Source organism: Chiloscyllium punctatum, chromosome 23 (assembly GCF_047496795.1).
Source record: "Chiloscyllium punctatum isolate Juve2018m chromosome 23, sChiPun1.3, whole genome shotgun sequence".
NCBI lineage: Eukaryota > Metazoa > Chordata > Chondrichthyes > Orectolobiformes > Hemiscylliidae > Chiloscyllium > Chiloscyllium punctatum.
This window is the reverse complement of record NC_092761.1, coordinates 15,693,123-15,765,211: the sequence shown is the minus strand read 5'-3', so window position 1 is coordinate 15,765,211 and position 72,089 is coordinate 15,693,123. Positions and strand designations below refer to the sequence as shown.

Genomic DNA, 72,089 nt, shown 5'->3' with positions numbered 1-72,089 from the left:
AAAGTACAAAGAGATAAGTTTGTTAAAATACACTCCTGATATTGAGCTCTGTAAATTGAAATGTGAATTACATAACGAGAGAAGTGGTATGCAAACTTTATCAATCATTATTTGACCCACAGCTGAGATCGTGATTTCCCCTCTGTCAGTGAGTCCCCTCACTAAGATTCTCTGGACTAGTCTCTCATACAGTATCGGGGGGGTGGGGGGGGGCGTTTTGGTTATAATTTCCTGCTGCTCCTGGCACAGTCTACTTCCAAACTCTGCTTTCTCCATGGAACCAATCTATTGGCCTAGTGGGTTCTGTTTAGCTGTCAGTAACCCAGCTCTGTGATACTGTTGTAAATAAATAATCTGGGATGACAGCCAGTATCAGCACAGTGCTCACAGGGTATGACGCACAGACAAAGGGCTTGCCGTCCAGAGGAATTTCTAAATAAAGCTTCTAACTTCTGTCTGTGGTCTTCTGATCTAACTAACTTCACCCTCATCTAACACCTCTTCCGCTTGCACTCAGTCTGTTGCTCCCCTTTCTAGCCTCTCTCAGTTTATCTCACTTCATTTGCTTTCTCTCAGTTTATTTCTTTGCAACACAATCTATATTTACACACTATCTCGATCTCCAAATGTGCAGTTCGAACGCTTGCGACTCCACGATGGGCTGAATGGCCTCCCTGCATACCAAAATAATTCTGAGGTTTTCTGACCCACAATAAATACCTCGTGGGCAGACCTGCTGGTCCGGTGACAGGTAAAGTGCACAATCACCCATTATCTTTTCCTGCTCTTCTCTGATGTACAGCTGCCTTGACATGTCTGTTCAAACAAAGCAGACTGAGTGAAATTCGAGCAGTCGAGAAGGCTGTATATTTCAAACAGGATTTAATGAAGTATGAGTATCCAGAATAACATAAGCAATGATTGTAAAACAGGGCAACCCAAGAAATAGCAGCTGAGTTCAACATGTGGTTCCAAGTAGGTCGCATGGTATTCCCAATAGATTATCAATCAAGAAAATCAGCTCCTGTTCTGTGCACCTAGGTTGAATCCCGCCACTGCAGATGGTGGAAATTCAATTCAATAATGTAAAAATATCTCTGGAATCGACTGATGAGAATGAAATCATTGCCGATTGTCAGAAAAATCCACCTGGTTCACCAATATCCTGCAATGAAGGAATCTTCCATCCTCACCTGGTCTGGCTGACATGTAACTCCAGACCCAAAGCAATGTCATTGACTCCTAATCGCCCTCTGAAATCGTCTAGTGAGTTATTCAGTTGTACCAATCGCTACAACGTTTCAAACGAATGAAACCGGATGGAACACTTGACACCAAAATGGGCATCAGAAAAGTCAACATTAGAAACATCACTATAGAACCTGCAAAGTCTTCCTTAATAACATCTGAGGTCTCTTGCCAACATTGGAACAATTGCCTTACAGACTAGGTAAGCAACAGCCTGACATAGCCATACTCACGGAATCATACCTTACAGAAATAACAGAAATTAAACAAGGGCAAAGGAGTCTCTTACTGATTACCACCTAACGTCGTTGCTCAGCAGAATCAGTCCTCCTCCATGTTAAACAACACTTGGAGAAAGCATTGATTGTGGCAAGGGCACAAAGTGCATTCTGGCTGGGGGATTTCAAAGTCGATTGTCAAGAGTGGTTTTGGCAGCAGTACTACTGATCATGCTGGTCGGCTCCTGAGGACATAGCGACTTTTTGGATCTGCAGAAGGTGGTGAGGGAATGAACGAGAGGGTAAAAAGCATATCTGACCTCATCCTTACCATTCTACCAACTGCAGATGTATATGTCCATGGCAGTATCGGTAAATGTGACCACCACACTCTCCTTGTGGAGACAAAGTCTATTGTCTCCATAACCTCTATTGTGTTGTGTGGCACTATCACCATGCTAATGGCACAGACTTTTAGCAGATCTACCAACTCAAGACTGAGCTTCCATAAGACACTGCGGACCATCAATAGCAGCCAAACTATACGCCAGCACAATCTGAAACGTCATGGCCCAGCATGCCCCCCCCCCCACTCAACCATTAGCAGCAAATCAGAGAATTAAACATGGTTCAATGGAGAGTGCAGGAGGGCATGCCAGGAGCAGAAGCAGGAATATATAATGATAAAATGTTAATCTGCTTAAGCTTCCAAACAGAAATACTTGCGTGCCAGATAGCATAAACAGCAAAGGACAGACAGAGCTTAGCAATCCCAGAACCAATGCATCAGATTTGAGCTCTGCAGTCCTGCTAATCCGATCGTGAATGGTCGTGGAGCAACTCACTGGAGTAGGAGTCTCTACACATATCCCCATCCTCAATGATGGAAGAGCCCAGAACATCAGTGCAAAAGATAAGGCTGAAGCTTTCACAGCAATCTTCAGTCAGAATTTTTGAGTGAATGATCCATTTCGGACACAGCCCGTGGTCCCCGTCATTATAGGTAGCAGTCTTCAGCAAATTAGATTAACTGATATCCAGAAATGGTTGAAGGTACTGGATATTGCAAAGGCTATGGGGCCTGATAACATGCTGGCAATAGTCCTGAAGGCTTGTGCTCCAGAATTTACCGCTCCCCGAGCCAAGCTGTTCCAGTATGTTTACAAACTGCCAATAGGGAAAAACTGCTCAGATATGTCCTGTACATAAAACGCAGGACAAATTCAAACCGTCCAAATACCGCCTTATCAGTCCACTTGCCATCATCAGTAAAATGATGGAAGGTGTCATCAACAGTGCTATCAAACCGCACCTGCACAAAACTAACCTGCTCAGTGAGGCCCAGTTTAGGTTTTGCCACGGTCACTCAGCTCCTGAACTCGTCACAGTCTTGGTTCAAACATAGGAAAGGGAACTGAATTCCAGCCCTTGACATCAAGGTTGCATTCTGCCAAATGTGACATCAAGGAGCCCAAGCAAAGATGGTATCCCGCGCCAGCATTCCATTATTGGAGTCATACCTGACAGATAAGAAGATGGTCATTGTTGTTGGAGGTCCGTCATCTCAGCTCCAGAACATCTCTGCAGTAGTCCGTTAGGATAATGTCCTAGGTCCAAAAGTCTTCAGCTTCTTCAACAATTACCTTCCTTTCATCATAAGGTCAGAATTGGGGATATTCGATGATGACTGCACAATGTTCAGCATCATTCACAAATGGTCAGATGCGGAAGCAGTCCATGCCCAAAGCAACATGATCTGGAAAATATCCAGGCTTGGACAAGTGGCAAGTAACATTTACGACACAAAAATTCAGACAATGACTATCACCAATAAGACAATATAACCACTTTGTATTCAGCAGCATTATCAACACTAACCCCCCCCCCCCCCCTCCACACCCGCACACTATCAATATCCGAGGGGGTATCATTGACCAGAAACTCAACTGGACTCGCCACATGAATATAACAGCAGATCAGAGGCTAGGAATACTGCAGGAGAAACTGACTACCCAAAGCCTGTCCATCATCTACAAAGCAGAAGTCAGGAATGAGATGGAATATTCTCACTTACCTGACTGAGTGTAGCCCCAACAACACTAAAGAAGCTTGACACCATCCAGGACAAAACAGCCCATTTGATTTGCACCACATCCACAGGCATTCACTCCCTTCACCACGGTCACTCAGGAGCAGCAGTGTGTACTATCTACAAGACACAATGGAGAAATTCCACAAAGATACTCAGACAGCTCCTTCCAATCTCACGAACACTTCCATCTGGAATGACAAGGGCAATAAACGTTTGGGGACACCACCACCTTCAAATTCTTCTCCAAACCAGTTAACATCCTGATTTGGAAATAGATCGCCGTACCTTCATTGTTGCTGGTTCAAAACCCTGGCATTCCCTCCGAAATCACTAGTGGGTCAACACACAGCAAGTGGATTGCAACAGTTCGAGAAGGCAGTTCGGTACCACCTTCACAAGGGGGCAACTAGGGGCGGGCAAGAATTGCTGGGCCCATCCAGCGATGCCCACATCCAAAAAAGATTTTTTACAAATAGTTCCAAGTTGATCACTTCGATGGGACAGGTTATCTGGTTTGAACACGAACAGGAAATCAGTGTTTCTAATATTGAACATTTTAGACCTTTCTGTTATTAGAAGGGTGTTCAGTATTCGATGACTTATTGTTGCTGAGTGCTGTGATAAGTTGCACCGTTTTGTTAAATTTAACAATACTGGTGTAGCAGGATTGATTCTTCAAAAATACCAGACTAAAAATGACAATCATCATAGAGACAATGTGCTCCCGCCAGATGAGACTAACAGATGGGAGCTCATATTCAAAATATTATTGGATTACTGGCCGACACTGAATCCTCCCACCATCCGTATCACAGGTGTTAACATTGACCAGAACGTGAAGGCCAAACAACATACAAATACCATGATTACAAGAGCAGGTCAGAGACTTAAAATTCTGCACTGAATAGTAGACCATATAATCATAACGGCATGAGATATAGCTAGAGATTTAGGTCATTCAGCCTATCCCTTCACTCTGAAACTGTGCTATTTTGTCATAGTCTCTGTGACTAGTGGCAATGTCTTTTAAATGTTGACTGTATCAATCTTTGCAGTAATCGATCAGTTTCTATCAGATGCCTCGCCTCCCATTCTTCTAAATTCCATCGAGTATGGATAAAAGAGCCCTCAAATGTTGCTCATCTGACAATCTGTCATCCCCAGGATGGATCACCTCCAACATAGTCCATTGCATTCTCAGCAGTATCTCTTCAAACTCTCTCGAAATGAATGCTAACATTGCATTTGCTTCCAAATTGTCAACTGAACCTGCGCATTAACCATAAGACAGGACAAATGCTTCAAAATCGTTTTGTGTTTCCAATTTAGTGGATCCTATAAGAACATAGTGTTTGCCTGTTTTCCGCCTACTTAACTGTATAATCTCACACGTTCCCATATTACGTTCCATCAGCCACGTGTTTTCTCACATTCCTAAACCGTCCAAGTCTTCCTGCAGCCTCCCCACTTCCTCCATATCACTTGCACATCCAACCATTATTGTATCATCTACAAACTTAGCAAAAATTCCCTCAATCCTTGGGCCAGGTGGTTCTTGCATAAGATGTTTCCTGAATTCCCGAAGGACTGTCCACCATCTACAAAGGACAACATTCCAGGTGTTGACTCCATTCAGGTTAACATAGGGGATTGATTGGAATTATATCTGTAAAATCTTCACTGTCTGCGCCACTGACAATCAGTAGGAGCACATGCTTCGCCCCTTTTGTTGTGTATTTACCCAATATTGGTGACACAGGACTTGATGGTGCACAATCCCAGTGTATTGATGTCACTATCTCGACACTAACTGTGTGGCGCTCACACCGACCAATGTCACTGTGTCTTGATGACGACGGAGCGAGTTGGGGGAGGGGTTGGCTATGATGAATAACTGTGTGACTGTTAGGATGCAATCTGACCTGACAGCCTCGGATGTACCTCTGCCCTTTGTCACCGCTGCAGGCATGATAAGTCTTCCTGTGAGTCAAATCAAGGAAAGTGATAGGCTTGGTTGATGTTCCAGGCTGAGCACGCAGATCCTGTGTGGATCAACTGGCAGAGGTAATTACATACATCTTCAGCTTCTCCCCCCTGAAGCCCACGTCCCAACCTGCTTCAAGAAGGTGAAGAAAGTAAGTGAGAACGCTCATGTAACTTTCTTTTATGATTACGGCCCAGTGGCTCCGAACTCAATAAATATGAAGTGATTCAAGAGACTGGTTATGATTCAAACCACCTCCAGTGTCCCAGCCTGGCAAATCCCGAATAATTTGCTGACTGATGTAATGGGTCCACAATGGATATCATATCCAGAACCCTGCACTCATCCCTGGAACATGTGGACAACAAAGGCACCTACATCATACTGCTGCTCATTGAGTACAGCTTCATCTTCAACATCAATATCCCCTCCAGACAGATCACAAAACCCCATGACCATAGTCTCATCTCCTCCCTCTGCCACTGGATCCTCAGCTTTCTGACACACGCATCACTATGAGTGAAGATAGGTAACTGCACCTCTTCCAAAATAACACTCAACACAGGAGTTCCAGAAGGATATGTCTTCAGTCCCCTACTGTATATCCCATACACCCACGGCTGTGACCACATCCCCCTACTGTAATCACTGTACAACCCTTTACCATCCACCCTGCATACCCACAGCTGTGTCCTCAGACCCCTACTGCACTCGCTGTACATCCACGTTTGTGTCCTCAGCCCCCAACTGTACTTCCTGTACACCCATGGCTTTGTTGCCAAATTTCAAACAAACGCCATCTACACGTTCGCTGCTGACACCACCATAGCAGGACGGATATCAAACAACGAAGACTCAGAACATAGAACGGAATATAGAGCATTTGGTGAAGTGGTGTAATGATAATAACCTCTGTCTGCAATTCAGCGATAGTAAAGAACTGATCATTGACTTCAGAAAGAAATGAGGGGAACACACTCCCATTTACACCGATGGTTAAGAAAGTGCAGAGTGTCAGTTTCCTCTGAGTGATGATAACTGACAACCTGTCCTAGACTTCTCAAATAAGTGTGACAATCAAGAAGGTTCAACAACGCCTCTCCTTCCTCAGGTGGCTCAGGAAATTCAGCATGCACTATTTCTACAAATGCACCATTGAGAGCGTATTGTCTGGGAGCATAACGGCCTAGTATGTCAACTGCTCTTTTCAGGACCGTTAGAAACGACAGAAAATTGTGTGCAAAGCCCACACCAGCACGGATTCCAGCCTCCCAAACATTGACTCAATTTACACGGCTCGTTGCCGCAGAAAGGCTGCCAACATCTGTCCCAGATTACTGGGAGAAGTGAGGGAGGAGGGCTTTAACAGATATCTTTGTAGCATCCTTGAACACAATGAGATCGCGGAGGACTGGAGAATTGCTAATCCCCTTGTTTAAGAAGGGTATCAGCGATATTCCCGTTAATTATAGACCGGAGAACGTGACGTCAGGTGTAGGGAAGCTGCTGAAGAAGATACTGAGGGATAGGATCTATTCTCATTCGGAACAAAATCGGCTTATCAGTGATAGGCAACACGGTCTTGTGCGGGGAAGGTAAAGTCTTACCAACTTCATAGAATTCTTTGAGAAAATGAGAAAAGTTGACTGATGAGGGAAGGACTGTGGATGTCAAAAGAGAAAATGCTGGAAGATCTCAGCTGGTCTAGCAGCATCTGTAAGGAGAGTAAAGAGCTGAAGTTTCGAGTCTAACTGACCCTTTATAGACGTCATATACATTTAGTTCGACAAGGCATTTGATAAGGTTTCCCATGTTAGGGTTATGGAGAAAGTGAGGTCGCATGGGTTCCAGGGTATGCTAACTACATGGATAAAGAAGTGGCTGGGCTCAAGGAGACAGAGAGTAGTAGGGGAAGGGAGGTTCTAAAATGGAGAACTGTGACCAGTGATGTTCCACAGCGATCTGTGCTGGGACCGCTGTTGTTTATGACACATGTAAATGATTTGGAGGAAAGTATTGGTGGTCTGATTAGCAAGTTTGCAGATGACACTAAGATTAGTGGAGAAGTAGATAGTCAAGAGGAGTGTAAGAGAATACAGCTGAATATAGATAGATAGGAGAGTTGGGCAGAGAAATTGCAGGTAGAGTTCAATCCGTTCAAATGGGAGGTGATGCATATTGGAATATCAAATTCAAGTGTAATTATACAGTGTGCGGAAACACCCTAGGGAAAATTGATGTGCAGAGAGAGCCAGATGTTCAGTTCCATTGTTCCCTGACGGTGGCAATGCAGGTTAGTGGAGTGGTCAAGAAGGCATATGGTATGCTTCACTTCATTGGACGGGGTAGTGAGAACAAGAGTTAGCCGAACATGTCACAGTTGTATAATACTTTGTTTCAGCCACAATTGGAATATTGCGTCGAGCTCTGGTCACCACATAACCAAAAGGATGTGGATGGTTTGGAAAAGGGTGCAGAGGACACCAGGATATTGTCTGGTATGAAGGACGCTAGCTGTGAAAAGATCTTGAGTCGACTTTAATTATTTTCATTAGAAAGACGACAGTTGACAGAGGACCTGATTGAAGTCTATTGAAGACCTCATTGAAATTATAAGAGGTGTAGACAAGGTGAATATTAAGAAGCTTTTCCCCAGAGTAGGGGATTCAATTACCAGCGCTCACGAGTTCAAATTGAGAGGGGAAAAGTTTATTGGTGATTTGTATGGCAAGTTCTTTACACAGAGGGTGGTGGGTGCCTGGAATGCGTTGCCAGCGGAGGTGGTAGGGATGGGCACGATAGCACCATTTAAGATATTTTTTCTGGACAGATACGTGAATGGGCAGGGAGCAAAGGGGTACAGAGCCTCAGAAAATTAGTAACAGGTTTAGACAGAGGATCTGGATCAGCACAGGCTTGGAGGGCCAAAGGGCCTGTTCCTGTTCTGTAATTTTCTTTGTTCTTTGTTCTAACATTATCAAAGTCTCATCACACCCCAGTAATGATCTCCTACAACCTCTTCCATCAGGCTCGACGATACAGAAGCCTGATCACACGCAACAGCAGGATCAGGAACAGCTTCTTCCAAGCTGTTGTCAGACTGAGGAATGGACTCTTTAATCTCAGATAATGCTGATCTTGTTCATGTTGATCTCGCCTCGCGCATGCTCTGTGCAACATAACTTATTGCCTCTCAGACATGATTTACAGCCATTGTTCTGTACATCCTTGCTTACTAACATCTGCCTGGACATCTTGGTACAGGTGACAATAAATCATCACCTTCCTCTCTCAAGCTCTCACTGATCCTCACTCCGAGCTCCCTCCAGTCCTCACTTCCAGCTTCTCCCGATCCCCAACCCAAGCTCCCCATATCCTTTGTCTCTGACTGTTTCTCTCACTCCGTTTTCCTGTGTTTTCCTTTTCTCTGTTTTCTGTTTCTCCCCCTGAGTTTACTCTCTCCCCTTCTCCCTGTCCATGTGACTGTTTGTTTCCCTGTTTTGTTTCCTTTCTCTCTTTGATTGACACTCCTCATGTTTCTCTCACGAACTATTTTGGAACTGCCTGTCTCCCAGTGTTCTGTATATTGGCAACTGAAATCATTCTATTCGAGTGCATAACCGTCTGACATGGTAACTGTCCTGCCCAGGACCATGAGAACCTACAGAAAGTTGTGTGCACAGCCCACAACATCACAGAAGCCAACATCCCATCCATGGACACATTATAATTCTCATTGTCGCAGAACGTCTGGCAGCATCAAAGATCTCTCCCACCCAGATAATTATCTCCTGCAAACTCCTGCATTATACTGATGAATTAACCTCTCTAACTTCAAATAATATTAAATGTGCTAATGTCGATCTTGCTCTGCACGTCACCTGTGTGATGCATCCTTGTATGCCTCACTCTGTCTAAGTACCCTGTGATCTCTGTTTTCTTGGAGAAAGTGAGGACTGCAGATGCTGGAGATCAGAGATTAAAAACGTGTTGCTGGAAAAGCGCAGCAGGTCAGGCATCATCCAAGGAACAGGAGAATCGACATTTTGGGCATAAGCGCTTATTCAGGAATGAGGAGGGTGTGCCAGGCAGGCTAAGAAAAAAGGTAGGGAGGAGGGACTTGGGGGAGGGACGTTGGGAATGTGATAGGCGGAAGGAGATTAAGGTGAGGGTGATAGGCCGGAGAGGGGGTGGGGGTGGAGAGCTCGGTAAGAAGATTGCACGTCGAGAAGGCGGTGCTGAGTCCGAGGGTTGGGACTGAGAAAAGGTGGGAGGAGGGGAAATGAGGAAGCTAGAAAAATCTGCATTCATCCCTTGTGGTTGGACGGTTCCTGGGCGGAAGATGAGGTGCTCTTTCTCCAGGCGTCGTGTTGCCATGATCTGGCGATGGAGGAGGCCAAGGACCTGTATATCCTTGGCGGAGTGGGAGGGGGAGTTAAAGTGTTCAGCTATGGGGCGGTTGGGTTGATTGGTGCGGGTGTCCCAGAGGTGTTAACCCTCAGACTCAGCACCGCCTTCTTCACCTGCAATCTTCTTCCCGACCTCTCTGCCCCCACCCCCTCTCCGGCCTATCACCCTCACCTTAACCTCCTTCCACCTATCGCATTCCCAACGCCCCTTCCCCAGTCCCTCCTCCCTACCTCTATTCTTAGCCTGCCTGGCACACCCTCCGCATTCCTGAAGAAGGGCTTATGCCCGAAACGTCGATTCTCCTGCTCCTTGGATGCTGCCTGACCTGCTGCGCTTTTCCAGCAACACATTTTTAATCTCTGTTTTCTTGTTTATTATCACGTGCCTCCACTTCTCACAAAACAAAACCTACTGCTGTATATGGGATTAGGAAGCGTGGACTGTTCTGAATGTTCCTCTCACTGCTCTAATAAGGCAAATTTAGAAGTTCCATACTGAATTTGCTTCAGTAATTTATTTATATAAATTGACAAACATTTTAATGCAGTTTCATTTGTTGTGAAGCAGTAATTTTTACGCTTTTTGGCCTCAGTCCAACACCAAAATTGATAAGTACAATGAACTTATTCATTAAGACCTATGAATTAATAAGTCAGGTTGAAATGAATATGATATTGGCTGGAAGATGGGATGAAATTTTGGAACTGCCTGTCTCCCAGTGCTCTGTATACTGGCAACTGAAAGCCATGGGGAGACTGCATGAGGAAGTACAATGATATTCCCCAATCATGATCACTCTTTCTGACACATAGAATTAACCATAATGCACAAGGAAACAGCCAACGTTTGGGAGATGCGATGCTGAATGGCAATGTAAACTGAACAGGATAATTTTAAATGTGATAAAATGAATTATATTTTTATACACATCATGTAATTAATGGGAGTACAGCTTGAGGAAGGGTCACCGGAACTGAAACATTAATTTCAATTTCGTTTCACAAATACACCAGACCTACTTCTCTTTCCCTCCAATTTCTATTTTTTTAATGAGATTGATATTATTGCTTACATCTGGACAGGATACTTGTATTAAAAACAGACACTGATAGCAAAACGTGAAGGGCAATGGGGACACTACAGGAGAACAGCAGTAGAGATACAGCTCATTCTAAGCTGGAAGACACGATGGACTGAGTTTCTATCACCTTTGGTGTAACAATTAGGTGATATATATTGAAAGGTTTTGGAGAGTGGGGAGATAAGCTTGTTCAATGAAGGACACAGAGTGTTCCATCATCAATAATCTATTCCTATTAGTTCATGAAGTTCAGTTGCCTCTAAAGTGTTGTTTCAAACAAAGTGTATTTCCTGAGATTTGCAGGACATTCTTAAAAAGACTTTTTTTCATTTTAAACTTCAACAAGAAACAGACTTCAGCTGTAATACAAGTGTCAGCGACTCACCAAATATAGTAGGAATAGGAAAGGACCAAATTGTCCAAATATAACCAAGTTCAACATGTAGACCTATTACGAAACATGAAATATAATGATATGGAAATATGAAATAAAAACTGAAAATGGTGGAGAAAATCAACAGATGAGGAAGTATCTGCAGAGAGAAACAGAGTTAACATATCGACTACGATGAGACACTGTTCTGAAAAGTCATATTGGAATCAAAGGTTAAGTCTGTGCATCTCTGTTCAGATATTATCAGACCTGCGAAGTTTCGCTCCAGTTGTTTGGATTTCTTTTTCTTTCTGAACTGTGACAAATTGTCTGATCTGAATGATAACAGCAAAACCGTTATCTCAGTTTAATCTCGAGTAATTTGTTATGGACATTAAATGAGAAATTACAAAGTTCCGACGTTTGACAGGGCTCTAAATAACGTTGACGTATTGCATTGTGAGAACGTGCCATGAAAATGTTGAAACAAAAGGAGAAGTTGCTGCAAAAGCTTAGCAGGTCTGGCAGCTTCGGTACAGAGCATTCAGAGTTAACGTTTCGGGTTCAGTGACACTTCCTCAGAAATGATGGCAGCTAGGAAAATGTTGTTGATATGCAGAAGAGGCTGGATAGGTGTTAATGGAAACGATTAGTAGCTAACATTAGAGAGTAAATAATGGAAGGTTATGTGAGAACTAGGCCTGTTATATGGGTAGGGGGCAAGGATATTGGGGAGTTAAGGCCCTAAAATTATTGAACATGATTTTCAGTCTGAAGGGCTGCAGGGACCGTACGCGGAAAATGATGTGTTGTTCTTCCAGCTTGCGTGGAGCTTTCCTGGGACATTGCAGCAAGCCTGACACAGAGATAATGGCCAGTAAACAGGATAGGATATTAACGGGCAGGCAACTGGAAGCTCAGGGTCTTTTGCAGATGTTCAACATAGATGTTCTGCGAAGTGGCCAAGTAGCCTACTCTTCACTTCCCCAATGTGGAAGGCGACCACATTTTGAGCAGCGAATGTAGTGGGCTAGATTGTGGAAAATGTTGGTAAGGCGCTGCTTCACCTGGGAGGTAAGATTGGGCCCTTGGATAATGAGGAATGGGCAGTAAGTGGAGAAATGTTGCACCTTCGGCAGGGGAAAGTGAAGTGGACATGCGGTGGGGGGTGCGGGGAGGTGTTGGGAGTGAATAAAGAGCAGACAGATGTGTCCTGGAGGGATTGGTCCCTGCAGAAGGTGGACAACGGAGGGGAGGGGAATATGTGTCTGATGGTGGCATCTGACTTGAGTGGTGGGGGGGTGTATGCAGCTGATGGTCCTCTGCATGTGAATGCTGGTGGGATGGGAGGTGAGGACAAGGGGAAGTCTGCAGCAGCAGGGAAGTGGAGGGGGAAGCTGAACGTGCAGGAAATGAGTCAGACCCGGTTGAGGACCCGCTTGACAACTGTGCTTGGGAATCTTGTTTGTGGAACATTGTGGGCATTTAAAATGCATCCATGTTGAATTTGGCATCATCAGAAGAAATGCGGTGGAGATGGATGAACTGAGAGAATGATTGGCGTCTTTTCAGGAAACAGGGTGTGAGGATGTCTACTCCAGATAGCTTTAGGAGTTGGTGGGTTAATACTGAATATCAGTGGTTGGTCTATCCCCAGAATTGGAAGCAGAGACGTCGAGGAAAGGAAGGGAGGAGTCACAGGTGGATCAGGTGAAAGGGAGGGGTGAAAACCCAAAGTGAAATGAATGAACGTTTCTAATTCTCGACAAGAGAGAGAAGCAGCAGCGATGATAACATCTTCGTATCGGAGAAAGAACTGTGGAAGGGGTCTCGAATAGAACTGGAACAAGGAATGGCCTATGTACGCCATGAAGAAACAGGTAGAACACTGCCACGTGTGTATCCATGCACCCCCTCTGTGTGGCAGGGGCAGGCTGAAGCAATGGGTCTGCTCAGGCAGTTCTGTTTCTAGATTTTCAGGAAGAGATGGAATCGAGCTCTTCTATCAGACAGCCATCAGCTTGAGGCAGTTAATGGAGGAGGGGTCAAGTGGGGCGGTAATCTCCAGATTGAATGCGGTCAATTTTCGTAGAGGAGACAATGGCCTGATGTGCCATGTTGGGGTCAGGGTCCAGGGGAAGATAAGAGGAGATATCTGAGAGCGGGTGCTCAGCCTCTATAATGTAGATGTTAGCCCACCAGATTACAGCAGCACCACCCTTATCAACACAGGCTGAATAACACAATCAGGGTTGAATATAAGCACATGGAGTGCAGTCAGTTCAGAGGGGGATAGGTTGGATTCCGTGAGGGGGAGAAGAGAAATGAAGACAATCAATGTCACAACGAGAGTTCTTAATGAACAGATTGAGTTCAGATAAAAGGGTAGAGGGACCAGGTGTAGAGAGAGTGTTGGAGTTGGGTGATGGGGTCTATTGGATAGGGAGAAGAGTCTTGTCCAAAACAATGGGCATTGAGGCGAAGACAGCAGATGACCAGGTCAACATCATGTCGAGCCCAAAATTCATTAAGGTGGTGGCACGGAGCGGCAAAGTTGAGATATTTGCTGAGTTCAGAAAAATCAGTATCAGAGAGTGGACGTTCAGGAGGGATGGTGAATATACGACAGGAGGTCGAGTTGAGGGAGGGCATGGAGTCAGTGGGTAGGGTATGGGAGGACAGGAGGCTTCCAGAGTATCATGGGTATCTCTACATTGTTGCAAATTCGGGGGCTTACTACATCTGGTGTGCATGGCTAATGAACTAGGGAATAAATTAGGATAGTTGAGTTCTGCAGCCTTGACCCAATTTGATACGATGTTGTTGGACAGAGAATATGTTGCTCTCAGTGGTACTGACATTGCACGATCAGTCCTCTGAAAGTAACTAATTGAAAATAATCGGGATCATAATCTTATTGAAACGTACTGATTTCTTTGGGGTGGTACTCAATCTGCAAGCTCTAATCTTTCTGACAGTTTTGACCAAACTGTAAAAACATCATATGTCTTGATGTTATTAACAGGACAAATTTATCCATGGTTTTGGAAGGCACCAGCAAGGACAGAGTTTATTTGTTATTCCCAATAGCTCTGGGGAAGGAGTCATTGTACAGTAAGGAAATTACCAGCACAGAACTTCCTTCGGTTCACATTGACCACAGTTTACTCAGGGTCCCTGATGCCACATGAGCCAAATACGACGTTGATGCAAGGGAAGTTACTCTGGTCTCACACAAATGACATTGGAAAATCAGTTAAAATAATAAAGAGCAAAAGGATTGAACACGGCTTGTTTGAACAATGTGTTCACTCTCCTCACAATGTTTAAAGGAAAACTGATACATGGACTTCTGATTCTGAGGATAGGTTTGTCCTATTTGTGATGAGGCTATTTGTTTAAGCCCTGTGGAACTCCACTCTGTACTATGGGGAACAAAACCACCCTGTTTACGGTGCATTAGACAGTGACAGACACACACTATTGTCTGTTCCAATTGTACATTGATCATCTCAATCCCATTATTAACTGATGACCAATAGCAGCACAGACACCAGCAGCTCCATTATCCCAGTTGGAAGGCAAAAAGGGAAAGGGATGGTCAGAAGAAATTGGAGTAACTGGTGTAACTTACAGTGGGAGCGGCAGAAGGGTGTGAAGGGAGATCGTCAGTGAAGAGAATGTATCAGCAGAAGAAATAGTGCAAGGGATGTAGGCTTGTAAGGAAAGATTAGGAAGAAGAAGGACGAATGGCAGATGAAGTTTTAGTAACAGGGAAAAGCTTGTTTTGGGGGAAGTGAGATTGGGTGCGAAAACATCACTGTTCAGGAAAATCGAGATCTAGTTTCCATTGTAAATTAAGAAAAGATTTCTTGTACTTTGTTTTCAATCATTTGATTCTTGTTTACATTATACATGTAATCGATATTTTGGTATCTCCACCAAGTGCAGACATTTTTTTTTGTCTCCTCTCGTGTGGTGCTTCAACATTTTTGAATATGAATATTTTTGCGGTATGTATTTGCTTCCAATTCAAGGTAGACATGATAATATGATTTGCTCTCTTTCAGTTTGTCCGTAACGTAGCATTTAATTGAATATTTATCCTCATCACACTAACTGATTTAAACAAACAATGAATGAGTCCATGTCCATCCTGCAGATGAAAAATTTCTTCACCCCAGGCAAATGCAGGGAATGTTAAAATCACAGTGCCAGGCAAAATGCTAATCTTCCAGCGCAAGATGCCAAATCCTACTTCATCCTAACTTAGTTAACGCTTTATGAAAAACGCTGTGGAAGGGCAGAGTGTAAAATGTGAATTCAACTCTGTGTCGAAAATGCTATTTGTGGCACCCTCATAAAAGATCTGAACTACATCACTCATGCATTCACCAAAATAGGAAAAGCAAGGGACAGGAATTCTCAAATTTTCCTATAAATAACATCTGGAGAACAAGACGGAAATCATGGTTTCTGTATGATATTCATAAATGACGATGGTGAGTATATGGAAGATAGGGGGCAGTGTAATTATAAAACATGTGGATAACACAAGGATGAGCAGTGTCGTTCACAGTGAGGAGGAAAGTGTTAGGCTACAGGAAGATTAAACAGATTATTCAGATAGATAGATAAAATGGCTGATGAAATTTAACACTGATAAATGTGGGATGATGCACGTAATAAGACAAGTGAGTACTCAAACTATGAGTAGGGAAGGCTAAATTTGCTTGTGTTTTCTTTGCAGCAGGGAAGGTTGAGGAGAGAACTGGTACAGGTGTACAAAAGCATAAGGGGAATAGAGAGGATGAACAGTCACCAGCTGTTTGCCTCACTTGAAGAATCGAAAACAAAGGGCCACACTGTAAAACTGAAAGGCAGGGGATTGAGAGAGGATTTGTGGAGTCTGTTTCGAACTGAGATGTTGATATGTCCCTGGAATGCATTGCCGAGGAGGGTGGTTGACGCGGGTAACCTCACAGACGTTTAAAAAGAATGTAGATTTGCACTTTCTGGCGCAGACGTGATAGACCTGTTTTTTGTTGCATGATTCTATGCGGTAGCAGCCATGAACACTCTGATATATTCTGAAGCAATAAGGAATGACAATTGCTGGTTTGTTCCTTTAACTGTACTCAAAAACTGGCTATATTACAAACCAGCATCATCTCATGTAGCTTCATGAGGGAGCGACGGTGAAGGAGGCCCAGGACCTCCATGTCCTTGGCAGAGTGGAAGGGAGAGTTGTAATGTTGAAATGAAATGTTCCCTCACCACCAGACGCCTGGAGGAAGAACGCCTCATCTTCCGCCTCGGAACACTTCAACTCCAGGGCATCAATGCAGACTTCAACATTTTCCTCATTTCCCCTTCCCCTACCTCACTGCAGTTCCAAAGTTCCAGCTCAGCACTGTCCCCATGACATGTCCTACCTGCCTATCTTCTTTTCCATATATACACTCCACCCCCTCCCCCCTCGTCCTATCAACTTCATCCACTCCCCCACCCTCCTCTCACTTATCTATCCACTCTTCAGGCTCTCTGCCTGTATTCCTGATGAAGGTCTTTTCCCTAAACGTTGATTTTACTGCTCCTCGGATGTTGCCTGAACTGCTGTGCTCTTGCAGCACCACGAATCCAGAATCTGGTTTCCAGCATCTGCAGTCATTGTTTTTACCATGTCTTTTTTGTGGCGAGTTGATGTTTGTGTATCTGAGTGACTAGTTTCCTGCTTTTTTTTTCCGATGTAGTATTTGTTACAGTTCGTGCAAGGCATTGGGCTTATTCGTCCTGGAGCAGAACAGAAAAAAACGTGAACTTTTTGCAGTGCTCAAAATTAAGAAAAGAAAAAGTTGCTGAGTAAAACAAGAATTCTCTGTTTCCAATAGCTGGCATTACAGCATCAATGAGTTCTAATTTCAAAATTGTCAGCAATGGAGCGAGGAGTGAAATAAGGGAAAAAAAACGTATTTATTGAGAGAGTTGTTTGGATTTGGAATGCACCGCCTGGGAGAGTAGTCGATAAAGATGCAATGGAGAACTGTATATATTTGGAAATTATGAATTTAACGGGCTACAGAGATATGGCTGGCAAATGGGAGGGACGTGGGAGACATTTCTGAAGCTGATGCACACACAGTGGCAAATGGTCCCCTCCTGTACTTTAAACTTTTGCACTCTGTCATGAGTCAGATGCGAATGCAAGTCAGTATCAGATTATTTCCCATTGTACATGTTCGCAAATATTTGATTATTTGGTTCAACATAAGCATTCAAAATGCAAATATTGCAAGGTCAGCTTCATTATAAAATCAATTATGACTCAGAACATGAATACTTTAAATGTTATATTCCAATTGCTAAACCAAATATGCCATCACTTTTGCACAAATCTCTTTGAAAATGTCTGACTTTTCACTCACATGATAATAAGTTCATCGTTTTTTACACTGTCCACATATATTATCAAATTTCATTCTTACTAAAAATTGGAAGTTTTCAACTCATTGTTCGCTAAAATTTGATAACACGGATCATTTATTTAGTTTAATTTTCACAGTGAATGCCGAATTAATACCATTTCTAAACTGCTGGCAAATAGCTGAAGCTTGTATATTTCCGTGAGAAATTAAACTGATTGATTATATGCAAATATAATCATATAATTGATTATATGTATAAGAAAGCTAATTGTATTATTTTGTTCAATCGTTTGCTCATGCTGAACATGTAATCATTCAGAAGCCAACCACTTTCTAACAATTGGAGTGAAATTGCATTGTTTTGAATCCTGACATTGAATATGTAATTCTGGTCACCAATATAGTTAGATACCACGTTGTTTTTTTACGATATAAAATAAAATGTACGCTCTTTATTTCTGTGTTAGAAAATCATGACAGGAGTACATATTTTAGTTCCATAAACATAGAATAAACTTAATTGCTTTCAGGGATTATAGTTCAGTTGAATAATCATGGCTCACATCTTATTTTTGACCAATTTACGAAACATAATAAACATCTGATTAATACATGGGTCACCCAACAGATTGTTTCTGAAGAAAACACTAGCAAATAACAAGTCAAGAATCACATTCATAACTGAACTTGGCGGATTCTGTCTGGTGTACGTCATCACACACAGATATTGTACTGGCACTCAGGTGACTGTATGCTCCATAACTGGATGTTTTGAGCTAATGCCCCACCCAGCTTCCTGATTTCATATACATCACTCCCTCACACGTAAAACAATTGATGAGAATCCACAAGATGGGTGAAACAGGAAACATGGAACAGTGCAGCACCGTACAGGCCCTTCGGCCCTTGATGTCCTGCCAACCTTTTACCCTTTTCGAAGATCAGACTAACTTGCATACCCCTCATTGTACTATCATTCATGTGCCGGTCCAATCGTCGCTTAAATATCCCTAATGCAGCTGGCTCTACTACTGCTGCTGACAGTGTTTTCCACGCACCAACCATTCTCTGTGTAAATAACCTACTTCTGACATCTCACCTAAACCTTCCTCCATTCATCTTAAGATTATGCCCCCTCGAGATAATTCTCTGGATATCCACTCTATCTATGGCTCGCATCATCTTGCACACATCTATCATGTCACCTCCCATTCTTCTTTGCTCCAATGAGAAAAGCTGTGGCTCACTCAAAAATCTTTGTAAGACATGACCTCCTGTTAAGGCACCATCTTGGTCAATTTCCTCAGCACCCTCTCCAAAGCATTGTCTTTCCAGTAATGAAGCAACTAGAAGTGAACACAATATTCTACAACTAGTCTCAGTAGAGTTTTTTGAGTTGCAGTACAACCTCGTATTTGTTAAACTAAATCCCCCGGCGAATCAGAACACCATACGTCTTAACAATCTTATCAACTTGGGTGGCAACTTTAGGATGCTATGACATGGACCACAAGATCCCTATGGTCCTCCACACTGCCAAGAATCCTCCCTTTATTCCTGTGTTCTGCATTCAAATTCCACCTTCCAAAATGAATCACTCCACACTTATTCTGGTTGAGCTCCACCTGCCATTTATCAGCCCAGCTCTGCATTCCATCAATGTCCCATTACAACCTACAATAGCCCTCCACACTATCCACAACTCCAACAATCTTTGTTACGTCATAAAACTTACTAAAGCATCCTTAAACTTTACCATCCAAGTCATTTATAAAAATCACAACAGCAGATGTCCCAGAACCGATCCCTGCAAAACACCACTGGTCACCAAGCTCCAGGTTGAAAACTTTCCATGTACTACCATCCTCGCTCTTCTATTGGCCAGATAATTCAATATCCGCACAGACTGATTTCCCTGTATCATATGCCTCCTTACTTTCTGAATGAGCCAAGGAGAACCTTGTCAAACACGTTGCTAAAATCCATGAACATCACATCCACTGCTCTAAATTCACCAATGTATTTTGTTCCATCCTGAAAGAATTCAATAAGATGCGTGAGGCAAGATAGAACATAGAACATAGAACAGTACAGCACAGAACAGGCCCTTCGTCCCACGATGTTGTGCCGAATATTTGTCCTAGCTTAAGCACCCATCTATGTACCTATCCAATTGCCGCTTAAAGGTCACCAATGTTTCTGACGCTGCCACTCCAACAGGTAGCGCATTCCATGCCCCCACCATTCTCTGGATAAAGAACCTACCCCTGACATCCCCCCATACCTTCCACCCTTCATCTTAAATTTATATCCCCTTGTAACACTCTGTTGTACCCGGAAAAAGCTTCTGACTGTCTACTCAATTCCTCTGATCATCTTATAAACCTCTATCAAGTCACCCCTCATCCTTCGCCGTTCAATGAGAAATGTCCTGGCACTCTCAACCTATCCTCGTATGACCTATGCTCCATTCCAGACAACATCCTGGTAAATCTTCTCTGCACCCTCTCCAAAACTTGCACATCTTTCCAAAAGTGAGGCGACTCGAACTGCACACAGTACTCCAAATGTGGCCTAACCAAGGTCCTGTACAGCTGCAACATCACTTCACGACTCTTGAATTCAATCCCTCTGCTAATGAACGCTAATGCACTATATCGTCCCTCATAAAACCATGCTATCTCTAATCAAACTATCATTTGCCAAATAATCATAAATTCTGTCTCTCAGATCCTCTCCAATACTTTGTCCAAAGCTGTAATTCCCAGGATTATTGCTATTCCCTTTCCTGAACAAGGGATTAACATTTGTCGCCCCCCCCTCCCCCGCCAATCATCTGGCAATACTTCAGTGGAGAGTGAGTATGCAAAGATCATCGCCGAAGGCGCCAATTCCAGTGATAACCTCGGATGTTTCCTGTCTGGCCCAGGGGTTTTATCTATCCTTATATTTGCACTTCAACCAATTTGCACTTCACCTCACATTGTCTAATCCCTGCCCAACCAATTGACTGTTTGACTGATTTCCATTTCAGGGCTGCCCTCCCGAGCAAATACAGTTCACAATATCATGTGAATCACGGAATGGAAAAAATGTGAAGGCATCAATGACTTCCTGATGAAGGACTTCTGCCCATAGTTTTCACTCTCCAGCTCCTCGTGATGTTTCCTGACTTGCTGTGCTTTACCAGCGCCACACTTTTCGACTCTGATCTCCAGCAATTGCAGTCCTCATTTCTCCATTATTGAGGGTTGACTCCTCGCACACAGAACAGGGAATTAATCACCAGGTTTTCATTGTATGTGCAGCTGCTGTTCAGTTCTAGAATGTTGCATTTGATGAATACATTAATTAAAAAATAAATTACAATTCAACAGTTCTAGAGTTACAGTTTTGTTTCATGGATTATGCAGCTTGATAACAAACAGTAAACGACTGATGAACTCCGAGTTACAGAGTATTCCACGTGTGATATTCCAGGCTGGATGTTCTTTGCATTAATACTGGGAATATTATCAGATAGACAGATGTGATAATGAAACAAGGTGACATGTGGAAGTGTTACATTTTTGCCATTACAGAGACGTATCTGAAGGAGGCCAGGGCTGACAACTCAATATTCAGTGTTACAAGAACGAGAGGCAGGGCAGGAGAGGGGAAAAAGAGGAGGTGGGATTGCATTGTTAATTATGGAGTCAATGACTGCAGGAAGAAGGGACGATACACTGGAAGGATCTTCTAATGACGCTTTGCATGTAGAGCTCATAATCAAAACCATTACAGATACACTGCTGGGGATATATTATAGAACCCCACATAAAAGAGAGTACAGAAGCAATATAAAACCAATTTTCTGAGGTGTGTAACTACAATAGTAGGATCATTATATTCAGGTATTTCAATTCCAAATATTCATTAGGGCAGTGATAACTTTTTAAGGTGGGGAAGATGTCTTGAAATTTAATCCAGACAGCTTCTTATATCAACATGGAGCAGGTACAACAATGGGCGGTATAGTGCTGGGCATAACTGTGGAGAACGAAGCCAGTTAGTTATTGAAGGCAGGATTGGGAAAGCATTGTAGCATCAGTGACTGTTACTCATGCATTTTTAGCTTGTTAAGGAAAAGACCAAAAGAAATAGCTCCGAAAAATAAAAGATTTTTGGACTGCTGAGGCAGATTGTATTAAAAAATAAGTCATGATCTGGCCATAGTACAGTTATTTCTGGGTGAAACTGTAGCAGAAGAGCGTGGGGGTCACATTCTCAAATTGGAATCGATGCCAGTGTCACCGCAACATGTTACACTGAAGATGAAATTTATGAAAACAAGACAGGAGAACCTTGAATGTCTACAAATATTCAGAATGGAATTCAAAATTATAGATATGCTTAAAACAGTTCTAAAGTGGGCAGGTCAATGGAGATCCCAGAAGAGTAGCGAACATATCGGGATAAACTCAAGAAAGTAAGTAGAAGAGCAAAAATGGGAATGATAAAAACATTAGCTGGCAATATTTTCAAGAATTCAACGACATTTAATCGATGTATTAAGGGTAAGAGGGTAACAAGACAAAGAATGGGGTGTATTAGGGACCAAGGAAGCAGCCTGTGCACAGAACCAGAGAATATGTTAAACACGTACGACATATCAGTCTTTGCTTTGGAGAAGCAGTTCCTGGATTCACTGTCAGTTTCTGACAGTGTGTCTTTGAGCAGATTGACACTGATGCTGAGGAAGAATTGGAAGTTGATGCAGGACTAAAAGTGGGCTAATCCCAAGATCCAGATGAACTGCAAATTAGACTAATGTGGAAGATGAGGGAGGAGATTACAGGCTCTTAAATTTTGTGGGTTTTTTTTGTTTTGCATCTGGCCACAGAGGAGGTGTGATTGAACAGGACAAAATCTCATGAAAGTTCAACTTCCATGCAGAGTGCTAGAAAAAAATCAATGGGGTCTAAAGATCACCAAGTCTCACATCAATGGGAGGGAAACCATTGTGCAAAATTGTGAAGGCTATTTTGGCTGGATCACTAAATATCTTCAAGGCTGAGATGGACAGATTTTTAAACAAGGGTGACATCTGTTCTTATTAGAACGACAGCAAAGACCGGAGGAATGCGACAATGCCGATTGGCTGTCAGGGTGAAGATTTGCATCAGCGCAGTCAACACTACCAGAGGGAAGACCTCAGCAACACATCTTCCATGGGCACTCATGAACCTGGTGTCAAGGAATGCTAAAGGCTAAATATTCCATCACTGGTTTCCCACCTTCCCTAGCAGGGGAGATGACATGATCAATAAGGTGGATCTTCCCAAGATGAGACTAGGATCAAGTGTCTGTTCTTATTAGAATGGGTGTCGAGTTGCGAATCATCAGAGCTAGTTGAGATCATCGCTGGATTGTGATTGGAGGACAGTTTGTTTGTGCTGATCTGCTCTTGGTGGATCCTCATGCTGGTTTCAGCCTAACACCATATCAGGGACCTGACAACCTAGGAGCTATGGCCTCAGCAACCACTCAAAGCCCAGGCCAGGGCATTCACAGCACAGTCAGGGCTACTGTAAAGAAGATGGAGGAATGTACACCGGTCGATCGGACTGTGTCCCTCAAGAAAATTATGCTCGAGTGCTGCGGGTTTGACGCAGCAAACGTGTACTGCCTGCAGGATTTCCCTTAGGCAGGCTATTTCGATATGACCGTCGGGAGCATGAAGCATTGCGAGCAGCTCCAGAAGGTGTTTAAAGAGAAGCAAGGGGGGTGGAATCTGTTCTCCATCTGGTGGGTGGTCGCGTTGTATGTGCTTCCTGCACAGAGGAGTAAGGTTGTTATAATTCATATGTACAACACCCACGTCCCAGCAGCTGATGTCCTGACCTTCCTGAGAAGATGTATCCAGGTCGAGGGAGAAAGCACTAATGTGGTTGACCATTTCGGGATCTTGACCAGCAAGCGGCAGGTCAGGGTAACTCTGAGGGCCGATGCCAGTGGGAACATCCTCCACCAACACTCCAGCTTTGCAATCAGAGGGAGCCGAGTTACATGATGGTCAGAGGGCAACCGAAAGTGTGCCAAAACTGCAGAAGGTCAGGAAACTTGGCGGCAGACTGTAAGGTGACTCTGTTGAAACTGCAAGCAGGAGGGTCACCCAACCAAGGAAGGCAAAGAGGATAAGAACTGTAATTGTGCTGAGAGGCAGAACATATGTACAAGGCCTGCCCAAGATGAGCGGCCGCCACGTACTCTCAGATGGCCAGAGGTGGACGGCAAAAGATCAGCAAGGCACCACAATTCAGCAAGGGAACGGTGTGTGGTGGAACCCAGAAGGAAGGACAGGCTGGAGCATAGTAGGCCGCAGTCAGCGGAGATGTGCAGCATCCAATCCAAACTCCTACAGGTCAGGCAGAGGTAATGGAAGAGGAGGGAACCAAGGGGGGGCGAGGAGTGGATTCCTGTAAAAAAAAGGAAGTGGAAAACTCTACAGGTCCCCAAAAACACCCAGCAAAGGGGAAACGACACCTGCAAGAGGAGGAAATGGGCAGCTCTTCGGATGTTGAGGACGGGTGTAAGGAGAGTCGTCACCACCAGAAGAAACAAAGCGCCGTGGGTAGAAAGGAGGGCAGCACCCCCCCACCCCCCCAAACAGGAAAAGACGAACCCTCTTTGGGGACTGGTAAAGACCAACCCCCACCCAGTGAGAACCAGGAGGTATACACACCGCCCCACAGCCCCAGATAATTGGTTTCAGCGATCCTCTGACAGCCCCGTGGTCAGACGGAGACCTGGGTTGTGCGGACCCTCGGCCCAGCCTGATGACACCAGAGCGGGGAAATGTCCTTAGCGTGGAGTCGGAGAGCTACCTCAGCCCTGCAAGGGTCCAGCAGTTCGCTTACACCACAGGGATGCAGACAGCTACCCCAGAGAGGCACAACCAAGAGCAAATGGACACTGGTAACCTCATAAACTGTTAAAATGCGTATAAAATTGCCAGCATTAATGTGCATAGCATTAAATCTGCTATGCAATGTGTTTCTACGTTGGCCTTCTTAGCCAATGTGAAAGCCAATATCCTGTTTCTGCAGGAGCGTGGGATACCACACCTCACTAGCTAGAGGAAATGGTAGAGCTTGTGGGCCCATGGGCCGTCGGTTTGGTTGGGGAGCAATGATAACAGCGCCTCCGGCCTGGGTATCCTGTTACGAGGAGGCAACTTCACCATCTCCGTGGTTAATCCTCGTCACCGACGTCATGGACAGGAATGCTACCCAGAGACTGATCAATGTGACGCCCCAGTGGGTAAGAGTGATCGATTGGCCGTCCTGCAACAGCTTCAACTTTGCTGTCTACGTCCAGGTCGGTCATTCTGACTGGAGATTTGAACGGTATCATTGATGCAGATGTACAATCCGGCGGCGGGGGGAGGTGGGGTAAGGGGGAGGGTGTGGCAGTAAATTGGACGCCACTTCCAGACCCCTGATGGTAATGGTAAAAGATGCCAAGCTGCATGACGTCTTCAGCACCCCTGCAGACTGAGCACAGTATAGTTATACTTTTTCACGGGCAGACGGGTCTATGTGCTCAAGGATAGATTACTTGTTTGAGTCCCGAACATTCTTCATCAGATACAGCGACGTCAAGTAGGTGTTCTTCTCTGACCACTGCCTCCTGCTGGCTGACTATCACCTACAGGACGAGAAGCAGTCTGGTAAGGGAACGTGGAAGCTGAACACAAATCTGTTGGCCCCAGGAAACATTGAGGAGCTCAAGAGGGACTACACAGGTTGGAGAAACATGAAGCTCCTCTTTGAGTCTCCAGCAGACTGGTGGGAAACAGTAAAAGGTAACACTAAGAGGTTCTTGATTCTCAAAGGTGTTCAGGATGCGATAGAGAGGCGGGCAAGACTGTCCCAACTCCAGGAAAGCATGCAAAACTTGCTCCTGCTGCAGACGATGAGGGTCAATGTCATGAACGATCTGGAGATGAAGGGCCAGCAAGACTCGCTCTTTACAACGGAGGCCTCTAAGAAAATCTTCCAGTCCAGGGTTCGCTCCATGGAATCGTGCTCAATTTTCTTCTTCCAGAAGGTGCACAAAGTAGGAAGAAGATTACTAACTCCATAAGGATCAGCAAATCCTTCTATGCCAGTCCATATGACTCGAGGCCAACCGACAGCGCAGCCTCCCAGTCTTTCCTGTCCTCTATCACCGAGGTCTTTGACGACAGAACACGGGAGAGGCTGAATCAGCCGTTATCTCTGGATGAGCTAACCAAGGAACACGAGTCCTTTGAAAAGAATAAAACTCCCGGAAGTGACGGCTTACTGGTTGTGCTCTATTCTGCTCTATGGGACTTGATTGGCAAGGAACTGCTGAAGGTGTATGTCAGTATGTTTCTGGCAGGTATTATAAGTGAATCCATGAGGAAAGGCATCATCACCCTCATCTACAAGCGGAAGGGGGATGGAGGAAATCAGAAATTGGAGACCGATCTCACTATTGAATGCGGATTACAAAATCTTGTCAAAGTTCGTCGCCAACCGGGTCAGGTCTGCTCTGGGGTCGGTGATTCATCCTGACCAAACCTGTGCTGTACTGGACAGGATAATCGCTGAGAGTCTCGCAATCCTCAGGGATACGATCGGCTAAATGCAGGACAGGACGTTTAACACCTGCCTCTTCAGACTGGACCAGGAGAAAGCCTTTGATAGGATATTTCATACGTGTATGAGAGATATTCTATCCAAAATGGGCTTTGGTGAGGGAATCTACAATTGGATCAGACTGCTCTACACCAACATTGTCAGTGCAGTCTCAATCAATGGGTGGGAATCAGTTAGCTTCCCAGTAAGATCTGGAGTCAGGCAGGGCTGCCGTCTCTCTCCTGCCTTGTTTGTGTGCTGCATAGATCCGTTTGCGGAGTCCATCAGGAAGGATGCGAGCCTGAGAGCGGTGAATATTCGTGTCAGCAGGGGCCTCCAGGTTAAGGCCTCCCTCTATATGAATGATGTCGCCGTTTTCTGATGGGATCCTCTGTCCGTGCACAAACTCATGTGCATATGTGACCAGTTCAAACAGACCTTGGGGACCAAGGTAAACCGAGGCAAGAGTGAGGCCATGCTCTTCAGGAACTGGACTGACCAATCCTCCATCCCCATCACCGTCAGGACTGACCACCTGAAGGTGCTGGGTATTTGTTTCGGCTTGGCTGGGGCGTGTGCCAATCTCGGGAGGAGCGCATCAGGAAACTGAGTAAGAAACTGGGCAGATGGAAGCAGCGGTCGCTCTCCATCACGGGAAAAACTTGGTCGTCTGGTGTGAGACACTATCATTACTGTTATATGTGGCACAGGTCTGGCCAATTCACAGAACCTGTGCCTTCGCAGTCTCCCGGGACATCTTCCAATTTATATGGAGATCAAAGATGGACTCGACGTACACAGATCCGGGCAACTGGGGAGAAAAACGCTCCCAATGCCACACTCACACTGATGGCAACCTTTGTGTGCGGCTGTGCGTTGCTCCCCGATACACAAAAAAGAAATGTCACTACGTACTGAGATTCGACCTGCCCCCGGTGTTGCAAAGGAGGGGCCTGGTCTCGCAGCAAGTTGTTGGACCGTTCTGTAAAACCTGTCCTTGGTGGAGAAATTTCTGAAGAATAACACCTTTGACCACAAGTCCATCAGGAAATGGTCAGCACATAGTGTCCTTGAGACCTGTCGGGAAAAGGAGAGGGTGGACCCTGTTGAGCGGTTCCCTGAGCAGACTGTCAAAGCCATTTGGCAGAATGCCTCATCGCCAGAACTTTCCAACAAATACCAAGACATGGCTTGTCTGGTGTTGAGAAGGTCTCTGCCTGTGAGATCCTTTATGCACGCCCAGTCTCTCAGCCGCACCACACGCTGCCCTCGAAGCGGGTGTGGAGGGGACAAGACTGTCAGACACCTCCTTCTGGAATGTGCATATGCAAAGGAAATCTGGAGAGGAATGCAATGGTGTTTGTTGAGGTTTGTTCTTAGCAGCACCGTGATGCAGGACTCCATCCTCTATGGTCTGTTTCCTGGGAAGCACACTAAGACGATCATCAACTGTGCATGGAGGATCATCAACTTGGTCAAAGACGCTCTTTTGTCTGTCTGAAACCTTTTGATATTCCAGCTGAAGGAGTTGCCCCCGAATGAGTGTTGCAGAATGGCACATTCTGAGGTACAGGACTACGTATTGAGGGGTGCGCTGAATCTTTGGGCAGCTGCTGCCAAGACGCGGTGTGGAAAGACCACCATGCCATGTCTGTCCACCAAAGAAAAACAGGGGACCCACTCATTAAGTGGGCTCCGCTGGCAACTCAGTTAAATATATGGATGGTAAACGTACAGACTTCTATATGCGAAGGATTAATTCCGATCTCTGTGTGTAAAGAAATGCAATGTGCACATATGAATTGCATCATCAATTGAATAGATCAACAAAATATTTTATGAATAAAATATATTTTTGAAATAAAAATAAGTGTTTCCCTCCTTCCCTAACCATAACTAAATGTGGAGTGGTCGATTGACATGCTGTAATTAGCAGAGTAGGTAGTAATGCTTTGGTTTGAGAAGCTTCAGTAAGCAGCAGCTCAGCAAAATGTGCAGATAAGCTCAGATAAAGTCTCTTTAATGCTTGTCTGACAGCAGTCGAGATGGCAGTTAGGGAAGTCACATGTTCTACCTGCGGGATGTGGGTCCTCAGGGAGACTTCCACTGTTCCTGATGAATACACGTGTGTGGGAAGTGTTTGGGCACTGTAGCTGGCTGCTCTCGGGGTCATCCGAGATACGGAGAACTTCGTTTATAAGACCTTTAGTGAGGTGGTCACACCCAAATCCCTCCCTTAGCCTGTTTCTGCAATGACTGTCATATCACAGTACCATGTAAAGATCCATGTCCTGAGTTCATCTGCCTTCCTTGTCAGCCCTGTTGCCTTTAAATAAACGCTATTTATTCCAACATGCGTTCCTTGCTTCCTGTCGTGTTCCAGGCAGAGAGTAGCTGGGCGACCACTAGGAATGGCAAATGGAGTAGGCAGAGAGTGCAGGAATCGCCTGTGGCTATTCCACTTGAAAACAAATATACCATTCTAGATACTGATTTTGGGTTTGGGGAGTGGGTGGGTGTCGGGAAATGAACGTTCAAGGGAAAGCAGCAGCAGCCAGGTTGGTTGCAGTACAACTGGCTCTGGGGCACAGCGGGAAAGGGTAAAGTTAAACAGGGTCTTAGAGGTAGGCGAGTCGATTATTAGGGGGACAGATTGTAGATTCTGTGACCTCAAATGGGAATCCAGGATGGTGTGTTACATCTCAGGTGTCAGAGGACAGGATGTCTCCGAGTGGCTGCAGAACGTTCTCAAGGGGAGGCTGACCAGCCAGAAGTCATTGTGCACGTTGGCACAAATGACAGAGGTAGATATAGGAATGAGGTCCTACAGAGTGATTACAGAGAGCGAGAAGGAAAGTTAAAAACCAGGACCTTGACGGTGGTAATCTTCTGATTACTTCCAGTGGCATGAGCTAGTGTAGGTAAAAATAGGCGGATATGGCAAATAAATATGTGGCTAAAAATTGGTGCGGGACAGAGATTCAGATTTTTCGATCAAAGGGAATTTTTTGACAAAGGTGACCCGTTCAAGAGGGACAGTTTGCAAATGCACTAGACGGGGGACGAATATCTTCGCAGCTAGTTTTGTTAGTGCTACAAGGGAGAGTTGAAACGAGATTGGCATAGGGGGTGGGATCCTCAAGAGCAGGGAGGCAACTGCGATGCTGGAAAAAGATACAGTAATCAGGATTTGAAATGTGAAAAGTTAGGTCAAGCTGGAACAAGACGGGGAACAAGGAATGCCTGTTGGCTTAATTTCCATTTATTTAAATGCAAAAGGGCTGATCGGTAAGACTGATGATCTCCGGGTGTGCATATGTACATGGGACTGAGATAGTATAGCTATTACAGAAATATGGCTGAGGGACAGATAGGATTGACAGCTTAATGTACCTGGGTAAAATGCATTAGGAGGGACAGAAATAGTGGAAAGAATGGTGGGGGACTTGTATTTCTGATGAAGGAGAGTATCACAAAGCATCAGAGATGAAATAACTAAAGGAACAATCAGGGTGTCTTTGTGGGTGGAATTAAGAAATAAGAAGGGGATGGTGACATTATTGTGCCCCCAAATAGTCAATAGTAATTACAGGAACAAAAATATGTACAGAGATTAGGGAGACTTGAAAGAACAATAGGGTTGTCATAATGGTAGTTTTAATTTTTATAACACAGATTGGGACTGCCAGAGCATTAAGGGATTTGATGATATTAAATTCATTAAGTGCGTCAGGAAAGTTTCCTCAAGCAGTATGTAGAGGATCCTAATCGGGAAGAGGCAAAATTTGACCTATTCTTAGGAAATAGTGCAGGACAGGTGAGTGAGGTGACGGTGGATTCGCAGTTTGAGACCTGTGACCATAGTTCTATTAATTTTAAAATAGTTACGTAGAAGAAAAATAAAACTGGTCCTCAGATTCAAGTTCTACATTGGGGCAAGGTGAATTTTGCCGGAATTGTACAGGAGCTTGCGGGGTTGACTGGATTCGTTTGTTTGCAGGCAAAGGGACCTCTGGCAAGTGGAAGCCTTTCAAAGTGAGACAGCTAGAATTCAAGATCTATATGTTCCTGTGAGGGTGAAAAGAAAGTTGACAGGAATGGGGAAACTTGAATGACAGGAGATATTGAGGCTTTGACCAGAAAAAAATGTGGACGTGTGGCTCAAGTCCAGGCGGGCGGGATCAGGGGAATCATTGGAGTTACACAGGGGATACTGGAGTTTAGTGAAGAAGGAAATCAGTAGGGCGATAAAGGGCCTTGACTGAGAAGATCAGGGTGAATCCAAAGAGGTTCATTTTGAATATTAAAGGGAAAAAAAACATTAACTGCAGAAAGAATAGGACCATCAAAGACCAAAGTGGACATGTATGTGTGGAACCATAAGAGATGGGCGATGTCTGTGTTTACCGTGGAGAAAAACATGAATACTTGGGAACTTGGGGAAGTTAGTGGTGGTATCTTAGGGAAAGTCCATAGCACAGTAGGTGAGGTTTTGAATGTACTGGAATGTTTGAAGCTGGATAAATCTCATTGTCCTTAACAGATTGATACAAGAAAACTGCAAGGGGCTAGAGAAAAAATTGATAGGCCCTGGCTGATAAATCTGATCATCATTAACCACAGCTGAGATCCCTGAAGACTTGAGGATAACAAATGTTGTATCTTATTCAAGAAGGACTGGAAAAGCAAATATCTAGAAACTATAGACCAGGTAGTTTAACATCTCTACGTTACTTGAGAAGATTACCAGGGATACGTTGGACATGCATTTGGAAAATTGAATTTGATTCGGAATAGTCAGCATGACTTTATGAGTGGAAGTTTGTACCTGACGAATTTGTTAAAGTTCTATGATGACGTGCCCAGGAAAGTTGACGAGGTCTGGCCGGTACATGTCGAAACATGTTATGGTGTCAAAGCACAACAGGTCAGGCAGCATCGGAGAGGCAGGAAAATCGACGTTTTGGGCATCAGCCCATCATCAGAAATGTCCAAATCAGCGATTTTCCTGCCTCTCGGATGCTGCATGACCTGCTGAGTGTTTCCAGCACCACAATTTTCAACATCTACCGGCCAGGCCGAATCAACTTTCCTGGTTACGTCATCATAGAATATTAACTGATCTCCAGCATCTGCAGTGCTTACTTTCTCCAAGGGCAGTAGATTTAATCTATATGGATTTAAGTTACACCAGAACAGGATGGTCCTTTTCAGGCCTTGGACACATTCACGGTAACAGGAGGAGGCCAGTCAGCCACTCGAGCCTGTAAAACTGTACCCAGAGTAGATCATGCAGTCTATTCAGCTACTTCAAGTTAGTAACACAGGAAATGTAAGAGGCCACCAAGTGACTGGACAATAGGAAGACTGGAAGAAGACGATCTCTGTATAGCCCCGCAAACCTGCCCTTCCTTTCAGTAAGGGCACAGCTGATCCGCTCTCAGCCACAATTTCTCTTTTATGCCCAATTCTTTGTAGCATTCAACTCCCTGATGTGTCAATTTTCATTAACACCACGCCGTGCTCCAAGCATTTCAATGATGTAGCTCCCCCTAACTGTCTGGGATAGAGAGCCCCAAACATTCACTACCCTCTGAGAGAAGGAAACACCCTCCACACATATACCGTGACTTATTGAAATGAACAATAGATATGAACACAGCGTCAGATTGACTGGCCCTGACATCACGGCGGTATTTGACTGAGCAAGGTGTCAAGGAGACTGAACAAAATTGAACTTAATGGGAATCAGTTGTAAACTCCCCATTGGCTGGATCATCCAGAACACAGTGTGACTGTTGGAGACCAATCCTCTCAATCCCTGGATATCTCTGTGGATGAGCCTCAGGGAAACTTTCTCGGCACAAACTATTGCAGCTCGTTCATCAATGTCTTTCCCTCCGTCATACCTTCAGAGCTGGGGATGTTCAGAGAAGATCACACAATGTTCAGAACAATGTGTCACCTCCTCAGGAGTTAAAGTTTCAAAACCTGGACAACATTCAAGCTCATGCAGTAAAACTGTCCGGAACATTCATGCAACAGTGAGACCAGACCCTGCACATTTCTTCGTTAAAAAAAACGAAGCTCATGCAGCATCTTTAGCTGCTTTCACGGAAATTTGACAGAGCCATTCAGCCCATCAAAACTATTGGATAAGAACAGACACGGTCCCTTTCGCTTTCTCCAGCCGATTACACTGGAAGCGATTAAAAAAAAATCGACAAATGTTGAAATGCGAAGTAGACAGGCAGAAGGCTGGAAGAACGCAACAAGCAAGGCAACATCAGGAGGTGGAGAAGTTAACTGCTTGGGGATAAATATTCAGGACTGGAGTGGGGTAAGGGAGCTACAGATAAAGAGGCAGGATGAGGGAGGAGGAGACAGGTTGGTGAGGTGGGGATAGATGAACACAGGTAAAGGGGTACCACTGGGTTGGACGATGGGAGAACTGAATCCAGCTGAATCTGAAAGAAGGGTAGCTAGAATGGAAGGAAGGAGAAGGAGGTGGGAATGGAGTTGGGGGATTGGAAGGCAGGTTATTTGAAATTGGAGAACTCAATGTTGTCTGACTTGCTGTGTTCTTCCATGCCCCTGCTTTCCTGCTATTACACAGGAAGATAATGAGCTCAGTCAGTACATCGCGCTGGTACGCAGGAACCAAGGGTCGCCCAGTAATGTCCGTGAACCTTTTTTCCCTGAGACCAGAAGGAGGACTTTCTGTCCCTCGAAACACTAATGCATAAAGAGAAGAAACTATTCAGCCCGTCCAGACTGTATAGGATGTCACTGATGCTCCAACATTGCAAAACAAATGAAGCAGAGACTGCACAGACAGACTGGCCGATGTTGTTCCTCCTGGCTCCATTGTTAATGGTGCACACGCGTTATATTAACGACACTATGATTTGCTAACAGTGAGGAGGGATTGCGGACAGTTTGTGCCAGGTCTCAAGGAGGCATCTCCCAGAAGGTAGGCTAGTGTCCTCTATGGAGGTCAGAAGTTGCTGGGAATGGCGAACTCTATCAGAGTGTGGCTGCTGACAGGTTTGTGAAAACATAACGTTTAGTGCAGGATCACACACCAACTGCTCATTGAGACAGTGACAGTTCATTCAGAGCCTGGAGCTCTCGCTTAGCCAACATAAGGTCCCACGCAGGTACGTATAATATCATAGAATCGTAGAGTCTAACATAACGGAGACAGGCCGTTCAGCCCAAACTGGTCCATGCTGACCTAAATCTTCATCCATGCGAACCCCATTTCCCTACACTTTACCCACATTCTTCTAATCGTTTTCTCCCTATATAGGCGGCACCTCTGGGCGGCTCTGTGGCACACTGGTTAGCACTGCTTCCTCACAGCACACGAGGCGGGTTCCGTTCCCGCCTCCAGCATATCTGTGTTTGGAGTTTGCACATCCTCTCCGTGACAGCGTGGGTTTCCTCCAGGTGCTCCGGTTTCCTCCCACAATCCAAAAACGTGCAGGTTATTTGAATTGGTCCTACTAAGTTGCCCAAGGTGCTAGGTACAGGGGAAAATGTAGGAGGATGGGTCTGGGTGGGTTGTGAGTCGGTGTGGACTTGTTGGGCCGAAGGGCCTGTTTCCACACTGTAAGTAATCAAATCTAAGTAAAATATTTGCCTATGGGAAAATACATACTTTATTTAACACTATCAATGTTTTGTTTTGAAAATAATGAGTTTTGGTCCATTACCCTCAAGGTTTAATGCAAACACTTTTTTTTTTCTTTTGTCGTGATACAGATTATTTCCTTCGCTGTTTTCTCATGATCCCATCATCACACGAATTATTCTGGTGAAACGCCTTTACACTGGCTCGCTGTGAAAAGGTGATCGTTCCTTATAAAGGAGAGATAATCTGTACACAGTGCCCCAAGTACCTTCTGAACAACACTCGAGCATGACAGGAAAGTATTTCACTCCAAATCTTGAATCGTTTTGCAATGAAGGACAGTATACAATTTACTGTGTTGATTATTTGCTGCCTAGTATGAACTCTGTTTGTGACTCCTGACCAAGGAACACAGCTCATTTTCGCCAACGGCCTTTCTGATTCTTTAACGTTACAATTAGTTCAAAATGAAGAAGGATGGTATGTTTTACCAAATCATTCTTTTGCCTTGCGAACAGCTGTGTTTCAAGTACAGCCACACAAACATTAACACCACGATTGCCATTTGAGATGGTCAGAGATGCCAGGAAGACGATGTCCTAACAGTAGTATCTCTAGTTTATTAATCCGGGGACCCGGGTGCTGACCCCACCCTGGATTCGAATCCCACCATGATAAAAGGTGGCATTTGAATTCAATAAAATCAAATGAAGCTATGAAACCATTGCCGATTATCAGAAAATCCTACCTGACACGTTAATGTTCTTCAGGGAATGAAATTTACCACATTCAGCTGGTCGGACTGACATGTGAATTCCACAATGTATTTGGCTCTGAATTGCCCATTGAAATAGCCAAACCAGCCGCTCAGTTACATTACTCACTACAAACATCAAAGAAATGAAACCGAACGAAACTAAGCACTGACTACTTACAGCCCACATACAGCAGTGGGTCAGGAAGGCAGCTCACCAACACTTCTCAAGGACAATGATGAAAGGGAATTAAATACTGGCCCAGCATCCCATTAATGAATAAAGGAGGATGATCACATTCAGGGAAGACAGACAAATTGACATAACTCACTTTAAACAGGAACCTTGATTTATACCCTACATGGGCATGATTTTCAGTAATATGGGAACAGGAGAAAAAATAAATAAGATTAACCTCGTTTTTTAATTTCCATTCCAGCTGATCATCTTCAATCCCGTTTTTTGCTTATTTTCTTTTATCTCTCGTTTCTCTGTCTATTCAACTCACTCCTTATCCCCTTCATCATAGACATCCCTGTCACCAGCATCAATCACCATATTTTCAAGCTGTGTTCAGTTATGATGGTAGGTCAGCGGACTCGAAATGTCAATTCTATTTTGCCCTCGACCCACGGGTGCCAAATCTGAACAGTTACTGCGGCAGCTTCTCGTTCGTGTTTTCTTGTTTCTGATCTCTTGCATCATTCTTTGTTTTATATAAACTTCAATATTGTTATGACATGGGATGTCTGCATCGTTGGTAAGGGCAGAATTTATTGACTTCACTAAGTGTCCTTTACTGTGAGGTCATTCCTTCTGACAGTATAGAGCCAAGCACATTGTTGTGGGTCTGACGTCAGTCTTAAGACAGTCCAATAATAATGCTAGATTTCTTTACCAAAGGATATCAGTGCTATAGATAAAAGTATTGACGAAATGCTGGTGCTGTTATTGTAATATTAGTGAAATTATCGTTTATTTCCAATTCCTGTCATATGAATTTAAGTTTTGACATATCTAAGGTAAGATTTAAAACAGTGTATTTTGTGCAGTAACCTGGGCCTCTGAATTACATATCCACGGACATCACTTCTCTGTCACACCATCCCTGTCATGAATTTACTTTACAGAAAAGAATAAGATTGTGATGGACATATTTGTAATGGAAAGAGAGCGGCGGGAGCTGGGCGGAAGTTCAGACGGAGCGCAAAGCCGGTCGGGAAGGTAAGTGATTGTTATGAGAGTGGGTGTGTTCTAAACCCCAGGTCCTACAAAGTAGGGACTCCCTCCCTCCCTCCTCCTCTAACCTTAATTAAGAGTCCACAGAGTTGCCATAGGAAGAGGGTCTAAGGAAGTTTAGATCGAAGAGTGAGGCTTCAGCTCAGGAATCTTGATAAGGAGGTTGAGTAAAGAGATTACGCCACAGTTGAAGAGGGTGAAGACATGACTGCTCAGCTGGTTCAGTGCGCTACGTGTTTGATGTGGCAGGTCAACGACTCTGGTGTGTCTGGCTCGTATATGTGTGGAAAGTGTGTGCACATTCAGCAATTGACCGAGCATATTGCAGCACTGACGAAAGAACTCGAAGACCTTAGGCTCATCCGAGAGAACGAGATCTTTCTGGACAAGACCTTCAGTGATGTTATTACACCAATCATGCCAGAAGAGAGCAGAAGAGTGCAGACGATGAGGAAGGCAGAGAGGAGACAGGTGCAAGAGACGCCGGGAGAAGTTCCTGTCAGGAACAAGTTGAAGCTTTTGGAAACAGTAGAGTCTGATGACACTGCCAGTTCGCAAGGCGGCTATGTTTGTCAATCAAAAGTTGCCGCAGAAGCAGAGCGGAAGAGTCGGACATCTCATAGAGCCATGGTAATAGGGGACTCCATCGTGAGAGGAACTGACCGGGGTTTTTGTGGCAGCAGACGGGATTTAAGGATGGTGTGTTGCCTTCCTGGTGCTAGAGTGAAAGACATCGCGGACAGAGTGCAGGACATCCTCAAGGACGAGGTTGAAGTGCCCGAGGTGGTGGTACACGTCGGCACAAATGATGTCGGGAAGAAGAGGAGGAACATACTACAGCGAGACTTCGCAGAACTAGGAAGAAGGCTAAAAGGCAGGACGTCCAAGGTGGTTATCTCCAGTTTGCTTCCAGTTCCTCGGGCTAGTGTGGCCAGAAACCGGGAGATAATGGACGTGAACGTGTGGTTGGGGAACTGGTGCAGGAAGCAAGGTTTCAAGTTCTTGGATCACTGGGGTATATTTTATGGTAACCATAAATTCTACAAGAGAGACGGCTTGCACCTTAATAGAACAGGGATCGGCATTCTGGCAGGCAGGTTTTCTGCTGCGACACCGCTACATTTAAACTAAGTAGCGGGGGGGAGGGGACAAGCTGGATGCTTAAAAAGGAAATTGAAGGGGTAGTTAGAACAAGAGAAGTCAAGAAAGACAACTGTATCAAGTAGGCAGAAAACTGGAAAAGGTATCATGCTGTAAAGTTGAGTGAAATAAGGGTTGAGGGGAAGGGTGAGAGCAGTAACAAATTAAAAATTCTATATATGAATGCACGAAGCATTAGACACAAGGTGGATGAGCTTGAGGCTCTTTTGGAAATTGGCAGATACGATATTGTGGGGATAACTGAGACGTGGCTTCATGGGGACAGTGCCTGGGAAATGAATATTCAAGGCTACACGTGTTATCGTAAGGATAGACTGACGGGCAGAGGGGGTGGGGTGGCCTTGTTGGTAAGGGAAGATATTCAGTCCCTTGCGCGGGCGGACCTAGAGTCAGGGGATGTAGAGTCAGTGTGGATAGGGCTTCGAAACATAGAGGGTAAAAAGACCCTCATGGGAGTCATCTACAGGCCCCCAAACAGTAGTCTGGATGTTGGAGGTAAGTTGAATCAGGAGCTGAAATTGGCTTGTCGCAAAGATGTTACTACAGTTGTTATGGGGGATTTTAACATGCAGGTAGACTGGGAGAATCAGGATGGTATCGGGCCTCAAGAAAGAGACTTTGTGGAGTGCCTCAGAGATGGATTTTTAGAGCAGCTGGTGCTGGAGCCGACCAGGGATAAGGCGATTCTGGATCTGGTATTGTGTAACGAACCAGAATTGGTCAGTGACCTCGAAGTGAAGGAGCCATTGGGAAGTAGTGACCATAATACAATAAGCTTCAATCTGCAATTTGAGAGGGAGTGGGTACAATCTGAAGTGACAATATTTCAGTTGAATAAAGGGAAATATGGAGCTATGAGGGAGCAACTGGCCAAAGTTCAATACCTTAACAGGGAAGACCGTGGAGGAACAATAGCGGATATTTCTGTGTATAATGCAGAAGATGCAGGATCAGTTCATTCCTAAAAGGAAGAAAGATCCCAGGAGGAGACATGGGCGGCCGTGGCTGACAAGGGAAGTAAAGAAACATATAAGGTTAAAAGAGAAAAAGTAGAACTTAGCGAGGATAAGCGGGAAAACGGAGGACTGGGAAGCTTTTAAAGAACAACAGAGGATTAGTAAGAAGGAAATACGCAGAGAAAAAAATGAGGTACGAAGGTAAACTGTCCAAGAATATAAAGGAGGATAGTAAAAGCTTTTTTAGGTATGTCCAAGGCAAAAAAATAGTTAGGACAAAAATTGGGCCCTTGAAGACAGAAGCAGGGGAATATATAACTGGGAACGAAGAAATGGCAGAGGAATTAAATGGGTACTTCAGATCTGTGTTCACTGGGGAAGACACAAGCAATCTCCCTGAGGTAACAGTGGCTGAAGGACCTGAACTTAAGGGAATTTCTATTTGCCAGGATTTGGTGTTGGAGAGACTGTTAGGTCTGAAGGTTGATAAGTCTCCGGGACCTGATGGCCTGCATCCCAGGGTACTGAAGGAGGTGGCTCGGGAAATCGTGGATGCGCTGGTGATTATTTTCCAGAGTTCAATAGAATCGGGGTTGGTTCCTGAGGATTGGAGGGCGGCTAATGTTGTGCCACTTTTTAAGAAGGGTGGGCGGGAGAAAGCAGGAAATTATAGACCAGTTAGTCTGACCTCAGTGGTGGGAAAGATGCTGGAGTCTATTATAAAGGATGAAATTACGGCACATCTGGATAATAGTAACAGGATAGGACAGAGTCAGCATGGATTTATGAAGGGGAAATCATGCTTGACTAATCTTCTTGAATTTTTTGAGGATGTAACTCGGAAGATGGACGAGGGAGATCCAGTGGATGTAGTGTACCTGGACTTTCAGAAAGCTTTTGATAAAGTCCCACACAAGAGGTTAGTGAGTAAAATTAGGGCGCACGGGATTGGGGGCAAAGTACTAGATTGGATAGAGAATTGGTTGGCTAATAGGAAACAAAGGGTACTGATTAACGGCTCCATTTCGGAATGGCAGGCAGTGACCAGTGGGGTACCACAGGGATCCGTGCTGGGACCGCAGCTTTTTACAATATATGTAAATGATATAGAAGATGGTATCAGCAATAACATTAGCAAATTTGCTGATGACACAAAGCTAGGTGGTAGGGTGAAATGTGATGAGGATGTTAGGGGATTACAGGGTGACCTGGACAAGTTAGGTGTGTGGGCAGATGCATGGCAGATGCAGTTTAATGTGGATAAATGTCTGTTTATCCACTTTGGTGGCAAGAACAGGAAGGCAGATTACTACCTCAATGGTATCAAATTAGGTAAAGGGGCTGTTCAGAGAGATCTGGGTGTTCTTGTCCACCAGTCAATGAAGGCAAGCATGCAGGTACAGCAGGTCGTGAAGAAGGCTAATAGCATGCTGGCCTTCATAACAAGAGGGATTGAGTATAGAAGCAAAGAGGTGCTTCTGCAGCTGTACAGGGCCCTGGTGAGACCACACCTGGAGTACTGTGTACAGTTCTGGTCTCCAAATTTGAGGAAAGATATTCTGGCTATTGAGGGAGTGCAGCGTAGGTTCACGAGGTCAATTCCTGGAATGGCAGGATTGCCTTACACGGAAAGACTGAAGCAACTGGGCTTGTGTCCCCTTGAGTTTAGAAGACTGAGAGGGGATCTGATTGAAACGTATAGGATTATGAAAGGACTGGACACTCTGGCAGGAGGGAACATATTTCCGTTGATGGGGGAGTGCCGAACCAGAGGACACAACTTAAAAATACGGGGTAGACCATTTAGGACAGAGATGAGGAGAAACTACTTCACCCAGAGAGTGGTGGCTGTGTGGAATGCTCTGCCCCAGAGGGCAGTGGAGGCCCAGTCTCTGGATTCTTTTAAGAAAGAATTGGATAGAGCTCTTAAAGATAGTGGAGTCAAGGGGTATGGAGATAAGGCTGGAACAGGATACTGATTAGGAATGATCAGCCATGATCATATTGAATGGCGGTGCAGGCTCGAAGGGCAGAATGGCCTACTCCTGCATCTATTGTCTATTGTCTATTCCAGACAATTTACGGTGGGCACCGTTTTCCCTGAAAGTGAGTGGGGATTGATATTTCATTGCTGATGTGAAACCAGATCCTGCACTGAATCTGTTCGCTGGTTTTTGTTGCTGTGGTGAAACGGTGGGCAATCACGGTGTGAAACGTTGTTCTAGCTCTCTGGTTTCCTTCATTCCTGTCCTGGTCAGGGAGGCTGGGGATTGGTCCTCTCCATCAGATGGAGGGACCAGCGCATTGTTGACCCAATTTAATCAAGAATGGAATTGGTCATCTTCACTTCTCATGGTTCATTGTTGTTCTGTTTTGTTGTAAGTTACTTGAGCACTTTCTGGGACTTGACAATGCATTAAAGCTGCAGTAAGTTTGGAAGCACGGTTTGGAATTGTCTCGCTGCAGTACATGACATAGATGACGCGCACTCCCTCAAAGTCAGCATGCCAGTGTGTCTGGCAATGGGTCCGCCTTTTCTGTTATGCTTCTGTTCCACGCTAAGAGCTGTCAGTTTTTGGATTCGCTGGAGTGCTGAGGGGTTAACACAATTTGTGTGGTATTTTTCTTCAGGCCAAAATCCACCCTCCAGGAAAAATAGCCAAACGCTCTAATTGAGTAACAAACAGCACGCGTTTTTTAGCAAATGGTCTATTCAAGCTGGTGTCAGCTTCTGGAGCGTCTCAGAGTTGCCAAGCACGGAAACAGACCCTGCTATCTAACTTGCCACTGCTAAACAGATAACCGAAATTAATCTAACCAATATTTGCCAAATTTTGTCCCTTATCTCTCCGAATCCTTTCAGTTGTCTTTGAAATGTTGTGAGCGCACCAGTCTCTGACATTAAATATGACAATTCATTCTGTACACACGGAAATGGCTGTGTGTAAAACAACTGTCCCTCACATCCCCTTTAAATATTACTGTTCTCACATTTAACCAATGTTATCTCGCTTTGAACTCATGTGCCTTGTGAAAAAATACTCCCTGACTCTTTTCTCTGTCCGTCTGCCTCATGACTTTATAAAATTCTGTAAGGCCATTCCTCAGCCCTGAAGCTCCAGGGAAAACTGTCGAAGTCTATTCAGCTTCGTGCTATTGTCCAAACAGTGCAAACCTTGGAAACCCTTTCAAATACTTTCGAAATTGCACCACGTTCATTATTCAATGCGCGATCTGTTAGTGCCTGAAGTGAAGCGATGCTGAAACACTAGTAATGACAATTTTGACATTCTGTTTCTGTAATCTGTAAGGTTGCGTGGCCGAGTGGTGTCAGGCGCTGGATTTAAGCTCCAGTCTCTATCGAGTCGTGGGTTCGAATCCCACCGCTACCAAGATAACTGATGTTCTACTGCCCAGTTGAACATAAGCAGAAGCTGAGCACGCCCTATGTGTTTGCAGCTGCTCCGGACTGACTCTGAAAACAGTGTGAGTCCTTGCTGTCGGACTCTCCTCAATCCCTCTGCTTTCGGAGATCTGCATGGCCAGTTTCTGTATCTCAAATAGTCAGCTCATTTGTCTGAAAGTTTGGTGGTTCGAGCCCGACCTTTGCACCGAGCCTCAATTATTTCAGTTCAATCATTGAGACCAACCATGTCCCGACACTGCAACCACGAGAACCCACCCGAGTCTGCAGCTGGATGTGGCCCCAATCTCTCCAAGGCCCCGCTGCCAACAGAAAGCGGCTACTGCAGCTTCAATCAGCGGCTTCCTGCTCAGCCCTGGGACACAGCACATGGAAAATCCTTCCCCAGGAACGGCTCTTCCCGTGTGAAAGGGACAACCATTCCACTTTAAATTGGACACGGCTTCAGAGGATTGTTCCTGTGCTTGGAACGTTTCATAAACAAAACTCCTGTCTCGCAAATAAGAAGTGGGAAAAGTTGTTGGCAGGAAGAATAGAGAAAGTGTTGACTGTGAGGACTCTGTCTCGTCAGCAGATAGGATTCCTTACACTCGAAACTGGAATGATTGGGTTTCCTTCGGGAATTTCCCAATTGATTTACCGTCTGCCAGAGAGACTGGGAATCACTCCAGAGACATAAAGATGAGGATAAAAATATGAAAATATTTATATTGAGTCTTAAATCCAGAGACAAGTGTTAAATAGATAATAATGTTCTGAAGGAATAATAGCTGAGAAATGGAAAGTGTGAATGATGACATTTGTGATTGGGAGGAATGAACTGGATCCTTGCAAATTGCAATGCCGGGTGAAATATGCTCAGTATGAAATCACACACTCATCAATCGTGAGCCAGGCCCAGCTACTTTAGTCGGTAGAGCATAAGATGCTTCATCTCAGGGTCGTAGGTTCCAGCCTCACGATGGGCCCTTTCCCTCCTTTAAAGAAATCCAGCTCTCTGCTCCACTTGCAGTATTGCAACCCAGTGTAGGGGTTGGTTTGGACACGTCGATCCGACTGTGTTTGATCACACCTCGGTTTCTGAGTGAAAGCTGTCTCCACTTGCCCATAAGATGGAATCCTATCTGCTAACGACACAGAGTCCTCACAGTCAACACTTTCTCTATTCTTCCTGCCAACAACTTTTCCCCCTCCTTATTTGCGAGACAGGAGTTTTGTTTATGAAACGTTCCAAGAACAGGAACAATCCTCTGAAGCCGTGTCCAATTTAAAGTGGAATGGTTGTCCCTTTCACACGGGAAGAGCCGTTCCTGGGGAAGGATTTTCCAGGTGCTGTGTCCCAGGGCTGAGCAGGAAGCCGCTGATTGAAGCTGCAGTAGCCGCTTTCTGTTGGCAGCGGGGCCTTGGAGAGATTGGGGCCACATCCAGCTGCAGACTCGGGTGAGTTCTTGTGGTCTCAATGCTTGGACTGAAATAATTGTGGTTCGGTGCTAAGGGCGGGCTCGAACCACCAAGCTTCCAGCCAAATGCAGTGACAATTTGATACACAGAAACTGGCCATGCAGATGTCCGAAAGCAGAGGGGTTGAGGAGAGTCCGACAGCAAGGACTCACACTGTTTTCAGACTCAGTTGACCTGAGCAGCGGCAAACACAACAACGAAAACGCAGACAGCCTACAGAGGTTCTGCTTTGTTCAGCTGTTTGCAGTGGAGCAACCGCTGGTAGCGGTGGGATCCGAACCCACGACTCGTTAGAGACTGGAGCTTAAATCCAGCGCCTTAGACCACTCGGCCACAGTACCACAGAGGCGCAGACCGCCAAAATCTCATTACTAGCGTTTCAGCATCGCTTCACTTCAGGCACTGACAGATCGCGCATTCAGTAACGAACGTGGAACAATTTCGAAAGTATTTGAAAGGGTTTGCAAGGTTTGCACTGTTTGGACAATAGCACGAAGCTGAATTGGCTTCGGCAGTTTTCCCTGGAGCTTCAGGGCTGAGGAATGGCCTTACAGAATTTTATAAGGACATGAGGGAGACGGACAGAGAAAAGAGTCAGGGAGTAATTTTTCACAAGGTACTTGAGTTCAATGCGAGATAACATTGGTTTAATGTGAGAACAGTAATATTTAAAGGGGATGTGAGGGACACTTGTTTTGAACACAGACATTTCCGTGTGTACAGAATGAATTGTCATATTTAGGGGCAGAGACTGGTGCGCTCACAACATTTCAAAGGCAGCTGAAAGGGTTCGGAGAGATAAGGGACAAATTTTGGCAAATATTGGTTAGATTAATTTCGGTTATCTGTTTAGCAGTGGCAAGTTAGATAGCAGGGTCTGTTTCCGTGCTTGGCAACTCTGAGACGCTCCAAAAGCTGACACCAGCTTGAATAGACCATTTGATAAAAAAAAAACGCTTGCTATTTGTTACTCAGCGCGTTTGGCTATTTTTCCGGGAGAGTGGAGTTTGGCTGAAGAAAAATACCACACAAATTGTGTTACCCCCTCAGCACTCCAGCGAATCCAAAAACTGACAGCTCTTAGCGTGGAACAGAAGCAAAACAGAAAAGGCGGAACCATTGGCAGACACACTGGCATGCTGACCTTGAGGGAGTGCGATTCGTCTATGTCATGTACTGCTCACACAAACGGCAGCGAGACAATTCCAAACCGTGCTTCCAAACATACTGCAGCGTGTTTGGCGGAGCTGGGAAGATGGTTTGCAGCATTTTCCTCACATTTCTGGGTGACATCCTCAGGGCTGCAGAGTCTGTTGTGAAGCGCTGCTGTCCTGGTGCAGTTGGAATTGATTTGGTTTCATTCCCGCTCCTTCCGGTTTTTGGGGTTACAGACTGGGTCCAGATGAATCTGTTTATTGATGGAATCCGCGGATGAGTGCCCTGCTTCTAGAAATTCTCTCTCTGCCTTCTGTTAGCCCTGTCATATTACAATTGTGCAGTTCTCACCAAACCTTGCCGTCTGGACGGATTACTACTCGGGACAGCTGGTCCGTGACAATTCGGGACTGTCACACAATATCTTTGCCAAGAATGGATATCCCCCCGATTTCATTCCCAGATGTCTGGCACACACGAAGTTCACAACGAGGCAATTTGAAAAGCATACTCCCCTTTATTAAAATAAATTGCTGGGAACTGACAGTCAGACTCCTCTGAACACACTGGGTTACAACAGACACATAAACCGACAGCCTCACTCAGACAAAACTCCCCAGAACACAACACCCAATACCCATCATGTACCAACGTGGCAGCATCTGTGGAGAGAAACAGGTTTAATGTTTCAGATTGACAGAACCAGACTAGTTATGCATTTTATTGTTTTAATGCTAGAGTAATTGTCTGTTTTACTTAGCAAATCAGCATATTTATCAGAATATTACATTAGTCGCGAAATGTCAACATTCTGAATGTCAACCGACTTTTCTGGGTGTAATGCTGATTCCGTTGCCTTGAGCTGCTGAAACGCTGGCCTTCAATTGTTCTTTTTTATTCCCCTTTCTGTCAGTGAGCACCCATTTTAAATGGAGAGTTTCTATTCCGTTGCCTTGAGCTGGTGAAACGCTGGCCTTCAATTGTTCTTTTTTATTCCCCTTTCTGTCAGTGAGCACCCATTTTAAATGGAAAGTTTCTATTTTCAGGCTCGCCCTCAATACGCGTCTCTACTCGTCTATCATTTCCTCTGCGTATCAACCTCACTCTCTTCCACATGCCCCCACTCTCTGTCTATCAATATCCCTTATTTTCCATTTCTGCTGTGTGAAAAGTCTGACATTCGGAGATAGTTTGAGAGTAGACCTCCTAAGCATAATTGCCAAAATTGTTTGGTGCATTAGCCAAAAGGAATTGGGTCTGTGTGGGTTACTCTCTGGAGGGATAGTGTGGGGCCGATGGGCCTGTTTCCAAGCGATAGGGAATCTAACCACCCTGTTCGAAACTCATTCGTGGCGTAGGACGCCATTCAATTCCATTCCAGGATCTAGAACCAAAAGCACTGTCGGAGCAGCGAGATATTTCCAACTCAGAAAGGTGAGATCCGAGATGGGTGATTTGTGGTTACAGTTCTCTCGTGTGTCTGTTGCTATTGTCCTTCTAGATAGATGCAAACAATCACTGGGTTGGTCTGGGTCTGTGTTCTGTGAGGAAGCAGGAGTTAGTTTTCAATAAGATAATTCACAAGAAGAGAAATATATCTTCATTTCCTGACTGGGAATTGTATCCCGGTCTGGGCATTACAAACTCAGACTCCGAACCAGTGACCCTACTGCAGCTGGCAGTAACACTTGTGACCTGATCTGTCCAGACTCTGTGTATGATCTTCACGTCATCATCTTCTTCAGCAGCAATGTTTCTCTCTCTAAGTTTCCAAACTATTCATATTGCCGCCCTGGTTTCAATGTGAAGAAAGTGGAGCTGTGCTAACCTGATTTACTGCAGGAAGGTACAGAACAGTTTGATACTAACAGCGGCTCGTTTTGAGGCGTTGATCTGCGGTGATGGGGGGGGGGGCACAAATAAAGCCTTGATTCAAATCGTCTGATTCCAAATTCCTTGTCGGAAATGACCAGAGGATTCTCGCTGAATTTGTTCAGGACCTTTACTGGAAGTGACACTAAATCCAAGTATGAAAGTACATTCCAGTGGAGTGCATCATAAGATAGCGTAATGACTGTGAATAAAATGCTGGAGACGTCCAGCAGAAGAACAGGCGACACAGAAGCAGGTACCTGAGGACAAATGTATTTGCTTTGCCATTGAAAGGCCCTGTTACACAAAGTGGATTATCTTTGCTGGTTGATCACCTTATGAATGTTGTTTCCCTGATCTCCATGTTTACATCACATATGGAAAGGTGTCCAGCGTGTACGTGTGTGCATCCGGCTAGTGAAGCAATAGATAAAACATCTGACATTGAATCAGGCGATTGTAGTTTTACATCCTGCATGTCTCGAGTGCAACGTGTTAGTTCAGCCAATTGCATGTTGTCAGTTGCTATTTTCTTAGGTTCTTTCGAGCTGCAGTGATTGGATCAGTGTGTATTCAAATTAAATGTTGCTTTTGGATAATATTTTGAGCCAAAACTAGAAACTGGGACTGGAATACATGGATGTCCGATGAGCTGCAATGTACGATGGGCCGAACGGTCTCTTCCCACTCTGTGAAAGCAGAAGGCAAGGAGGACCTAATCTGCAGCAAGACTGATCAGAAATGAAAAGGCAAAAGTGTTTTCATTCTGAATAAATGCAAGGCCGCCTTCTGCCTTCCCTTGTCGTCTAGTAGCCAGCATTTGGCTCTCTCGCCGCCGTGACACGGGTTCTATCCCCGGTCAAGGAATGCGTGCTTTGTTCTGCACACACATCGTGGGAAGAATATTCCTGACCACTTTTCCAAAGCTGGCCGAACATCGGTTTTGTGCCAACCGTTTTAAAGTTGAACAGAAAACCAAGAGATGCAGATGTTGGAAATCTGAACCAAAAACAAGAATTGACGTGTAAACTGAATAGTCCTGGCAACATCTGTGGGGAGAAACAGAGACAATGATTCACAATGACAGAATCAGATTAGTTCTTCATTTCTAGACCACAATGTCGGGATAATGGTCAGTTTTATCGGTCGAATGAGGATAGTTATCAAAATCTATTTGTTTTTTGCCAGTTAGCAGCCATGTCGACCCGAGATCTGATTCTTTCAGGGTCTCCCTCAAGATGAGTCTCTAATTTTCTGTCTTTATCTCTGTGTATCTACCTCACCCTTTATCATATTCTTTGACCCTTTATTTGCCAATATCCCTCATTTCCCATTCCTACTCTATGAAAAGCCTGACGATCAGGGATAGTTTGAGAATGGAGCTGCTGAGAGGTTTTCTGGAACCTGGCAGGAGACTGGAAAACTTGGCTCACACTCTACGGATAATACGTCTGCCACTTGGATGTGATATAAGGAGCCAGTTCTTCCTCAAAATATTGTAACCCTTTCGAAATTAAAGTTACATTCCTTATCCAATAGAAGATAAACTACAACAAAGGAGAATATGGAGGCGTTAATGATGCTGTAAAATGAATGAATGGCGACAGCAGAGAATGAGGGTGATCCACCCGTGGTTTCTGTGCCATAACCACAACATCCACGGCCTTTCTGCAGTGTCTCCTGCCTCACCTCGTTATTCCCACCAAACTTGGAATGAAGGAGAGAGAATAAAAGTGGAGGAGAGGAAGGAGTGCTTTTGGAACAGCGGCAAGAAACTCCAGGTTGGTGTATTGGTTAGGAAGGATAACATGCACTGCTGGAACTAAACCAGGAAAAAGGAGTGGGTTTACCAAACCATAACAGGCTCGAACTCAAACAGGATGCTGAGTCCCTTCATCAGTAACACGACCCTTAATAAAAGGTGAACCTACGGGCCTTCAATACAACAAGCGGGCGCAGCTGGGATTGGACCCTATGGTCAGCTGCTTCCCAAGGAGGGGTTTGAAATAACTAAGGGACGGCCATATGTGCAGTTCCTTAACCACATGACCACAGTAACTCGGAAATACATTTCTGTATCAATATTACTCAGTGTGATTTACAATCAAACCCCACTGTTGCAAAACCAGACATTTCACGATTGAACATTCTTCAATGCAAAGGCACATAAAAGGGCAATCTTCTCTTACATTGGCTTCAAACAGATATTTGTATCTGTTTAAAAAACAGGACAAAGGGGAAGTTGTTCATTCTCTTGGGGAGTATTGATGGATTTAATACACACAGTGGTAATCTCACACGAAGAGGTACAGTGTCATTGCCATGAATTGCCCAGGAATGGTGTGTGAGCCAATGTAAACAGTTTGCAGTAAAGGCTGACCCATTAGCAGCGACACTGAGCCTTGCACCACCAGATCCAGACTCCCTTCCTGCCTCATGCCTCCCAGTCATCATTGTCATTCACGTCAATTTCACTTCCCTGCTCCACTTCTCAACTTACTACCGATCTCCTGAAGGTGTCCGATTGGAACCTACCACTGTTAGAAACGCATTCCTGGGATAAAGATATGACTCAATGGAATAGGACTCGCTGTCCATCCCTAAATCCCCCAGAGATGGAGGATATGAGTTGCTTTTGTGAACCATTGAACTCCTTCACACGGAGGTACAGCCATTATGCTGCAAGTGCGGGATTTCCTGGATTTACACCCAGAGACACTGAAGGAACACCAACATATTCCCAACTCAGGAAGGTGAGATGATTGGAGGGAGATTTGAAGGGGTCACTATCGTATCTGTCCGCTGTCATTGTCCTTCTACATGGTTCAAGCAATCACTGGGCTGATTCTGGAGGGATCCCGGTCTGTCTTCTGTGTGGAACGGGGAATGCGTTTTCATTCAGACAATTCACATGAAGAGAATTAAACCTTCATTCCCTGAATGGGAACTGTATCCATGTCTGGACGATACAAACTTTGACTCCACAGCACGGGCCCCCGGTAATGCTGACAGTATCCAAAGCGACCTGAATTGTACACACCCTTGTGCCTGTCCATCCCTTCATAACCACCTTCGGCAACAAAGTTTCTCTCTTCAATTTTGCAAATGCTTCATATTATCGCCTTGTGTTTCACAGTAAAGAAAGTGGAGCTGTGGTAATCTGATGTTGGTCAGTCGGTGTAATGCAGGAATGTACAGAACAGGTTGACGCGGGCAGAGACCCGTTTTGAGGCGTGAGGTTGAAGTGAAGGGGTTCCACCAATAAAAAGCACTGTTCATCTCGTCTGATTCTCCATCCCGGGATTCAAATCAACAGAGGTTTCTCGCTGGACTGGTTCAGGATCTTGACGGGAAGAGGCCATGACGCAAGGTATGAAAAGATATTTCACTGGAGTGAATCAAAAAATCGCGGAGTGACTGTGAATAAAATGTTGGCAACTTCCAGCAGAGGCGCAGGCGACACTGAAGCAGGGACCTGAGGGTAAATATGTTTCCTTGGGCATTGAAAGACATTGCTTCACGGAGTGGGACATCCGATGGGAAACAGTGACGATAATTATTTTTACTGATTGTTCACCTTGTGAATACTGTTTCCCCCGATGTCCATGTTTCCATTTCATATCGACTCCCTGTCGGACCTCCGGCTGCCGCTGGGACACTGACATCATGGATAATGGCTCTGACTTTTGGTGAATCGAATCCTTCCTGATTTGTGTGCAATGTACTGCAGGGATTGGATCAGTGGGTCCCGAATTTGGGAGTATTGTACCTCAATGTGCGACAGATTTTGAGGAGCTGCAGACTTTGGATCAGTGTTTTTTTCAAATTTGAAAGTTGCATGTGAGGCAATTGTCCATTTTAAATTCCAGCTCATCGCAACGTCTCTCATTGTCTGTAAAACTGGCTTTAGTTACACCTAAAGCTGCCTTTTGTCGGAGAAACGTGTGTGTGTGTGTTTGGTGGAGGGGGTGTCTTAAGTTGGTGGAGAGCGGTACTGAAGCACAAGGAGCTGGTATAATCCCGAAACCTCTGCACTCCCCCCACCCCCCACCTCCGGGAATGTGTGTCTGTGACTCACTCTATGGGTGAAAATATGACGGGATTTCACTTCGGTATGACGGTGTAGAACTCACTCCCATTGGTGTCTCGTTTAAGATCACAGGGATAATCTTTTCTGAATTTTGCGTTGAAAACATCAGAACACACAAGGTATCGTGCCAAAGCTGGACACTGGATCGAAAACAGATGGCTATCTGATGATCCATACTGCACGATGGGCCGAATGGTATTTTCCGACTGTGTTAAAAAAACCTCAAAGACAACGAGAAACTAATGTGCAGCGAAAATGATCCAAAATGAAATGCATAAGTGGTTTCATTGAGAATAAATGCGACAGTTTCTGTCTCCTTCCCTTTTAATCTCACGGTTAGGAGTTGGTGCACTATCTGAAGGGGAAAGGGTGATTCCTGGTCAGGGAATGGGCGATATGTTCTGCAAAGATATCTTGCTAACAGTAGTTCTGACCGATTTTCTGTGGCCGTCAGGTCATTCGTTTTGTCTCAAACGTTGTTAAGAATAACATGAAACAAAGAACTGCAGATGTTTGAAATCCGAACCAAAACCAAGATTTGATAGAAAAACTCAGTAGGACAGTGGGGAGAAACAGAGTTAATGGTTCATATCAGCAGAGCGAGGTTACTTCGACATTTCTGTATTATATTTTTGGTAAAATGATCAGTTATCCCAGTCAGGATATTTACCAAAATCTTTCATTAACTTACAACCGTCAATGTTGAAAATTCAAAATGACTTTGTTGGCTGTAAGAATCCTTCCGTTACACGGAGCTGGTGAAAGGCTGTGCTTAATAGTTCCCTTTTTATTCCTATTTGTTTCTGTCAGTCAGCAGCCATGTCGATTGGAGAATTGGTCCTTTCAGTATCTCCCTCAATATGCGTCTCCATCTTTCTTTCTTTCTCTGTGAATGTACCTGACCCTCTTTCACATTCTCGGACTCTCGGTCTGTCCATATTCCTCATTTCCCATTTCTGCTCTTTGAAAAGTCTGATATTCGGAGACAAATTGAGAGTGGACCAGCTAACAGGCTTTCTGCCCCCTCGGTAGCATGTGTGGGATTGGGCTCACATACTCCGAATAATGTGTCTGGCACTTATTCCTGAGGTGAGGAGTCATTCCTTCCTCCAAATATTACGATCCTTTCGAGTTCTAAATAAACTTCATAATCCACAAGAAAAGAAACCGCAATCACAGTGCAAACCACAACGACAGGAGAACAATGAAGTATTTCCTGTTGGTGTGGAATGAATGAATGTTGACAGCAGAGAATTAGGGTGAACAGCTCTTGGTGTCTGCGCCATTACTGCAACATTCACCGGCGAGTCTGCCATGTCTCCTGGCTCACCTCGTTATTCCCAACAAACTGGAAATGAACGAGGCGTAATAAAGGAGGAGGAGAAGCAGAAGTTCTTGTCAAACACAGGAAGGAAACTCCAGATTGAATTAATAGTTCGGAAGAAACAATATCCACTGGAGGAACTAAACCAGGGAGCAGATCAGGATCACCAAAATAGGCTGACACTCAAACAGGACGCATGGTTGACTGATGAGCAACACTGACTTGGGAGATTTTGAAACAACCATGTATTTGGTAAAATACTCAGACACCACTACGATGTGAAATCTTGGTGGGCTGTTTATGATGTGGGTAAGTTCACGAACTGAGCCACGGCACCACACCACAAGTGGTTTTCTCATCCCAGTTCCTTCAGCAATTGTTAACAGGAACTGGGAATTGTGTTTTTGCTGCATTAATGTTGCTCAGTGAGAATTGCACTGAAACCCACTTTTGCAAAGACAGTTTATGGCTGAACGTTCTGCACTGAAATTGTACAGAAAAAGACAATCTCCTCTTCCATTGGCTTCAAACTGATATGTTCAACTGTTTAAACTGACAGGATAAAGAGAATGTATTCATCCTCTCAGGGCCCATTAACCCTGTTAATATACACAGGGTACCTCACAAAAAGAGGAACAGGGTCATTGTGCTAAACTGACCTGAACTGCGTGTGAGTTAGTGTAAACAATATGGAGTAAAGATTTGGAGGTGCCGGTGTTGGACTGGGGTGGACAAAATTAAATAATCACACAACATCAGGTTATAGTCCAACAGGTTTATTTGATAGTACCAGCTTTTGGAGCGCTGTTCCTTCATCAGGTGGTTGTGGGGCATAACATCATACCACACAGAATTTATCGTAAAAGATTACAGGGTGATGCCACTGAAATAAAATATTTAAAACTGAAGTGGATTGTCTGTTCAGTCTGTATACTTTTAGAAATACCATGTTAGATTTTGTTCTTTCATATGTAAACCGTACGTAAAAATAGCTAAATTCTCAGGTAAATCTTTAACGATAGGTGCCCCCTCAGCTCAGATTGAGCCTTGAAGGTGTGAGGTTGAAATCTGCCTGTGTCCCAATGTTCTGTCGTGGCAGAAGCTGGGGGTACCCATGCTTCATGGCTTTCAAGATGTATTTGACATCGGCAGTGAGGTTCCCACATCGGGTCCCATTGCCTAATATGATGGGAGATCCGGGTGTGTTGTCTTTGTGGATTTTTTGTAGGCAGTAGAAGTCGCCTGAATGAGAAGTGCATTTCAGAGATTAGATCAGAGTGGTGCTGGAAAAGCACTACAGGTCAGGCAGCATCCGAGGGGCACGAAAATACACGTTTCGGGCAAAAGCCTTTTATCAGGATTTCGGAGGTGCCGAGCACAGAAACAGGCCCTCCATTCCACCTCGTCCCTGCTGACCAGATAACCGATATTAATTAGCTATATGAGCCAACATTTGTTCCTTACCCCTCCAAACAATCCCTGACTACATTCCATCCAGATGCCTTTTAAATAGAGACATAGAGATGTACAGCATGGAAATAGACCTATTTATTGTTTCCACCAAATAAAGGAGCTGGAGAAGCGTCACTGCTTCCTCCTGTATTATAGAAAGTAAAGGAGCTGGAGCAGCGTCACTGCTTCTCCTGTATTATAGAAAATAAAGGAGCTGGAGCAGCGTCACCGCTTCCTCCTGTATTATAGAAAATAAAGGAGCTGGAGCAGCGTCACTGCTTCCTCCAGTATTATAGAAAATAAAGGAGCTGGAGCAGCGTCTCTGCTTCCTCCTGTATTATAGAAAATAAAGGAGCTGGAGCACTGTCACTGCTTCCTCCTGTATTAGAGAAAATAAAGGAGCTGGAGCAGCGTCTCTGCTTCCTCCTGTATTATCAAAAATAAAGGAGCTGGAGCAGCGTCTCTGCTTCCTCCTGTATTATAGAAAATAAAGGAGCTGGAGCAGCGTCTCTGCTTCCTCCTGTATTATAGAAAATAAAGGAGCTGGAGCAGCGTCTCTGCTTCCTCCTGTATTATAGAAAATAAAAGAGCTGGAGCAGCGTCTCTGCTTCCTCCAGTATTATAGAAAATAAAGGAGCTGGAGCAGCGTCTCTGCTTCCTCCTGTATTAAAGAAAATAAAGGAGCTTGAGCAGCGTCACTGCTTCCTCCTGTATGAAAGAAAATAAAGGAGCTGGAGCAGCGTCCCTGCTTCCTCCTGTATTATAGAAAATAAAGGAGCTGGAGCAGCGTCACTGCTTCCTCCTGTATTATAGAAAATAAAGGAGCTGGAGCAGCGTCACTGCTTCCTCCTGTATTACAGAAAAATAAAGGAGCTGGAGCCGCGTCACTGCTTCCTCCTGTATTATAGAAAATAAAGGAGCTTGAGCAGCGTCACCGCTTCCTCCTGTATTATAGAAAATAAAGGAGCTGGAGCAGCGTCTCTGCTTCCTCCTGTATTATAGAAAATAAAGGAGCTGGAGCAGCATCACTGCTTCCTCCTGTATTATAGAAAATAAAGGAGCTGGAGCAGCGTCACTGCTTCCTCCTGTATTATAGAAAGTAAAGGAGCTGGAGCAGCGTCACTGCTTCCTCCTGTATTATAGAAAGTAAAGGATCTGGAGCAGCGTCTCTGCTTCCTCATGTAATATAGAAAATAAAGGAGCTAGAGCAGCGTCACAGCTTCCTCCTGTATTATTGAAAATAAAGGAGCCGGAGCAGTGTCACTGCTTCCTCCTGTATTATAGAAAATAAAGGAGCTGGAGCAGCGTCACTGCTTCCTTCTGTATTATAGAAATTAAAGGAGCTGGAGCAGCGTCACTGCTTCCCCATGTATTATAGAAAATAAAGGAGCTGGAGCAGCGTCACTGCTTCCTCCTGTATTATAGAAAATAAAGGAGCTGGAGCAGCGTCACTGCTTCCTCCTGTATTATAGAAAATAAAGGAGCTGGAGCAGCGTCACTGCTTCCTCCTGTATTATAGAAAATAAAGGAGCTGGAGCAGCGTCTCTGCTTCCTTTTGTATTATAGAAAATAAAGGAGCTGGAACAGCGTCTCTGCTTCCTCCTGTATTATAGAAAATAAAGGAGCTGGATCAGCGTCACTGCTTCCTCCTGTATTATAGAAAATAAAGGAGCTGGATCAGCGTCACTGCTTCCTCCGGAATTTAGAAAATAAAGGAGCTGGAGCAGCGTCACTGCTTCCTCCTGTATTATAGAAAATAAAGGAGCTGGAGCAGCGTCACTGCTTCCTCCTGTATTATAGAAAATAAAGGAGCTGGAGCAGCGTCACTGCTTCCTCCTGTATTATAGAAAATAAAGTAGCTGGAGCATAGTCACTGCTTCCTCCTGTGTTATAGAAAATAAAGGAGCTGGAGCAGCGTCACTGCTTCCTCCTGTATTATAGAAAATAAAGAAGCTGGAGCAGCGTCACTGCTTCCTCCTGTATTATAGAAAATAAAGGAGCTGGAGCAGCGTCACTGCTTCCTCCTGTGTTATAGAAAATAAAGGAGCTGGAGCAGAGTCACTGCTTCCTCCTGTGTTATTTGAAAATATGTTGGCACTCCCACCAATTTTCCAATGTAATGTCACTCTGCACTGAGTCTCCCATATATTGATTCCCACCAAATCTCCCAGTTACTCATACCCCTGTACTAATTCTTCTATTTACTGGTCCCCGAGCCCGATTCGACTATTAAAGGGTGCGCTACCCTCATTCTCCCATTTCCTGGTGCCATACACCCATTCTGTCATTTAGCTCCACTGTGCACCAGTTCATCCATTCAGTATTTCCCTGCAACAATTCTCCCATTTAGTAGTTCGCTGCCAGAATTCTCTGATCTTGCGATCCCTGCATCAAATCTCCAAATTACCAACCTGACACATATCTTCCCTATCCTGTTGAACTGCACCAACTCCCCCATTTCGTGTGCACTGTATTGAATCTGGACCACTAATCCTTTGCAACATCTGTCCTATTTACTGATTCGCTGCCCGTGTTCTCCCATTTGCTCCAATTCTCGAAGTTATCAGCACCCTGCACCAGGTCTCTCATTTACTGATACCCCACACCAATTCTCCAATTCAGTGTTGCTTAGCACCATTTTCCCCAATTCCTGAAGTCCTGAACAAGTTCTCCACTCAGTGTTGCCTTACACCAATCCTCATACTGACTGATGCTCTCGCCCAATTCAGGGGTGCGCTACTCTAAATCTCCCAAAAGGTAATGTCCTGTCCCAATTCTACCATTTAGTGCAACGCAGCATAACTCACCCAATTAGCACTGAACTGCACTAATTCACCCATTATCTGATGTCCTGTTGAAAATTCTCACATTTCGATAAGCCCTTGCGAAATTTATCCATTTAGTATTTTATTGCAATGACTCTTCAATTTAGTGTACAGCTTCCAGAATTATTAAATTTAGGCGGAGACAGGTTGGACTGAGGGGTCTGTTTCCGTGCTGTACATCTCTAAGGCTGTAATTAGTGCTTTCCTTCCCTTCATCAGGAAGGGCTTTTGCCCGAAACGTTGATTTCGCTGCTCGTTGGATGCTGCCTGAACTGCTGTGCTCTTCCAGCACCACTAATCCAGTATTAAATTTTCAGCATCTGCAGTCATTGTTTTTACCTTGTTAATTTCACCAACTCACCCATTGAGGTTATCCTGCCCCAGTCCTCCCACTTAGAATTTAACGGCACCTGCATGAATTCTCCAATTATTGTTGTTCTGCAACAATTCCTTCAATTTAGTTGTTCCCTGATACACATTTCCAACGTACGGATGCCCTGCTGATTATATTTGTTCATTTAGTGATGTACTGACCTGACTCTCCAATTTACCGATGCTTCCAACATTTCTTTTTATTGATTCCATGGCCCCTATTCCCCAATTTAGACATGCTCTGCTCCAATTTTCTAATATATAGACACTCCCACCAGTTTTCCAATGTAAGGGCACTGTGCACAGAATCTCCCATTTATTGAAACCCACCAAATCTCCCATTTATTCCTATCCCTGTACTAATCCTTCCATTTACTGATGCCCAACCCCGATTCTACAATTTAAGGGTGCGCTACTCTAATTCTCCCATTTACTGTCGCCATGCACCCATTCTGTAATTTAGCTCCACTGTGCACCAGGTCTTCCATTCAGTATTTCCCTGCAACAATTCTCCCATTTCGTAGACCACTGAGAGAATTATCTAATCTTGGCAATCTCTGCATCATATCTCCAAATTCCCCAAACTGCAAATATCCCCCCTTTCGTGGTGAACTGCACCAACTCCCCCATTTTGTGGTGCACTGTATTGAATCTGGACCGCAAATCCTTTGCAGCATTTGTCCTATTTCCTGATTCACTCTCCATGTTCTCCCATTTGCTCCAACTCTCGAAGTTATCAGCACCCTGCACCAGGTCTCTCATTTACTGATACCCCACACCAATTCTCCAATTCAGTGCTGCTTCGCACCATTTCCCCCAACTACTGATGTCCTGAACAGGTTCAGTGTTGCCTTACCCCAATCCCCATACTGACTGATTCCCTCGCCCAATTTAGGGGCGCCCTACACTAAATCTCCCAAAAGGTAAAGTCCTGCTCTAATTCGACCATTTAGTTGCAACACAGCATAACTCACCCATTTAGTGCTGAACTGCACTAATTCACCCATTATCTGATGCCCTGTTGCAAATTCTCACATTTCGATAAACCCTTTCAAAATGTATCCATCTGGTATTTTCTTGCAATGATTCTCCAATTTACTGTAGAGCTGACAGAATTCTTAAATTTAGGCGTGGAGAGTTGGACTGAAGGGTCTGTTTCCGTGCTGTCCATCTCTAAGGCTGTAATTAGTGTCCCGCTTCCCTACACCAATTCTCCCATTTCCCATTGAGGTTTTCCTGCCCCAGTCCTCCCACTGAGAATTTCATGGCACCTGCATAAACTTTCCAATTATTGTTGCCCTGCATCAATTCCTTCCAGTTAGTTGTTCCCTGATACACATCTTCCACGTACGGATGCCCTGCTGAATTCTTTTCATTTCGTGATGCTCTGAACTGAATCTCCAATTTACCAATGCTTACAATATTTCTTCTTTTTATTGATTCCCTGGCCCTTAATCCCCAATTTAGACATGCTCTGCTCCAACTTTCTAATACTTTGGCACTCCCACCAATTTTTTTAAAGTAACAGCACTGTGCACGAGATCTCCCATTTATTGATTCCCACCAAATCTCCCATTTACCCATATCCCTGTACTAATTCTTCTATTTACTGATGCCTGAGCCCGATTCTACCATTTAAGGGTACGCTACTCTAATTCTCACATTTACTGATGGCCCACACCAATTCTCCAATTCAGTGTTGCTAGCAACATTTCCCCCAATTACTGATGTCCTGAACAAGCTCTCCACTCAGTGTTGCCTTACACCAATCCTCATACTGATGCCCTCGCCCAATTTAGGGGCACCCTACGCTAAATCTCTCAAAAGGTAATGTCCTGCTCCCATTCTCCCATTTCGTGCAACACAGCATAATTCACCTATTTAGTGCTGAATTGCACTAATTCACACAGTATTTGATGCCCTGTTGCAAACTCTCACACATATCGATAAGCCTTTTCCCAATTTTTCTATTTAGTAGTTTCTTGAAATCATTCTCCAATTTAGTGGAGAGCTGCTGGAATTCTTAAATTGAGACGTGGACAGGTTGGACTGAAGTGTCTGTTTCCATGCTGTACATCTCTAAGGCTGTAATTAGTGCTCCGCTTCCCTGCCCCAATTCTCCCATTTCCCAATCCTGCACTATGTCGGGAATTTCGCCAACTCACTTATTGAGATTATTCGGTCTCTGTCCTGCATGGCACCTTTAATAGCACCTGCATGAATTCTCCAATTATTGTGGCACTGTATCAATTCCTTCCATTTAGTTGTTCCCTGACACACACACATCTTCTACGCACAGATGCCATGCTGATATTTTTTTTTCATTTAGTGATGCATTGAACTGAATCTCCAATTTACCAATGCTTGCAACATTTCTTCTTTTTATCTATTCCCTGGCCCGTATTCCCCAATTTAGACAGGCTTTGCTCCACTTTTCTAATGTAATGGCACTGTGCAGCAGATCTCCCAATTATTGATTCCCACCAAATCTCCCATTTCCTCATATCCCTGTACTAATCCTTCCATTTACTGATGCCTGAGCCCGATTCTACCATTTAAGGGTGCGCTACTCTAATTCTCCCATTCCCTGTTGCCATGCAGCAATTCTCTAATTTAGCTCCACTGTGCACCAGTACCATTTACTGATACCCCACATCAATTCTCCAATTCAGTGTTGCTTAGCACCATTTCGCCCAATTGCTGATGTCCTGAACAAGTTCTACATTCAGTGTTGCCTTACACCAATACTCATACTGACTGATGCTCTCGCCCAATTTAGGGGTGTCCGACTCTCATTCCCACATTAAGTAATTTCCTGTCCCAATTCTCCCATTTACTGCTAAACTGAAACTCTCCCATTTGGTTCTCACTGCATCAATTTGCCATTATTGGATGCTCTGTTCCAAATTCTCTTATTTCGATAAGCCCTTGCCCAATCCTTCCATTTAGTATTTCCTTGGAATGTTTCTCCAATTTCGTGGAGCGCTGCCAGAATTCTAAGATTGAGTCATACACAAGTTGGATTGAAGTGTCTGTTTCCATGTTGTCCATCTCTATGATTGTATGACTCTATTTATGACTCCGCTGCTCTGCACCATTTCTCCCATTTACCAATCCTGCACAAATCCTGAAACTGCACCAACTCTCCCTTTGAGTATTATCCTGCCCTATTTAATGGCACCTGCATGAATTCTCCAGTTATTGTTGCCCTGCATCAATTCCTTCCTTTTAATTGTTCCCTGATACACATCTTCCACGTACGGGTGCCCTGCTGAATTGTTTTTATTTCGTGATGCACTGAACTGAATCCCCAATTTCCCGTTGCTTGCAACATTTCTTCTTTTTATTGATCCCCTGGCCCCTATTCCCCAATTTAGACACGCTGTGCTCCAATTTTCCAATATATGAACACTCCTACCAGTTTTCCAAAGTAATGGCACTGTACACCAAATCTCCCATTTATTGATTCTCGCCAAATCACCCATTTACTCACCCCCCTGTACTAACTCTTCCATTTACAGGTGCCCGAGCCCGATTTACCATTTAAAGGTGCGCTACTCTAATTCTCCCATTAACTGGTGCCATGCACTTATTTTGTATTTTAGCTCCACTGTGCACCAGGTCTTCCATTTTTTATTCCTCTCCAACACTTCTCCAATTTTCTCGTCTGCTGTCAGAATTCTCTAAGCTTTGCCATCTCTGCATCATATCTACAAATTATCGATCCTACATATTTCCTCCCTTTTATGGTGATCTGCACCAATGCTCCCATGTCGTGGTACACTGTATTGAAACTGGACCAATAATCCTTTGCAACATTTGTCCTATTTACTGATTCACTGCCCGTGTTCTCCCAGTTGCTCCAATTCTCGAAGTTATCAGCACCCTGCACCAGGTCTATCATTTACTGATGCCCCACACCAATTCTTCAATTCAGTGTTGCTGAGCACCACTTTCCCCAATTACTGATGTCCTGAACCAGTTCTCCTCACAGTGTTGCCTTACACCAATCCTCATACTGACTGATGTCCTCGAACAATTTAGGGTGTCCAACTCTAAACCTCCCATCAAGTATTGTCCTGCCCGAATTCTCCCATTTAGTGTTACACTGCACCAATTCTCCCATTAACTGATGCCCTGTTACATTTCTCACATTTCGATAAGCCCTTCCCCAATTCTCCCAGTAAGTAGTTCCTTGCAATGATTCTCCAATTTAGTGGAGCGCTGCCAGAATTCTTTAATTGTGGCATGGATAATTTGGACTGAAGAATCTGTTTGTGTGTTGTAAATCTCTGTGATTGTATGACTCCATTAATGGCTATTTCCCCCATTTCCCAATCCTGCACACATCCTGGAACTGCACCAACTCTCCCACTGAGTGTTATCCTGCTCCAGTGCTCCCACTTCTAATTTAAATGGCACCTGCATGAATTCTCCAATTAATGATGCCCTGCATTTTTTTTCATTTAGTGACGCACTGATCTGAATCTCCAGTTAACTGATACTTGCAACACTTCTTTTATTGAAGGTAGAAGACAGAGGGTGTTGGGGAGGGGTGCTTTTCAGACTGGAGGCCTGTGACCAGCAGTGTGTCACAAGGATCGGTGCTGGGTCCACTGTTGTTTTGTCATTTATATAAATGATTTGGATGTGACCATAGGATGAATGGTTAGTAAGTTTGCAGAAGACAGTAAAATTGGAAGTGTCAAGGACAGTGAAGATGGTTACCTCAGATTACAATGGGATCTTGATCAGATGGGCCTCTGGGCTGAGGAGTGGAAGATGGAGATTTATTTAGTCAAGTCTGAGGTGCTGCATTTTGGAGAAGCAAAAGAGAGCAGGACTTACACACTTAATGGCAAGGTACTCGGGATGTTGCTAAACAAATAGACCTGGAGTGCAGTTTCATAGATCGTTGAAATTGGACAAACATTTTGATAAGATAGTGAAGAAGGTGTTTGTCATTTTTGTCTTTATTGGTCAGTTCATTGTGTAAAGGAGTTGGGAGGTCATGTTGCAGAATTTGTTCGGCCACTTTTAGAATATAATGTGCAATTCTGGACTCCCTCCTGTAAGAAGGGTATTGTGAAACTTTAAAGGGTGTAGAAAAGATTTACACGGATGTTGCCAAGGTTGGAGGGTTTGTGCTGGAGGGTAAGACTGTCTCGATTGAGATTATTATCCCTGGAGCGTCAGTGGCTGAGGGGGATCCTTATAGACGTTCACAAAAACATTAAGGACTTCAAAAGGGTATAAAGGCAAGGTGATTTCCCTGTGGTGTGGGAGTCCAGAAGCAGATGGCATATGTTAAAATTGAGAGGGAAATATAAAAGGGACCTAAGGGGAACATTTTTCAATCAGCGGGCACTGTGTGCATGAGCTGCCAGAGGAAGTAGTGGAGGCTGGTACAATTACAACATTTAAAAGGTATCTGGGTGGGTGTAGGAATTAAAAAGGGTTCAGAGGAACATGGGCCAAATTCTGACAAATAGGATGAGATTGACATCGGATATCAGTTCGGCATTGATGTGTTGGACTGAATGATTTGTTTCTGAGCTTATATTGCTCTGAGTGGGTTGAGCTCCGGATTGTAGATTTATAAAGCAGAAAATAAAGTATGGTACAGCTATAGACCAAGGAATCCTGGTGATCTCATCAGCTTTATCCTGTTTCCCTGATCATCCTCCTTAAATCAATCCATTTTTCCGATCCTCATTCAGAATTCCTGAAGCTCTGTAACTGGCCTGGAACAATGTGTTGAAAGTCCTATTGCAGTCCACACGAGGTACCTTTCCCACTGCCCTGCTCCCACGGCCTGCAATGCTGCAGACTGAGCAGACAACCCGAAGGACAATGATGAGCTCCTTCTGGCCCACGGCCCTCCTTCTCACTGAATGAAGACAATCACCAGAAGCAGAATTCAGCTCTTGTTTGAGCCTTGAATACCTGACTCTCTCTCACTGACTGAAGATTGGACTCAGAAACAGAAATGAAATCAACTTCCTATCTGCATTGTGTCACTCTTTAAGATCTCTGTGTGTCTGAGTTCAGGTCATTTGATTGGAGACTGTGGATAGTGGGTCCCCAGTGAAATGGAAAGAATGGTGGAGGAGCTCACTGAGGGACATCTCTCAAAGTGAGAGTCAGAAAGATGGTATTCCACATTGCAAGGGTTTAAGGGGAATTGATTGCTCAGAATAATGTTATACAGATGTTTGTAAAACTTAGGAACTCTGATTGTTTTGAGGCTGGAGTTTATTTTATCCTTGTCTCGATTTGACACATTAACCCTCCCTCCCCACCACTACAGAAGCTGTTGGAACTGTTCAGTGTTTCCAGCGGCTTCTGTAATTATTTCAGGTTCCTGATGGGAGCAGTCTCTCACTTTTCGAACAAAACAAACCCATCCTTGTGCTGCAACCAATATTTCAATAAGAAATGGGAAGCAGCAGATGGGAAAGCTTCCGAGATGCCGAGCAATGCTGCCCGGTTCCACGCTGCAATTCACAGGGACCATCGCCAGGAAAAGCTCTTTTCTCTGTGAACAAACGGAATATCAAGGAGTCGGATTGGGGAATGTGTCCTCTCACAGAAACAGGAACAGGAAGATGTCATTCCCTCTGAAATAAACACAGGCCATGCTGAGAAATCTGATAAGGTCAGGCAGCATCTATAGGGAGAAGGGAAAGGTTACCCCGTGTGTTATGAGGGTGGGGGGATTCAGCAGAGCAGAAGGAAGTTAGAAAAGTAATGATTTCTGAGCAATTGGAATGGGGGTAACGCTGAAGAAAGAATGAGATGGTTTGTAATAGGGTGGAGGCTGCAGAGATTTAATGATAAACGGTTCCATGGAACCAAATCCAAAGGGATTGGGAGTTGGTTCAGTAAACATCTAAGAGCTCAGGAAATGTGAGCAGGAGGAGACTGTACAGCCTGTTTAAACTGTTCAGTCTGTTCTGGCAGTCAATCCAATCAGAGCTGGTTTGAGATTTCAAATCCGGTTTCCTATCCACTCCCCAAATCTCGTGAATCCCTGAGACGATGGCAATCTGTCTATTCCAATCAGAAATGTACTCAGTGAGGGAGCATCCACAATCCTCAGGAAGAGAGAATATTAAAGACTCAGAGGGCTTAGAGTGAAGGGCTGTCTCCTCATCTCAGTCCCAAATTACCTGCCCCTTACCCTGAGAGGGTGGTAATCAAACCCGAATGAACTGCGGATGCTGTAACATTAACGCTGATTTCTCTGCACAGATGCTGCCTGTCCTGCTGAGCTTTTCCAGCAACTCCTGAGACTGTGTTATTGTGTTTCAGATTCCCAGACCCTCAGGATTAATTTCTCAGCATCTCCCCTCTCAAGCCTCTTCACAATCTGAGACATTGAAATGAAATCGCCTTTCAATTTTCTCGAATATAGACCCAATTTATTCAGAAGCTCAGCACTGGAGCACACGGGTCCCAAATACTGAGCTTTATTTTGTGGTTCTGTTCGCCGAGCTTGGAATTTGTGTTGCAGATGTTCCGTCCCCTGTCTAGGTGACATCCTCAGTGTTTGGGAGCCTTCTGTGAAGCGCTTCTGTGATGTTTCCTCCGGCATTTTTAGTGGTTTGAATCTGCCGCTTCCGGTTGTCAGTTCCAGCTGTTTGCTGCAGTGGTCGGTATATTGGGTCCAGGTTGATGTGCTTATTGATTGAATCTGTGGCCCTTTTGAATAGTGTCTTGATGCAACTTATTTTGTGTGTGTTGGGGTGGTTGCTTACGTAGTTCAGGACTTGGTCTGTGTGTGTGCTTACCTGTAAACCTTTGTGGTGAATTCTCCGTTCAGTGTTCTCTGTACCACCACGTCTAGGAATGGGAGTTGGTTGTCCTTTTCTTCCTCTCTAGTGAATCGGATTCCTGTGAGTGTGGCGTTGATGATCTGGTGTGTGTTCTCTATTTCTGTGTTTTTAATGATTACAAAGGTGTCATCCACATATCTGACCCACAGTTTGGGTTGAATTTGCGGTTAGACTGTTTGTTCTAATCTTTGCATTACAGCTTCTGCTGTGAGTCCAGAGATGGGTGAGCCCATGGGTGTGCTGTTGATTTGTTCATATATTTGGTTGTTGAATGTGAAGTGTGTTGTGAGGCCCAGGTCCAGTAGTTTGAGTATGCCATCTTTGTTGATAGGTTCCCCGTCCTGTTGTCTGTTCTGTATGTCCAGCAGGTTGGCTATTGTTTCTATGGCGAGGGTTTTGTCGATAGAGGTGAACAGTGCCGTTACATCGAATGAGACCATAGTTTCTTCCTTGTCAATGTGTATATTTCAAAAGGGCCACAATACACTGCAGCACACCAGAACTGCAAAAAGAGGAAGAGGAACACGTATACAAGGTATTTGCCAAAAACTGATACTCCCGCAATTTCATCAACAGATGCCGAAGGGAGAGACAATGGAATGAGGACATGCCACAACCCAAAGGACTAGCCACACTACCATATATCAAGAACATTTCCGAACTGACAGCCAGACTACTGCGACCACGAGGACTCATAACAGCACACAAACCAACAGCCACGCTCAGACAACAACTCACCAGGACGAAGGACCCGATACCCAACAAGAGCAAAACCAACGTAGTGTACATAATCCCATGCAAGGACTGCACAAAATACGACATAGGACAAACAGGAAGACAGCTAACGATCTGCATCCAAGAACACCAACTAGACATGAAATGACACGACCAGCTATCCTTAGTAGCCACACACACACAGATGACAAGCAACATGAATTCGACTGGGACAACACTACTATTATAGGACAAGCCAAACAGAGAACAGCCAGGGAATTCGGAGAGGCATGGTACTCATCCACAGACTCTATCAACAAACGCATCGACCTGGACCCAATATACCGGCCACTGCAGTGGACAGCTGGAACTGACAACCGGAAGCGGCAGAGACAGGCCACTATAAATGCCGGAGGAAAGATCACAGAAGCGCTTCACAGGAGGCTCCCAAGCGCTGAGGATGTCACCGAGACAGGGGACGAAACGTCTCCAACACAAATTCCCAGCTCGGCCAACAGAACCACAACAACGAGCATTTATTTATTTATAAACATAAATTATTTATAAACATAAATAATATTACATATAATAAATAACAAATATTTATGATAATAAATATAATAATTATCTGTAATTCAGTGTGGAAACCCAACAAGTGACTAAAAATTTTTAAAACTGTACTCTGCTGTTTTATCCTTCTTATTACATCATTCTCTTCCCTTCTGTAGTTGATCTCCTTGCCTCTATTTTCATTTTATCCTCATTTAACCAATTTACCAATTTATGCTTGTCTAACTTTAAAGCCTGTTCCTAACTATACATTTTGGAATCTTAATTGTCATAATCTGAAAGCTACTTTTAAGATTTGAATTTTCAGCTAATCAAAAATTGCAAGAGGAGAATAACTAAATCGGTGATTTGTCTCATTCACTTGTCCTGGTCACTGTATCACATGGTTGTGACATTATGGAGCTTGCCAGCTCCATGGCAACGTGGCAGTGATGCTACAAAAGAAAGTAGTTGTTATACCATCCTATTCCTCGATATGTTTGCCTGTCCCTATTTCCCAAAGGTTGGAATGCTGGGTGACAGCAACACCTGTTTAAGTCAGGCAGTAGTTCTTTTTCATCCGTTCGGGACACCTAATGATATGGATAGAATTCAGTTTGAATTTCTGAAGAGAGCACTGATTGGAGTGGTACCAAGCAGACTTTATGTATTACTGAGTGGGGATCCAGCTGAAGAAGATTATGGAAAATAAGTTTTCAGTTATTTTTGTGGATATTGGAGGATCACCAGAGCTTAGTTCTCATTGTCTAGCTTTGAGATCAGATCTCCTCTGTTTAATATATCAATGAATATTATTTTTACAATATATATACCTAAGTATTATACAACATTTTATTTTCTTATTTAATTTATATATATATAAAATTCATTTATTCAGTATTTAATATTTAAAATGTAAAATACATACAGTTCGCAACTTTGAAATCCACTATAATTACCTAGTTTTAGTCCCTTAATTTAAATCCAAAATTAAGTTCCTTAAGTAGTCCTGACTGGTCATTGCTCCATTATAATGCTATAGGTCGTGAAATAACTGGAGCTGCGTTGAACGCATTTCTTTAATCAAATTAAAAAAAACTTCTAATGTATGCATAATGGCCACATGCAAGGACACAGATATTAACCTTGGGATTTTCTTTTGATGATTTATCGCAATCTAATGTTGAACTGAAACTTCAACTGTATTGAGGGAGTGGACTTCCTGACTAAATCTATGGCTGGCACATCATAATCACCAATGAAACACATCAGTCTTAACATTAAGTGGAAACAAATGAGTCTGAAACAAAAAAAGTTATAATGTTGTTTTCCTCCGTATAAAGCTGATTTGAAATCTAATAAGGTTGGCTTTCATGTAAGGATAACAGAGATTAGTTAGAAGCTGACAGGAAGGCAGGCATGACCTGTAAAAAGAACAGGAATTAATATTTTATTTCATAATCATTAAAAATCCTTAACCTTAAAAAGAAATCATGTTAAATTTCCATAATAGAAATCAGATTCAAAACAGTCCTGGTTCTCAAGCTCCAGGGAACAAAGTACAAACATTCAATCACCAAGTGTGCATTCAAACCGAATCACAAAGGGTTAAACTTTCTACCAGCTCTACAGCTCTTTTTCCTCTCTCTCACACACACACCATCTCACAGTTTTTAGCTTGGGAGATTAGTCTGATAAATCCTGGCTGTGGCATCATTGCTTAACCAAGTGTGGAAGGATTGTTACTGCTGGCCAGCCTTATCTTTTAACACATCAAGAAAGAACAGCCACCTTCCATATTCCATAAACAAAGAATAATCACCTAAACAAACAAACAAAAGCAACAAACCAAGACAGGCCGAGCTGGACAGATGTAACAGGTACAACAAACAACAAAACTAGTGAGTGTCCAACCATCGAACCTTTGAGTGGGGAAAGGGGATTATTTTGTGAAAAACTGGTGATTCATCCTCTGTCTCTTCCACAAGGCCCGAATAGAATGATGCAGTTGATTGGGGGGGGGGCTCCAAGCCAGCCTAGATGGTTTGTTTAGACTGCTGTAACTACAGAGAGAGACAAGCAGTTTAATAGCATAGAATTATACTAAGCATTAATAGCATTTAAATTCCAAGTTCTGAATTATTGGTGCTGGAAGAGCACAGCAGTTCAGGCAGCATCCAAGTTGCTTCGCAATCGACGTTTCGGGCAAAAGCCCTTCATCAGGAATAAAGGCATTGAGCCTGAAGCATGGAGAGATAAGCTAGAGGAGGGTGTGGGTGGGGAGAAAGTAGCATAGAGTACAATGGGTGAGTGGGGGAGGGGATGAAGGTGACAGGTCAGGGAGGAGAGGGTGGAGTGGATAGGTGGAAAAGGAGATAGGCAGGTCGGACAAGTCCGGACAAGTCATGGGGACAGTTACTGAGCTGGAAGTTTGAAACTAGGATGAGGTGGGGGAAGGGGAAATGAGGAAACTGTTGAAGTCCACATTGATGCCCTAGGGTTGAAGTGTTCCGAGGCGGAAGTTGAGTCGTTCTTCCTCCAGGCGTCTGGTGGTGAGGGAGCGGCGGTGAAGGAGGCCCAGGACCTCCATGTCCTCGGCAGAGTGGGAGGGGGAGTTGAAATGTTGGGCCACGGGGCGGTTTGGTTGATTGGTGCGGGTATCCCAGAGATGTTCCCTAAAGCGCTCTGCTAGGAGGCGCCCAGTCTTCCCAATGTAGAGGAGACCACATCAGGAGCAACGGATACAATAAATGATATTAGTGGATGTGCAAATAAAACTTTGATGGATGTGGAAGGCTCCTTTAGGGCCTTGGATAGAGGTGAGGGAGGAGGTGTGGGCACAGGTTTTACAGTTCCTGCAGTGGCAGGGGAAAGTGCCAGGATTGGAGGGTGGGTTGTAGGGGGGCGTGGACCTGACCAGGTAGTCACGGAGGGAACGGTCTTTGCGGAAGGCATAAAGGGGTGGGGAAGGAAATATATCCCTGGTGGTGGGTTCTGTTTGGAGGTGGCAGAAATGTCGGCGGATGATTTGGTTTATGCGAAGGTTTGTAGGGTGGAAGGTGAGCACCAGGAGGGTTCTGTCCTTGTTACAGTTGGAGGGGTGGGGTCTGAGGGTGGAGGTGCGGGATGTGGAAGGGCATCTTTAACCACGTGGGCAGGGAAATTGCGGTCTCTAAAGAAGGAGGCCATCTGGTGTGTCCTATGGTGGAACTGGTCCTCCTGGGAGCAGATACGGCGGAGGCGGAGGAATTGGGAATACGGGATGGCATTTTTGCAAGAGGTAGGGTGGGAAGAGGTGTAATCCAGGTAGCTATGGGAGTCGGTGGGTTTGTAAAAAATGTCAGTGTCAAGTCGGTTGTCATTAGTGGAGATGGAGAGGTCCAGGAAGGGGAGGGAGGTGTCAGAGATGGTCCAGGTAAATTTAAGGTCAGGGTGCAATGTGTTGGTGAAGTTGATGAATTGCTCAACCTCCTCACGGGAGCACGAGGTGGCGCCAATGCAGTCATCAATGTAGCGGAGGAAGAGGTGGGGAGTGGTGCTGGTGTAATTACGGAAGATCAACTGTTCTACGTAGCCAACAAAGAGACAGGCCCACGTATGGGCCCCAGCTATGCCTAACCCTCACCCTAACCCTATCACATGTTCCAGAGCCTAGCCCCTGGTTTAATTCGGCCTATCCCACACTCTCATGCACTTTGTTTCAGACCCTAACCCCTGGATTATTCCGGCCTCCCCACACTCTCATGCACTTTGTTTCAGACCCTAACCCCTGGATTATTCCGGCCTATCCCGCACTCTCATACACCATGTGTTCCAGGCCCTAATGCCTGCATTAATCCGGCCTATCCCACACTCCCAGCTACCTTGTTCCAGGCACTAACCCCGGGATTGAATCGGCCTTCCCCATATTTTCTGGCACTTTGTACCAGACCCTAACCCCTGGATTAATCCGGCCTATCCTACACTCTCAGACACTGTGTTCCAGACCCTAACTCCTGCATTAATCCAGTCTATCCCACACTCTCAAATGCTGTGTCCCAGACCTTAACCCCTGGATTAATCCGGCCTATCCCACACTCTCAGACACTGTGTTCCAGGCCCTAACCCCTGCATTAATCCAGTCTATCCCACACTCTCAAATGCTGTGTCCCAGACCTTAACAACTGGATTAATCCGACCGATTCGACACTCTCAGAAATTGTATCCAAGATCCTAACCCCTGGATTAATCCGGCCTTTCCCACACTCTCAGACACTGTGTTCCAGACCCTAACCCCTGGATTAATCTGGCCTTTCCCACACTCTCAGAAACTGTGTCCCAGATCCTAACCCCTGGATTAATCTGGCCTTTCCCACACTCTCAGGCACATTTTTCCAGAACCTAAGCCCTGCATTGAACCGGCCTCCCCACACTCAGACACTGTGTTCCAGAGACTGACCATTGGATTGACTTGGCCTATTCAACACTCTCAGACACTGAGTTCCAGACCCTAAATCCTGGATTATTCCGGCATCCCCACACTCTCAGGCACTTTGTTCCAGATCCTAACCCCTGGATTAATCCGGCCTATCCTACACTCTCAGACACTGTGTTCCAGACCCTAACCCCTGGATTAATCTGGCCTTTCCCACACTCTCAGACACTGTTCCAGATCCTAAACCCTGGATTAATCCGGCCTATCCTACACTCTCAGACACTGTTCCAGATCCTAACCCCTGGATTAATCTGGCCTTTCCCACACTCTCAGACACTGTTCCAGATCCTAAACCCTGGATTAATCCGGCCTATCCTACACTCTCAGACACTGTTCCAGATCCTAACCCCTGGATTAATCTGGCCTTTCCCACACTCTCAGACACTGTTCCAGATCCTAAACCCTGGATTAATCCGGCCTATCCTACACTCTCAGACACTGTTCCAGATCCTAACCCCTGGATTAATCTGGCCTTTCCCACACTCTCAGACACTGTTCCAGATCCTAAACCCTGGATTAATCCGGCCTATCCTACACTCTCAGACACTGTTCCAGATCCTAACCCCTGGATTAATCCGGCCTATCCCACACTCTCAGACACTTTGCGCCAGACCCTAACCCCCGGATTAATCCGTCTTATACCACACTCTCAGGCACTTTGTTCCAGATCCTAACCCCTGGATTAATCCGGCCTCTCCCACAATCTGAGAAACTGTGTTCCAGACCCTAACCCCCGGATTAATCCGGCCTATACCACACTCTCAGACACTGTGTACAGACACTAACCATTGGATTGACCCGGATTATTCCACACACTCAGACACTGTATTCCAGACCTTAACCCCTGGATAGAAACAGCCTGTCCCACAATCTCAGGGACTGTATTCCATACACTAACCCTTGGATTAATCCAGCCAATCCTACACTCTCAGGCACTGTTCCAGATCCTAACCCCTGGATTAATCCGGCCTTTCTCACACTCTCAGACACTGTGTTCCAGACCTAACCCCTGGATTAATCTGGCCTTTCCCACGCTCTCGGACACTGTGTTACAGACCCGAACCCCTGGATTGACCCGGCCCATCCCACACTCTCAGGCACTGTGTTCCAGGCCCTAACCCCTGGATTAATCCGGCCTAACCCACACTCTCAGGCACTTTGTTCCAGAACCTAACCCCTGGATTGACCTGGCCTATCCTACACTCTCAGAAACTGTGTCCCAGATCCTAACCCCTGGATTAATCTGGCCTTTCCCACACTCTCAGGCACATTTTTCCAGAACCTAAGCCCTGCATTGAACCGGCCTCCCCACACTCAGGCACTGTGTTCCAGAGACTGACCATTGGATTGACTCGGCCTATTCAACACTCTCAGACACTGAGTTCCAGACCCTAAATCCTGGATTATTCCGGCATCCCCACACTCGCAGGCACTTTGTTCCAGATCCTAACCCCTGGATTATTCCGGCCTCTCCCACAATCTCAGAAACTGTGTTCCAGACCCTAACCCCTGGATTAATCTGGCCTTTCCCACACTCTCAGACACTGTTCCAGATCCTAACCCCTGGATTAATCCGGCCTACCCCACACTCTCAGCCACTGTGTTCCAGACATTAACCATTGGATTGACCCGGATTATTCCACACTCTCAGCCACTGTATTCCAGACCCTAACCCCTGGATTAATCCGGCCTATCCTACACTCTCAGACACTGTGTTCCAGACCCTAACTCCTGCATTAATCCAAGCTATCCCACACTCTCAAATGCTGTGTCCCAGACCTTAACCCCTGGATTAATCCGGCCTATCCCACACTCTCAGACACTGTGTTCCAGGCCCTAACCCCTGCATTAATCCAGTCTATCCCACACTCTCAAATGCTGTGTCCCAGACCTTAACAACTGGATTAATCCGACCGATTCCACACTCTCAGAAATTGTGTCCCAGATCCTAACCCTGGATTAATCCGGCCTTTCCCACACTCTCAGACACTGTGTTCCAGACCCTAACCCCTGGATTAATCTGGCCTTTCCCACACTCTCAGAAACTGTGTCCCAGATCCTAACCCCTGGATTAATCCGGCCTCTCCCACACTCTCAGACACTGTGTACAGACACTAACCATTGGATTGACCCGGCCTATCCCACACTCTCAGACACTGTGTTCCAGACCCTAACCCCCGGATTAATCCGGCCTATCCCACACCCTCAGGCACTTTGTGCCAAACCCTAACCCCCGGATTAATCCGGCCTATCCCACACTCTCAGACACTTTGTGCCAGACCCTAACCATTGGATTGACCCGGATTGTTCCACACT

At 44.7% G+C, this 72,089-nt stretch overlaps 2 non-coding genes across 2 annotated transcripts; one reads left to right on the top strand and one right to left on the bottom strand.

The window, feature by feature from the left end:
* The first annotated feature begins 41,533 nt into the window (after window positions 1-41,533).
* trnal-uaa (transfer RNA leucine (anticodon UAA)) lies at window positions 41,534-41,615 on the top strand. The gene has a single exon. It is a non-coding gene; the product is annotated as a tRNA-Leu (tRNA).
* Window positions 41,616-43,367: 1,752 nt separating this feature from the next.
* On the bottom strand, window positions 43,368-43,449 carry trnal-uaa (transfer RNA leucine (anticodon UAA)). Its single transcript has one exon. It is a non-coding gene; the product is annotated as a tRNA-Leu (tRNA).
* Window positions 43,450-72,089: the final 28,640 nt, after the last annotated feature.